The sequence below is a fragment of the Dreissena polymorpha genome, chromosome 1 (assembly GCF_020536995.1).
Source record: "Dreissena polymorpha isolate Duluth1 chromosome 1, UMN_Dpol_1.0, whole genome shotgun sequence".
NCBI classification, from domain to species: Eukaryota; Metazoa; Mollusca; class Bivalvia; order Myida; family Dreissenidae; genus Dreissena; species Dreissena polymorpha.
The window spans coordinates 37,069,505-37,141,593 of record NC_068355.1 but is presented as its reverse complement, the minus strand read 5'-3'; the positions used below and the strand labels follow the sequence as shown (position 1 = coordinate 37,141,593).

At 36.1% G+C, this 72,089-nt stretch overlaps 3 protein-coding genes across 9 annotated transcripts in view; 1 reads left to right on the top strand and 2 right to left on the bottom strand.

Annotated features, from left to right (window-relative positions):
- The window catches only part of LOC127877141 (SCO-spondin-like), a 331,534-nt gene extending 319,653 nt beyond the window's left edge, over positions 1-11,881 (bottom strand). For 4 of the 7 annotated variants that reach the window (XM_052422799.1, XM_052422815.1, XM_052422789.1 and 1 more), the window contains exons 1-7: positions 11,772-11,881; positions 11,548-11,603; positions 10,512-10,712; positions 9,938-10,007; positions 8,932-9,060; positions 7,145-7,315; positions 1,734-1,883 (exon numbers count right to left, since the gene is read on the bottom strand). In XM_052422799.1, the coding sequence (XP_052278759.1) occupies positions 1,734-1,883; positions 7,145-7,315; positions 8,932-9,060; positions 9,938-10,007; positions 10,512-10,712 (721 nt within the window). In that variant the 5' untranslated portion in view covers positions 11,548-11,603; positions 11,772-11,881. Of the gene's footprint in view, positions 1-1,733; positions 1,884-7,144; positions 7,316-8,931; positions 9,061-9,937; positions 10,008-10,511; positions 10,713-11,547 lie in introns of all 7 variants that reach the window. The other 3 variants (XM_052422828.1, XM_052422835.1, XM_052422807.1) reach the window with 2 other exon arrangements.
- Positions 11,882-22,194: 10,313 nt separating this feature from the next.
- LOC127877130 (inhibitor of growth protein 3-like) lies at positions 22,195-49,573 on the bottom strand. The gene is made up of 12 exons (XM_052422778.1): positions 49,410-49,573; positions 38,564-38,635; positions 38,243-38,349; positions 37,406-37,471; positions 36,200-36,296; positions 33,232-33,279; positions 32,189-32,389; positions 30,489-30,568; positions 29,525-29,722; positions 27,896-27,955; positions 25,973-26,170; positions 22,195-22,501 (listed from the first exon to the last, which is right to left on the bottom strand). The coding sequence occupies exons 1-12, from the start codon at positions 49,435-49,437 to the stop codon at positions 22,391-22,393; spliced, it is 1,266 nt and encodes a 421-aa protein (XP_052278738.1). The 5' UTR covers positions 49,438-49,573; the 3' UTR covers positions 22,195-22,390.
- An 18,015-nt stretch (positions 49,574-67,588) lies between these two features.
- The window catches only part of LOC127867991 (uncharacterized), a 151,994-nt gene continuing 147,493 nt past the window's right edge, over positions 67,589-72,089 (top strand). Inside the window, exons 1-3 of the mRNA XM_052409574.1 lie at positions 67,589-68,165; positions 70,555-70,632; positions 70,674-71,439. Coding sequence (XP_052265534.1) covers positions 67,589-68,165; positions 70,555-70,632; positions 70,674-71,439 — 1,421 coding nt within the window. The remainder of the gene's footprint in view (positions 68,166-70,554; positions 70,633-70,673; positions 71,440-72,089) is intronic.

Sequence of the window (72,089 nt, the reverse complement as noted above, 5' to 3'; positions counted from 1 at the left end):
TGCCTTTATCGAGCAGCTCGGTTGTTACGAGTGGCACGTCGACTTGCTACAATGAGCATTTTGCCATTATATTTTTAAAACCATCACGCACAATTAAGTTATTAACCGGACACGAACTTTTATCATCTACAGTTAAATAAGGTGCACACACTTTAAGTGTTCACTTCGACATTTACTTTTTGCATGACAAATACACACACACGCAGGCACGCACGCACACACGCACGCACGCACGCACGCACGCACGCACACACACTCTAAATTGACAATGTGCCCTTCTGAAAACACCAAAAAGTCATGTAGCCTACGACTCTCATATGAGTACAAATATTAAGCCTTGTGACCTTGTTTTACTTCATGTAACCTTGGTTTATACTTGGCTAAGATAAACTAAATTCCACCGTAATGGTGCATTGCTATTTGGCCATAAATAAGTGTGTTTATGGTTTTGCTAAGATTTCTACGATTTTACATGGTGACCTTGTTTTGACTTCACTGAAATCAAATTTCGCTCAGATAATGTTAAGTTAAACACAGCCTAAACAAGTGTCATCAAAAACTGAGTTTTAATGTGGCGTCTAAGAGGTAACAAGTTTTATATGAGATTTTACTATAAATGCTCAATTTCTTTTTGTGGGTTAATTTCTACGGGTATCAGTTGGGGTATTTTTGGTTTATATTGCAAATTTTAGTGTAACTGTACAGATATCTCTATACAAGGCCCCCTATTCAACTGTAAAATACCATGTACATAAACATAAACAATAATAACTATTTAATTGCATTAACCAGATTTATAATTATAGCTAACGTTAATTTATATGGCTTTTTGCTGTTCTGTGAAGTTGTACGATATAATTGATTCACTAACACACACGCCTGTTTCAATAACATTTCACACACTCATAAAATAATCGGTTATATAAGCCCATGAAGTAAGCAATATCTTTTCGTTTGTAAATGGACTCGGCATTTGTTTACAATTTTAAAAACATAATACTAGAAGACTGAAATGCAGTATGTTCTGTTTGGCTACCTTTTCTCTGTAAATTGGGCCATTGTCACTAAATAGAGCGTGCCGGTTATGTTTTGTTCATCAAAAATGTATTTCTTTCCATGAATGAATAAATAATAATGATTATGACACGCTATTAGTAAATTCGTTAAAAAATATGTTCAAGCAATTTATATATTTCGATACTATGAACTGCCAAATGGCGATTTATCTTTTTGCGCATCGAAACATCTTATACAATTTAAAAGCCTATAAATACTAGCTAGTACTCAAAATCAACAAATATTTCGTAAAATATTTCGAAAAATAAAGTTAACACATAAAAACCCAATGTTCCCTAAATCAAAAGCCAAAGTTTCAACGTTAGATGTGGTCTGGTAACACAGAATTAAATTGATACAAAATGCGTTTTTTTTGTCGGACAATATATTCAACACATGTTCATGTACCATATAAGTGTTCGTATGTCGTATGAATAGATATCGTTGCGGGAAATTAAAATGGAATATATTGTACAAACGAAAGAAAACGAGCAATAAATTTGTATCTCGCGAAAGGACTTACGGGCAGTCAAAGTATAAAACGGACACAGGGAAAGACTATAGCCAAATCTGTATATTGAAATTTCAGCATTTCAAATTGTTTTAGAAGACATTATTAATTTATTAACATTCCGGTCATTGATAATCATACCAAAACGTTCAGAAAACATTATTACCTGGGCATAATTCACGAGTACAATTTTTTTCCTCTGTAGTGGTGACATTTGCAGTGCCATTCCAACAGCCTCCCGACCTCGTTGTTATACCATCACAAGTTTTGGTACAGTCATGCCATACCGTCCACGAAAAGCCATCCGAGCACGTCACTTTCAGAAAAAAATACAATATTTCATTAGATATTAAACATAGCAAATCGCATCTATTACCAGTTCATACATACATATATATATATATATATTAGGGATGCAAGAGGTTAACCGGTTAACCGGTTAACCTACCGAACGACCAGTTAACCGGTTACATTTTCGGAAAAAGGTTAACCTTGAAAAATATATTTAATTAATTTTTTTTTCATCGAATAAATTGTACGTTTTTAATTTTTTCGCGTGACATACTGCCAAATTGCGCTGGCGACTAGTTAAAACAACATGCCGCACAGTCGACGGTAATAAATAACGTGTCAACAAACACAGCAATTAAGCAATAAATCAATACCTTTATGATAACAAATAGGGGTACGTTTTGATAATTGGCACCATTGTTTTGTTTGACTCGCGAAAATTTAACTAGCGAACTGCGGGGAGTGGGGGCTATTAGCGAAGACGTAATTGACACGTTTATCGAAATCGCGATAAAAAACAGTTTAGACAATGCACGGCTTTTTTTGATGTTTTGTTAACCAATATCCAACACTGATTGCTCGCGAAAATACCGTGTTTTATAAGAAACAATTTTCTGAATAAATGCATTCGTAGTTAAAATCTTGTCGAGTAAACGTCGTATTTGCTTCTGAGAAATTACTATCATTATTGTAATTTACGTCACCAACGATGCCACCATTACCGTCCGAGGTATGGAAACACTTCAGAAAGTCGGCAGACAAGAGCACTGCATCTTGTCTGTTATGCAGTGCAACAATTCAACTGCATGGCGGCACCTCAAATCTGCGAAATCATATAAAATTTAAGCATCCGTCCGCTGACAACAACAAGGCCAGTCCGGATGTGGCAAAGCAACAGACGTTACACCAGGTTTTTGCCCCCCGTCCTTCGTCGAGCGAGACGATCAACCAGGCCCTTGCAAATTTCGTGGTCCAGGCATAAGTGCCCATGAAAATCGTGGAACACGAGAGTTTTCGTCATCTGATGAAACTTCTGAATCCGCAGTACGAGGTGCCTTCTCGAACAACCGTCAGGGCGCGCATTGACCAGCAGTATGATGACGCAAAAAAGTCTCTGCTGTCCAGTCTTCAAGGAAGCACGTCTGTCGCTCTCACAACTGACTCCTGGACATCCAATGCCACAGAGGCATACCTCACAGTAACCGCACACTACATCAAAGAAGACTGGTCAATGGAGTCGCGCATACTTATGACCCGCGCTATGCCAGAGCGACACACCGGCGAAAACCTTGCTATTCGCCTTAAGGACTGTGTGGATGAGTTTGGTCTGAAGGGACGTGTTGTAGCATGTGTTCACGACAATGCCAGAAATATGGACTTAGCCGGCCGTCTGTGTCCGGACTGGCAGGACCTGCCTTGTTTCGCACACACCCTTCAGTTGTGCGTGAAGCCGGTCATGGACATTCCGTCAGTAGCAGACGTGATGTCGAGAGCACGAAAGATCGTCGGCCACTTCCGGCACTCCACAACCATGACAGCAGAGCTGCGATCGCGACGAGTTGTCATGCAACTTCCTGACCATGACCTAATTCAGGATGTTCCGACGCGCTGGAATTCGTCGCAGATGATGTTGCAACGCCTTGTGGAGCAGCGTCGTGTTGTTACCGACATCCTACTCAACCCACGCCTAACAGGGAAGCGTGACAGGGGTCTCCTGCTGACCGACGCTGAGTGGGAGATTGCCGGAGACGTTGCGTCTGCGTTGCAAGATCTAACAGAGGCAACAAAAAACATGTGTTCCGACACGCATGTCTCGTCATCCGAGATATATCCCGTTGTTTGTGGATTGCTCATTAACAGCCTGGGCTGCTCGAGTGACGATAGTGCGTTGATATGTCGCGTGAAGGAGACACTCCGGGACGAGTTGAAACGCCGTTTCCGGCCTTACGAGTATGAGACGGCCGCAAGCATACCAGTGGTAACATCCCTACTTGATATCCGGTACAAGCGCCTTAACTTCCTGACACCGGAACTGAAGAATAAGACGCGTACAGCACTCGAAGGAATGATGGAGGAGGTACCACTACGTGTTCATACCAGAGATGATAGTCAGCAGCCTCCGACTAAAAGGCCAAGGTTCAGCTTCCTGATCACATCCCCGACAGAGGCTACAAACCATGAAGATGAGTTGGATGCGTACATGCGGGTGAATTGTGAATCCGATGGCGACCCGTTGGTGTGGTGGTGTGAACACAGACAACGTTTCCCAACAATAGCGCATGTCGCCCAGAAGCTGTTGTCCGTGCCATCGACATCCGTGCCATCGGAGCGAGTGTTCTCCAAAACAGGGCGTCTTGTTACAAAGGCTCGCAACCGCATCAGCCACAAGCTTGTTGACAAGGTCATTTTCTTGACCAAATGAACAATGTTGTGCTTTGTATGTTGTGCAAATACTTGTATATGTCATGTTTTGTTTGAACTGTCCGATTGATTTTCACTGTTTGCAGTGTATCACTGATTTATTCTGCAGACAGAACTAGAAACTGTTAATAAAAAATTAACTCAGAATCTGAATTTGTGCTCTTTATTTTACCCACATTTAAATGTAAAATGAACATTAAACGATAATAATTCGGCTAAAGACGCTAAAATGCAAATAACAAAATAATTGAAAATATGCAATTATCCAATTAATATCCAATAAATAGAGATGCGGATTCGTTGAAACACATGACCCTCTTTACGTCAACCAGAAAGGAAAAAAAACATGTTAATATAAGGTCAATTTGAGCTTTAAAAATGGAAACATAATTAACAAAGAAACACACCTTTTTGTGAGCGATATGACGCGAACGTAATATAAGCGGCCCAATAAAAAATAATGACGCAAGCGATCTCAAATTAGAAATTACTTTCGTTTTTATAGAGCGATTCGAGCGGTATGACATTTGTATGTACTCTAACATTGAAACTACCAATAGCGTTTCGGTTAACCGGTTAATAACCGGTTACGGCAAAAGGTTAACCGGTTACTGATTTTTGTAACCTCTTGCATCCCTAATATATATATATATATACATATATATTTTATATATATATATATATGGAGAAAGATATGCGTGAACAACCATATATATATACCCGGTATATGCTTTTTCAATTTGTATCCTAGCTGTTTATATATATATATACAATGTGAGGGAAAAGCAAAAAAGGATTGTTGCAAATGGGCAATTTAAATAGCCTGGTCATGTTTATAAATTTTTAGCTGTATGAAATATCATCTCTTTAATGTTGAAGCATAATACAACTTTGCACTATCATCTAAGTTCAAACTGATCCAAACGCCCCGTTCTTATCATTTAAATGCAATATATTCTAACTTAAATAAAGATATATTAATACGTTTCTTATTTAACTATTGTGAAAATCTAAAAAAAGCAATTATGTTAACCTTTTCCCAAGCATTTGCCATAGCAACCACAATTTTGTACGACAAAAAATTGGGGAACGTATAAAAAGGATGTACGAAGAAAAATTTGGGTGCGAAATTTTTTTTGGGTACGAACAAACTTTTGGGTACGAAAAAAATGTTGGTACGAAAGAAATAGGGTATAAACAAATTTGGGTACGAAAAATATAATTGGTACGAAACAAAATTTGGGTACGAAAGAAAATTGTGGGTACGAAAAAAACTTTCGGGTACGGGGAATAGCACCCGTGGACCTCTCGATAATTTGAAAGAGGACGGGAACCAAGCTGCCTTTAACGTTATCAATGGCCCTGGGGTGGGTAATGTGGACATGGATGGTCGAGATAGATCGTATTGTCTAGTATTAATTGGAAGTCAATTGTTGAATAAATGAAGAAGTTATGTTAAAACAAAATTTTGGGTGGGCGTGGTTCTCCACAATCTCCAACACTATTAGCACTAGAACATTGAAACTTAAACACATGGTAGCTATGAGCATATGTGCGACGGTGCACTATTTGTAATTCTGATCTGACCCCTGGGTCAAAAGTTATTATCATGTGCGTCGCATGTTGTTAGTAAAATGAAGGTTATTTTACCCATGTTACCCATTTATTTACTCATAACTTTTGACCCAGGGGTCAGATCAGTACATAGATAATTACAAAACAAATATATATGTGTTATATCTGGCTATAATCCAACGCGTTATTAAGTGGAATACATCTAAGTCGGTCAAGTATACATTTGACAAATATTTAGCTCAAATTATGCAAGGGCGCTATTTCAGTTTGTTGAATTATTTAATGCTAATCTTTGTTGAGTTTGATCAACATTTTCTCCGCGGGTTAAAATCAAGCAGTGTTCTAGTGAGGAAGAAATATCAGGGCGCAGCGCTGAGCACGTTCCAAATTTGAAAGCGTCCATAAACCCGTTATATCAATACCATTGGTCTAATGCAGGTCCTTTTAAGTATATGGTATAAGAATTAAACTCTCCTGACATTGCTAATCCATTAAACTTCTATCTACAGTGCTTGTTTTGTTCAGATAAAGTCGTATTGAATTACACTTTTTAAATAGCTCCATATTTGTTACAAAAAATGCGACCAGTCAGATAGAAGTCTGTTTTGAACACAGCGTCAATCTGATGATATTTTCTGGTTGCAGATTTAAGAGGCTTGTCAGATTAATGTCGTTTCGTTTCATTTTGCTCAGTTAAACATACATCATTGTTCATTATTGTTTTTGAAAGAATTTTCATGTTTGTTTTATTTGTCATCTAACAACAAGATAATTAAAATAAAATTTTAAATACACACTTAAATTATACCAAATATTTTTGTGCAGGCACATATAATCATAGAATCATACATTATTTGATGGAATTCTTGTGTATATATTTTTCCTCCATAATTTCCCAACAAAAAAAGGAAAGAAACAGAAATCAATACAATCGTCGGATTCACCACACTCATAGCAGCTTTCATTTAAAGATGTATGTCATTCATGATTGCTGACTTATTAATACAGTTTTTTAAAATGAATTGTTTGGTCAATATAAAGCTTGACTAAGTTTCAAGATAAAGTAAAAAAAGAGTCTAGGGTGGACAAACGTCTCCTCCATATAACATTTGCATATAATATATGTGACGTTTTAGCAAAGTTGATCGTGTGGTTAAGCAGCTTTGTCATTTAAAGATATTATCGACACATGGAGGATGTTTGAAGACGTATTACATACAAGGCTCATCCCAAGCAATGTGTACTCAGTTGAGTTGAAAAGCTCTCTTGTGTAAATAAAATAAAATTTACCCAAACAGGATTTTGTGCACTTCTGTAATTGTATCGAGTCACCGCCATTGCAATTCGCTTGGACATTCGGGTTCAATACAAAGCACTCTCGTGTACGATTCCGCGTTCCCTCGACATTGCATGAGGAGTTACATTCAGACCATTCGATCCAATTTGTCCATGTTGCATCACCTATTAACAGCGTATATAATGCTGTTAAAATGAATCCACGATCCTTACTCTTTCCGTATAAGTTCACATACTTACTAGTTCACATACGTACTTGTATAACACTGCTGTAAAATGTGTATCGTGAAACCCACACTGGCACTGTCCGATCGGAAGATTTTTCATGATCTCGTTCACGTCTAAATAGTGTTTACCTCAAAAGTTTCCTCTTAAATTAAGTGAATAAAAAACTATGCTAATAGAGGAATAATTATGTGAATTTGATACAATGTTCAATAAAATAATGTTGTTCAATGAGTGTGTACACATATAATAGCTGCTGTAACTTGTTTGTGTACCATTTTTGTACCATTGGATGTGCTTGCAATTTTTAATGTAAATTGAAACATAGCCTGATAACAACGAAACTATTTCATGATTTTGTTAATTAAAACAATCATTTCATCATTCCTTCGTCGCCGACTTTTTGAAGAACACTTGTTTAGTCGGCGTTAGCCTGGGGATTGGTCGATGACTTTTCTAAGACGTTTAGCCGAATTGTTAAAGTCCAGAAGAAAATGTTTTATGACGCATAAATATTATCTCAATATTACTAAGGCAAAACTATTTTGCCTTATACTCCCTTTTATTCTTCGATAACAGATGTCGAAAAACATATTTTGTTTTCTACCTTTTCCTCATAAATGAATATTATATAGGCATAGGTTTTTGTAAATAATGGCACACTCAAAAGTATGACAGAACTACATGTATATACCTTTTAGTGCTTTCCACAGGTTTTCTATTAGATGACTGAAGACCATAAGAATGGTTTAGTGAAGAGTTCACAATGCCTAAATTGATTCTTTTAAATTTATGTATCGTGTAAGATGACTGTTTTGATGATTGATAACAATACAAACAATTTTTAATCTTTATAGAGACGTATAATACCGACTCGATCCATTTCCCTAAACATCGGTTCAAACAAGACTTTATCTATTACAGCATACTTACAACTGTTCCTATCTTTATCGTTTTTCCCATTCTAATTCTTTCTTTTAAAAGTAAAGTATGAAATAAAGTATGTCATATGTTACTATTCAAAGATTTGATAAAAAAAGACGTCAAATCGGGACAGGGGTGTTCCCACTCTACATGCGTAAATCAACTGACAAGATGTGTGGCATCGTGTACTGCTCAAATTCTATCACAACGACCAATCGACAGGCGCATCTGGGTATATAAAATGCAAGCGCCTCGGGTACTGAATTTATCTGATGGCACACTGACGATCCCGAAACTACTTTACATAGAAACAAGATGAATTATACAACATAAAACTTTGAGGTTCAGAATGGCTAGTTTTTGTTACTGAAAAATGCACTGATCGCAAATCTTCAAACGACCGGGTACTTTTTTAAAATGCTAGGGGACCGGCAGGGGCCCCTTAAATTGCCGTTGGAGAGCACTGCCTTTTATCCAGCATCAGTTCTTTGCCTTACAGGAAAAAACGATTTACCTTTTACCGATTCTAAAATCTTACAATCAGTGCAGATATAAATTGTAATATTTTTTAGGAACAATTACTGTAAAAGTCTTATGCAACTTAAGAGCAATCTTACATAAGGAACACATACCCAGCAGAAATCGTTTTTCTTGTCTATAATTGGGAATCGATCGTACGCCAGCGCAGGTGTTTATTCCTTCGACATCCACGCATCTTGAACGAACACTTTGTTTATACCAAGGATCGTATTCTCGATACCCTACCAGGAAACATGAATCCGAAACATCACTATGTAACATAAAACATGTTTAAAGTTGGACAGCTCTTTTTCAATGTATTTAAATATGTGTTTTCATAACATAAGGAATTTATTTGCAAGTTTATCCCAATCATTTAATAAATTTATTTTACGTTAATTTATTTTTTCCATATTACCTGTTACAGTCTTATATTGTGGAACAAGTTACACAGTCGTAATAAATTAAATAATATTACAAATATGTAAATATGCTCAAAACCAATACTTCAGAAGTAAAACTGTTTAAACAAGTTTTTTTCTCTTATGTATCCAAAAAAGAAACTGCATCGAAATACTCAGACACACAGGTCCAGATGATACATACGATGTTTATTAACGTCTATCACTTCAGCAATAATACGTTTAGAGTGACACGCGATGCAAAGTAAAAAAGAACAGTTTAAACAAGCAAATAATTCCGCCTTTGACGAAAGGAAATACACAAAATACACAGGTTATCAACTTCTGAATTATGTTGTGTATTGTGTATAAGTCTCAACACCTTAAAAATAATAGTATCCGAGTTCAAAGATGACACTATTTACTTAAAACGGATATAAATCGGAGGAAGTCGACAATAAAAAATACTTAGGTGACCAAGTTCATAAGGTTATGAATATATTTAAAAAGTTTCATCCCTCCAGCAATTAGCTTTGGTTTCGCGTGACTCCAACTCGTAAATGAGGATTCTGAGCCATATTCGTATCTATACAAGACTTATTATTGTCGTTTATGCAAGAAAAAAATGATGTTTTGGCATAAAGCTCTTCAAAAATACCTTTGTTGACACTTATTTATCAAATTTGTACAGTGGCAGTAGAAGAGTATGAACTTTTACCATTAGCTTCGTTTTTATCAGCGGCTGGCTCAATGTCCTCTATTACTGCGTAGCGATGTATGTTATAAATCTATGAATAAAATGGTCATTATGCAAATTATGCACAAACTATTATCGATTAAACAAAGATACATGACGATCGGTAAGTTAGTGAAATAGTAATACTCGTCTAAAATGTCTTAGTAATTGAGCCGCTCCGTGACTAATCTTTGTGCCAATTATTTATTTTCATTTTTTTTAATATTTAAAATGTCGTATGTGCTATATTTCGTTCTGAAATAAGTTATCTTATACAGCCTTCGTCATGGAACGGTTCGATAATATTCTCATCATTTCTGCAGTTATTACTTTATATGCTGTCATAATTTACGCTGTATTCTGAACGGCCAAGGAACAAACTGTTGCTGCTGCATTATCCAATTACAACTTTAAATAAACCAAGCGCAGTATATACATATAAAACATAATTTGAAATTGTCAATAAATATAGTGTTAAAGATCTGTGTTCTAATTTCAAAATGTATACAAAAGTGAACAAATAAATTTGTAAAAGTTATCATCTATTCTTATATACTGGATTATCTTGCAGGACTAGCCATTCCCCCTCCATGTCACCATTGAAGCACGTGTTCCTCTCGACCAGTGTGACGACTCTGATGCCAAGATCAGGGGCGCTGAATACAGGTGTGTCATCGGCTATGGTGCAGTAGATGGCCCCAAGCGCCCCATGAATTAGGCATCCCGCAAATACGAGAACAGCCAGAAACTGTCTCATCTGCAGTTAATGTGGTTTTTAATTGATACCATCCCCCCCCCCCGAAAAAAAAAAGAAAATACACACACAACCAAAACAAAACCCAAAACAAACCATTTTACAACCATGATATCGCAATATACACATTGGAGCTTATAACAACCCTTCATAATGTAAGGTAATTAGTAATACGTTTGCATTAAAATGGAATTTAATAATACATTTTGTATTTTCATTAATATCATCCTTTCATTTTTAGTACGAACGCAGAAATTATATCAAATAAAAATACAATCTTTAAACCTCAAAATGAATAAAACAGCAATAAAAATGTAAGCAAAGTAAAACTCCAGTTGCATGAGCAGAAGATCATTCGTAAAACAACTACAAGGTATTTTACAATGCGACACAGGACAAACATTGTGACAAACAAAAATACCAATGAATTGAGTTGGGGCACCGCCTTACACATTCAATCCAAATAAGGGCAATTGACCCAGATTTTTCCACAATCAAGTGGATATTATAGGCTAATAAAAGTATCCCCTTAACATCACAATTTAAATCAAACTGCAAAGAAGAGATCCCTGGTGCGTGTCAATTAAATTATAAGTAAACAGTTGTAAAAGTATTGGACGAGATTTGCATTACTTACATATAACGCTTTGACAATACACGTGACATGATTTCGTGATCATAATATTATCTTATGTCCAAAATAGTTATTTTAGATTCTGCGACCCTAACGACCGACGGACATTTCATTATTATTTGCAAATAAAGCAGTATCTCTTGAAAATAATTTGAATTATCTTCATTATTAAACTCAGATGAATATAAATGAATATAATCTTACTTTCTTGTTTGATCCCAATCTGGGCCGTCGTGCAGGTATTGCCGTCCAAGAGTTAACTGCAAAAAGTGTGTGCGATGGCGGTTATCTTAACTGAGATTGTCCTAGTTCCAAATACTCAACACTTGTCAATCTTGGTGAAAATCCTTTCCAATTCGGTCTGTAATTTCTACATTTCGAAAAACATTTTACGAGAAGTATATGTTTTAAGTTAAATAAAATCTTACTTTATATCTTGATAATTATCCCGCATAACAAAGTTATGTATATTTTGTTATAATAATGAAATGTATCGGCCGTTGCAATGCATTACAACCTAGTGCACAAATTTTAAAACTTGTCCCCAAACAGATAAGAAAATCGTGACAGACATGTTTGAAAATTGAATCAATTTAACAACGTCCTTTTTGATTGCAACAAAACGTGTTGAGTTTAAACGTTAATTGTAACGGGGCGGGAAAAGAAACTCATACGAGTTTCCAAATAATTATGACGACCAAAATATTGTTTATACAAGGTAATAAAGCGTATTACAATACGCGTGTACATCAATATTTATGTTTGTAATATTTTTCTCAAATACCAGACATCGTGTGTGATACAACAAAATGAAACTTTATTTGAATATAGTAAATTTAGGTAACGTATTCAATGAAAATATATATATGGCTATCAGGACAACTATTCCCTAAGTGGTTACTTAGTAAATACAGCGCATTGGTCGCGTGAAAAGCACATACTTCAATGTCGTTTTTAGTTGTTCGCGTAGCGAACGCTAATGTTGTTACTAAAAAGGTTAAGTCATTTCGGCTTATCTACGGAAAGCCTACTACCCGCCACACATGCCGTATCCGCGCGAGAAAGAGTTGTATAATTTATGCAAGAGGTTTGAGTTCACCAACTATGTTTATTCACAAATGGAAACATTATGTGAATATCGTGTTGAATGGAATATTTTTTAACGGACCTTATAAAAACAGAATCAATAAACAATGTTTGTATTATACGTGTCGCGGAAGAAATTATTTATGAATTATTAAAATAGTCCACTATCTGCTGCGTCTTAATAATCTGAGGCTATTACTAGATTCGGGAAAACAGCGCAATAGTATAAGGTTACGCTTGTTTATATTCTCAATTTATAAAACGTTGAACATGAGTTCAACAGTAACTTCAGGGATACGATAGACAACAACAAAAATGCTTCATAATCGCTTAAACCGAATATAAAAAAAACAATTAAATATAACACTAATTATCTGTTTTGTAATCTCGTTCATGCTTCTACTGCGGGGTTAAATTTGATATTTCTGGGAAACGTTCTTTTGTTCTCAATAGATAGCGGCGATCTTTTGTATTTACTGGTGCTAACAACGCATCAGTACAAGGTTAAGCTTGTTTATATTCACAATTCTCAATTTATAAAACGTTGAACATGAGTTCACTTATTACTACACGTATATAATAGACAACCTCAAAAATGCTTTATAATCGCTAAAACCGAATATTAAAAAAAAACTAAATATAACAAGAAATATCTTTTAAAAGGGTAGTGGGCGTTAATGATGACTTTGAAATAAAGTTTGCAATTTACGTTTCTAAATAAATAAACTGAAAACAAAATTTTAACTATTGTGTTTTATTTCACTTGTAAGTCGCATATCTACCGCATGAAATGTGTGTTATCATCGTCAAACCACAAATTGGTGTAAGTAGTTAAAATTATACTACGGGAGTGCACATCATATGTGTCCTCACATGCATAATTATGAGTATATTTCTGCGTAATCGAAATATATCGTATGTTAATATTTGATTTAAACGCAGTTTTGTTTCGACACATTTAAATCACACTTTCGTAGCCGCGTCATGCGAAAATGTGTCTTATGCGTTTCGACCAGCGTATCTTAAACCCAACATGTGCATTTGCGCAGTCTGGTCAGAGGCGATGCTGTTCGCTATAAAATCACTCAATGTGTTATGTTCTCATTATGTATCTCCTGACCAGACTGAGAGATACGCAGGCTGAATGGGCTATATATATAATGGGCTCAAATGGAATAAGACCCATTTTCGCATTACGAGGGTCATTAAAAAAACTTATTGCGAATTGTAAATGGCACATTTTAGAACAATGCTTTTCGATACAAAATTGAATTCTAAATAGCAAACTTGTAAATAAGGGCAGCCTATTAAGGCGTTCAGGAGCGATTTCCAGACGTGCTGACCAAGTACGGCAAACATTGTGCTTGGATATTTAAACGATTTTCCTCTTATCGTGACACTATACTATTTTGTTAATGTTTGTTTTCTCATCTTGAAAGCAAAACTGTGTTTATCGATAGTCAATTATATATTCCTCGTACGATTTAGTGGACGAGTACTGACCCTAAAATTCTGCGAGATGGGTTTTAACGCGTAATTGTAACTGGGCCACAATTTGTGTCTTTTGAACATACAGAGAGTAGTGCGGAATTCCTTACACTGAACAGTGCTACATCCTTTGCGCTGAGCACAGACACGGTGATGTAGACAAAGTTCAAAAGCTTTATCTCGAATCAGCCTATGAAATATTCGAAAATATTCACGCGTGTCTGCTGGCGTTATGTAAAAGTCATTAAAGGTGAAAAGCTTGGTAAAACAGCTATGCTATGTTTAGGTCAGAGTTGTTGACACCGTGTGAACTGCTAGGGTAACAAGTATTGCATAAACAACAAAGTACGGGTCAACAGGGCTGTCTTTATGACTTCCTAATTCGTGAGTAAAAAGTATTTCTCGCAGATTTATTTTTTATTCATTTTCATCAATTATCTTTTTGTATATTTTGAATTTGAATGTTGTCAAAAATCAAAAATTTTGTACAGGGAATTTTTAACATGAAATTATATTCTTAGTGAGATAGGTATTCGATACTCATACAATATTCATTTAAACTGATGGTGATTGAAAATTGTCTTTATATTCAGTTCTCATTACCATTTTCATCATACTTTCTATGCTTTAAGAACGTCCAAAAAGGGCAATGCTGTTGTTATTTTGTCTAAGATATCTCTATAAAATAAATAGGATGATAAAAAGTGCACACAAATCTCAAACCGTGCGTTATGACACACTCTTTATAAATTTGAATGACGTGTGTTCATTTCAAACTTGTGATTAATTTTGAAAAATGAGTTGCGTCTTAAATTATGCAATAGCAAACAAATTCGGTGCCTTCAGCGCTTTGATTCCACTAAATCACAAGACGTATGCAATCGGAATGTATACCAGTCACGAACTACATTAAAGATCGTTGTGTTCAGAGATGACAACCGAGTTTTACTCAACGCCTTGACCTTGTGAGAATGTGCGTGAGTCCCAGAATCACTGGTATACATTTATGACCGAATGTAAACCTGTCTAACACATAATTATGCAAAAAGGTCGCCCTAGCGTAGTGGATATGGTGTACGCCTGACGACCGGGCGATCACGGGGATATCCCCAATGCTGGAGCGTTCATTATATCCCCTCCAACAGACACCAAGTACTGGTGCCATCCAGGAAACAGACTCGGGAGTGTTTCAGTAAGCCTTAGCCTATCTATGCATTCGAGCTTAAATAAATAGGTTTAAACTAATGCATATACATCATATTAGCTTACTCCTATTGAATAAGAAGATTTAGATGTTTCCTGTAAGCTGAACACATTTGGAAAGCAGTTCGAAAAACAAACTTTGCACCAAAAAGGAGCACATTGGCAGTTATTGTCCCCTACCGGTTTCACCGGAGGGGACTTATGGTTTGCGCTGTCTGTCTGTCTGTATGTCCGTCAAACTTTTCTGGATCTTGCGATAACTTATAAAGTTCTTCATATTTTTTCATGAAACTTGAAACATAGATAGGTGGCAATATGGACATTATGCACGTCATTTCATTTTGTTCCTACGTCAAGAATTATGGTTGCTATGGCAACAAATAGACTAAAAAATACTGCTGAAAATGGTGGTTTTCTGGATCCTGCGATAACTTTAAGTTGTTTATATTTTTTCATGAAACTTGAAACATGGATAGATGGCATTATGGACATTATGCACGTCATTTCATTTTGTTCCTACGTCAAAAATTCTGGTTGCTTTGGCAACAAATATATATAATAAAAAATCTGACAATGGTGGAATTTCTGACAATGGTGGAGCCGGTAGGGAACATATATTGCTTGGCAATAGTCCTGTTAATTTTAATTCGGTACATGGATGTACGCGTTGTATATTTTCGTTTCAAACACGCTGATGAGTTATGTTCATTGCCCGTGTATAGTTTCGTAAAAACGTGCCACACAACAAAAATTAACCATCTTAAAATCAGATCGCAATTCTATCTCTATCATTCGGTTAATGTGCTGGGCCCATCTGGGACATTGTCGCACAATTGTGAACTATGTACACGTGTGAAGGGAAGAACAATGGTTAAAAGCCGGATAAAAACATTTTATGGACGGGGAAATGACCACCTGTTCTGGGAGACCATTCCAGAGGCGTATTCCAGTTGGGAAGAAGGAATACTGGTAGGCACGGACTGTCGTGAATGGCACTATGAAGCGGTTTGCATGGCCTCTGGTGTGCACTCCTGCTGGTATGAGTACGCTTCTGGAATCGATGTCCACCAGGTTGTTTACGATCCTGTACATCATGACCACTTTTGCCGCTTGTCGTCTGTATTCAAGCGTTGGCCAACCGAGCTTGTCCATCATTGCAGTGACACTGCTGGTGTATCGGTAGTCGCCTGTGCAGAAGCAGGCATTTCTTCGTTGGACAGACTCCAATTTGTTGATGTTGGATCGGGTTTTGGGATCCCAAACAGATGCCGCATACTCAAGCTGGGGTCTTACAAGTGATGTGTATGCCTTTGCCTTGATGTCTGTAGGGCAGGTTGCCAGATTCCTACGAAGGAAGGCTGATGTTGAGTTTGCCTTTTTAGCGGTGATGTCTATATGGCTGTTCCACGTGAGTTTACTGTCTATGGTCACACCAAGGTATTTGGCTTTATCTGTCTGTTTAAGTGTTTGGCCATGGATGTTGTATGAGCCAGGTGTGATGTTCCGCTTGTTGGCAATACGTATTATTTCGCACTTGTCTGGATTAAAGTCCATTAACCACTCCCGCTCCCATACTTGTAACTGGTCGAGGTCATCTTGAAGTGCCTTGGTGTCATCTGCCGATCTTATGGTCCTGTATAATAGACAGTCATCGGCAAAGAGGCGTACAGTTGATGAGACTCTACCTGGGAGGTCATTTATGTAGACCAAGAACAGGAGAGGCCCGAGGACAGTACCCTGAGGGACTCCTATTATCTAGCTTTCAGCGCAAAATAATTACTATCCTTTTTGCATATTTACTCCTACATGTATGCGTGACAGGTGACGCATATGCAGGTGACTGAGAAATGATGGTGCTTATGCTTTTTAAAGTGACGGTACCTGGACAATTCGTTTAAAAAGAAACGATTTAATGACAAATTTATTTTCATTGTGGTTTGGTTATGAAGTGGCTTAGACTTAAGAATACACATATACGTGTAACAATGATGTGCTTGATTTGATTCAGAAGTTATAGAAGTTGCTAAAATGATGTCAATTTAGTTTTTTATACGAAGTGGTGGACGTGCGAATGATAATTACAGGTATACGAATGACTTAACACGAAAGGGATATGTGCTCTTTTTAATAAATGTATCTACTGCAAATGCACATCAATGCAAATTAAAGAATATATTTTTTTTGTTTTAATACAAATAAAAGAAAACATAAATATTGCGAGTGTAATTAATTTTTACCTTGGAGTATTTCATAAGTTTTCTATGTATATTTAGTGATTAAAGGTCATAAATAATATACAAATTCATTCACAGATAAAGTCCTGCAAATGCTCATGCAGCCCAAGTTGTCATTGTATTGTAACTGCAAGTTCAATTACAATTCTGCATCTGACACGTATTTAATTGTGGTGAACAGAATGGAAATCATAAACGCTATTAATTATTTCATAACAGTCGTAAACACGAGGGCCTTAAACGCCCAAAGTCGCTCACCTGATATACAAAGAAACTGACCTGTTCTGTGCAGCCCAAGATATCATTAGAACAAATGTTCTTACTAAGTTTCATGAAAAGTGAACTATAATTGTAACTTTTTTAGAGTGCTAACAAGGTTTTACTATAGCCATATAAGGATAACTTCCCCACCCCCTGGTGGCCATGTTTTTCGACAGACCGGAACTATTTTCGAACTTATCCAAGATATAATTAACAAGAGGGCCAAGATGGCCCTAGTTTGCTCACCTAAGAGAAGTTGGTTCATTTAATCTTTACCAAACGTCAAACTTGACCTAGATATTGTCCAGACAAATATCCTGGTAAAGTTTCATCATTATTGAACCAAAACTCTGGCGTCTGGAGTGTTTTTGTTTTTATAAGATTTGACCTGGTGACCTATATTTTGAGTTGACCCCCCCTTACCAAACATCAAACTTTGCTTACAAAAATAAACATTATGACCAAGATTCTTAAAATTTGAAACAAAATTGTAACCTCTAGTATAATATAAGGAAAATTTGGACAATCTAAGGGCAATAATTATGTAATTAATTATGTTATTTGCTCATTATCAAACTTGACTGAAATCTTTCAGCAACTTTGATAAAGAAAGCTTGAGAAATGTGAATGCTAGAGTGTTAACAAACCAAATGTGGACAGGCGGACGGACTATGACCAATCCTAAAACCTCACCTGAGCAATTAGGTGAGCTTAAAAGTGTGTTTCATCTATCTGAGCCATTTTCCAAATTGTCAGAGAAATTAATAAAACCAATGTATTGACTAAGTTTCACGATGATTAAGCAAAAAATGTGACTTCTATTGTGTTTGATCACAAGGTTTCTCTCTAATCACATACGGAAAACTGCCCCACCCCCCCTGGTAGCCATGTTTTTTAACCGATCGGGACCATTTGCGACCTCATCGGAGATATATATAAAACCAATCTTTTCACCAAGTTTCATGATGATTGGGCAAAAAATGTGACTTCTAGAGTGTTCACAAGCTTTTTTTACTATATAAATATAAGAAAACTGCCCCCCCCCCCGGCAGCCATGTTATTCAACACTGACCGGAACCATTTTCGAACTCAACTCTCATATCATGGAAACAAATGTTCTGGCCAATTTTCATGAACATTGGGCCAAAAATCTGACTTCTAGAGTGTTCACATGTTTTCACTATATACATATTGAGAAAAATGTCCCGCCCACTGGCGGCCATGTTTTTTCACCGATCTGGACCATTTTCGAACTCGTCCGAGATATCAATAAAACCAATGTTTTGACCAACTTTCATGATGATTGGGCAAAAATTGTGACTTCTAGAGTGTTTACAAGGTTTCTCTATAGCCAAATTAGGAAAACTGCCCCGCCCACTGGCGGCCATGTTTTTCAATGGACCGGAACCACTTTTGAATCCAACCAACATATCATTAAGACAAACATTTTGACAAAGTTACATTTAGATTGGGCATGAAATGTGACTTCTACTGTGTTTACAAGTTTTTTCTTTTTTGTGACCTAGTGACCTAGTTTTTTACCCGGCACGACCCAGTTTCGAACTTGACCAAGATTTCATTGGGACAAAGCTTCTGACCAAGTTTCATTAAGATCAGACAATAAATGTGGCCTCTACAGTGTTTACGAACAAATGTGGATGGACAGACAACGGACAAAGAACTGTCACAAAAGCTCACCTGAGCAATCAGATGAGCTAAAAATGTTCTGAGCAAGTTTCATAATGATTGGGCAATAAATGTGACTTTAAGAGTGTTAACAAGTTTAAACAAGAGGCCATATAAGGAAAAATGCCCCGCTCCCTGACGGACATATTTTCAACCAATCGGAACTATGTTAGAACTCGTCCAAGATATCATAAGACAAATCTTCTTACCAAGATTCATGAAGATCTGACAATAAATGTGGACTCTATAGTGTTAACAAGGTTTTACTATAGCCATATTAAGTCATATAAGGAACAAGAGGGCCTGAAAGGCCAAAAGTTGCTAACCTGAAATACAAACGAAATAACATGTTCTGTGCAGCCCAAGATATTATTAGAAAAAAAAGTTCTGATCAAGTTTCTAAAGAGTGAACTATAAATGTAACTTTAGGAGTTTTAAAAATGTTTTACTATAGCCATATAATGATAACTTCCACACAACCTGGCGGCAACGTTTTTCAAGAGACTTGAACCATTTTCAAACAAACAATATATCATTAAAGTCTCTATAACGCTCAAAATCAATGAAAATTTTGTTAAGTATTTCGTAAAATAAAGTTAACACCTTAACAATCAGTGTTCCTTATAGCAATAGCCAAAATTTCAACGCTAGATGTGGTATGATTACATAGATTTTTGTAGATACAAAACGCTCGTTTTTATTTATTTGTGGCCACAATTTATTCCCGCGAATATATCTTTTCATACGACACACGAACACCATGTTAGTGTTCATGTGTCGTATGAATAGATATGAAAAACAATAATAAAAACGAGCATTTTGTATCTACAAACATCTATTTTACCAGACCACATCTGACGTTGAAATTTCTGAAATAGCCATTAGGTACACTGATTTTAAATTGGTTAAGTTTATTTTACGAACAATTGTAAGAAATTTTCGTTGATTTTGAATAGTAATGTTACTTTAAATCAAATGCTCTGACCAAGTTTCATGAAGATTGGACAATAAATGTGACTTTTATAGTGTTAACAAGTTTTGACTTTAGCCATATTAGGAAATGCCCTGCCCCTGGTGTCCATATTTTTCAACCAACATCAACCATTTTCGTCCAAGATATCATTGGGACAAATTATCTGACTAAGTTTCATGAAGATCGGACATAAATGTGGCCTCTAGAGAGTTAACAATGTTTTACAAAAGCCATATATAGCCTTCAAAAGCCATATATAACCATACAAGGACAAATGCCCCGCCCCCTGGCGGCTATGTTTTTTAAGCAACTGAAACCATTTTAAAACTCTTCCATGATATCATTGGCACAAATCATCTGACCGTATTTCATGAAGAACGACAAAAACTATGGCCTCTAGAGTGTTAAGAAGGCAAGTGTTAACGCTGCACGACGCAAAAGAGACAAAAGGTGTTCACAAAAGCTCACCATGAGCACATTTGCTCAGGTGAGCTAAAAAGTGTGAATTGGTTAGCTTGCTTATGCGATCCAACATAAATACTATTGAAAACGTCGACATTCCAAATAAACAAATTAACAAACAAATCTAAGTATATACCAGTATGATTGGGGAACAAAATATTGTTTTTTCAGATTTTCATTAACAAAGGCAAAAAAGCCACCCATCAGTCAAATATCAAACTTTTACCAGTATGATTAGAGAACAAAATATTGTTGTTTTTTCAGATTTTTATTAACAAACGCAAAAAAGCCACCCATCAGTCAAATATCCAACTTTAACAGTTAATCTTTTTCTTACATTGAGTCTTAACCCCGTTAAGCTTATACTTTATAATGAGCAAAATATGTAAAACGCAGATAAACTACAAATATATAACAACAGGGGAATAGTTCGAGCATAAGACAAAACCTCTGTCGCTCAATGCTTCTGTTAATTACTGTTAACGATTTTGTCAATACAACATCATCATTTACATAAAGATGAGGATGTTAACGTGTCACAATAAGTTTTAGATGAATCTGTGTCAGAATAACGAAAATAATCACTTATGATAATGCAAATGAGAATATTACACACACAAATATTTGGTTAGTTAGGTGCAACATCATTCCACTCAAAAATATTACATTGCAAATATACATTGTAACAGACAACGGCTATACTTTCATTTTACAGGCTTAAACATCAAATTTATAACGCTATCTAACCTTTTCAATTTTAAATAGTCAAACAAAAGGTAATACCAATAAATTATGATCATGAAGTACCTAAACCTGTACACGTGTCAAACAAATGAATGGCTTCTGATATATTTATAAAGCCTTGTAGAAAAGAACTGTTGTAGGTTTAACAATTATGAATTTAAAATCAACAACCTAGATGTATTTGGGACGCTGTTTAAACACACTATTATGGAGTGCCTGGCGAGGATTAAGTAAGCAGCCAATAGTGAACAAAGAATTACAAAGTAAGCATTATCAAAACAATTCAAAGAGAACTATTTCCTATATAGTTTCTAGATTGTTACTCTAAATCCTAAAGAAATTGCTATGAAATAGCAATGTTTCATGTAAGTTTCTGACATTAAAAAAAACAACAGCCAATGGTATCCCATGCTTAATGTTTTTAATAGGATTAAGTAAAACTTGTTTTAAATGAATTGCAAATCAAGAATCACACAGAAAACAATCACAGGTTATTTGCGTTTCTACTTTGTAATCACACCTACAATGTCTTTAACAGTGTATGGCTATTTCTGACAATTTCAAAAGCCAATAGAAGCAGATAACACTTTTTTACTTGTCTTAATGTTGAATGTCTTGAATGGAATATAAACCTTTATGTATGGCAGTGTCTGATATCTCACAATGAAACACTGCCATTACTTAAATCATTACACAATAAAAAAGATGAGAAAAAAAAGTATATATATTTTATTATCAAAATTGCTCATGTCTCGATCAGTATATAACATGTTGTTTTGTTACCATTTTCCCATGAGAAGTTACATAGCTAACAAAAAATACAAGGCAATTTATTATTATTATTAATATTTCCAATTCAGAATGTCAAATGTCAATACGAGTGGTGTGTAGCGGAGTGAGGTACTGCCTGCTATCTGCGCCCACGTCTCTTCATGGCAGCGGTGCACTGGGGACAGTACCACTTGCCCTTGGGCGCCTGGCTCAGACCCACACACCCGTAGTGGAACCACTCTATCGGGCACTGGGCAAAAAAAACTATATTGAAATCAAGCAAGGGAAAAATACAGAGCAGTGGTATACAAAAATAAATCAACAGTTCAGCAAATTGAAATGTACTTGATCAGATAAGGCACTGACTGTAAAACACCCATAATACATAACCTGCTCAATGGTCACTAATAAACATATAATAACAAGCACAACCTTGGAAATTCAAATAAAAAGAACATTACTAAAAGAACCATAAACAACATATAAATTAACTTAAAGCCACAAAGGCATAATGTATGGTGTGTCCCCCTAGCAATAGGGAGGTAAAGGTTCAATCCCTCTCTGGAAGTGTTCTCACTATCATCTTTGAGGACAACAAGTTTTGGTTTTGCCAATCAAACAAATTCAATAAGTTCTAAATAAGCCTAAGGCTATCCATTTAAAAGCTCTATAAAGGTCACAAATCCAATTATTATTCATATCAACTGGTCTAATTTTTACCGGATTTCAGTTATTCTTGCATAAAAACTTCTAATAACACAGCTTAGGTACAACGTTGTCAAGAATTATGGAAGATAAACCTGTTTCATAATTGGAAGAAATGTTTACATTTTTGCAACTAACGTGATGTGTAGCCTCAGAGCGTTGACATATGCTAAAAATAGCCGAAAGAAAATTCAATTTTAATTCTATTTTAACAACTTTTTACCAGCAGAAAGTAACTTATTAGATCACTACAAACGTTTTAACCATTTAGAAGAGACCTACTTTTTGAGTGATACCAGAAAACGTTAAGTCATCATTATATTTTGGGTGACCTGAGTCACTTTCACTTTCTCTTTCGCGTGTAAACAGCGATGTAAATAAACTGATTGTTTGTAAACTCAATTGACTTGGAGGACACTTTATTTTGAGCTCAAAACAAGTTGTATTGCTCATTTTTTTGTTATTATGTCCAATAGCATAAAATATATATATTGTTTTTTAATAACCTTTAAAAATAAAATATGAAAAAAATATTCTTGGGTGCAATGGTTGGACGGTAGTTCAAAAATAAAATAATAAAAATAGATATTTGTGTTTTTGAACCGTTTCCAAAAAAAAATAATTTGGGGGGGGGGGGGATGGTGTGGGTGGGGGTATAGTGTGAGGGTGTGGTGGTCATTTGTGAGATGATCTTAAAAAAAAAAAATGAGGGGGGGGGGGGGATTCCGGTCATTCAAAGGTCAAAGTAAAATTCAACTTGCCAGGTACAGTAACCTCATGATAGCATGAAAGTATTTGAAGTTTGAAAGCAATAGCCTTGATACTTTAGAAGTAAAGTGGATCGAAACAAAAAATTTAACCATAGATTCAAAGTTACTAAGTAAAAAAAGGGCCATAATTCAGTAAAAATGACAACCAGAGTTATGCAACTTGTCCTTTTACTGTGCCCTTATGATAGTTTGCGAGTGTTCCAAGTATGAAAGCAATATCTATGATACTTTAGGGGTACAGTGGACCAAAACACAAAACTTAATCAAATTTTCAATTTTCTAAGTATATAGGGGCCCATAATTCTGTCCAAATACCAGTCAGAGTTACATCACTTTGCCTGCACAGTTCCCTTATGATAGTTAATAAGTGTTGCAAGTATGAAAGGGATTGAAAGCAATAGCTTTGATACTGTAGGAGTAAAGTGGACCTAAACACAAAACTTAGCCAAACTTTCAATTTTCTAAGTTTAAAAAGGGCACATAATTCTGTCAAAATGCCAGTCAGAGTTACATAACTTTGCCTGCACAGTCCCCTTATGATAGTTAGTAAGTGTTGCAAGTATGAAAGCAATAGCTTTGATACTTAAGGAATAAAATGGACCTAAACACAAAACATAACCAAAATTTTCAGTTTTCTAAATATAAAAAGGGCACATAATTCTGTCAAAATGCACGCCAGAGTTATCTAACTTTGCCTGCCCAGTCCCCTAATGATAGTAAGTAAGTGTACCAAGTTTGAATGCGATAGCATTGATACTTTCTGAGAAAAGTTGACCTAAACACAAAACTTAACCGGACGCCGACGCCGACGCCAAGGTGATGACAATAGCTCATAATTTTTTTTTTAATAGATGAGCTAAAAATCTGTAAATAATTACGTATCTTCACCTTTATAGAGCCTTAAACTGAGCTAAGCTTGATATGCAACAGCATAAAATAATAGCAAAACATGTAGTGTTGACAAGTAGATATGTTATGTAGGGCCCAAAATATGTTGTCTTTTTTATCGCTTCTCTAACTAGAAAAACACAAGATATATTGTGTGTATTGTTTTACAGAAAATTGTCTTGACCTATTGAAAGTTGAAATAATTGAATTTAAAAACAATGTTTATATTTTTAGTTTTTTATTTGTTTTTGTTTTTACAATCTATACGTCTCCCTTCTTACAGAAAAGCTTCTTTTACCATTCATGTTACCACATGCTTTCTTCTCTTTAAAATTGTACATGTATTTTATTTACTTACTATACAAAACTTAATTCAGAAGAGCGAAAACAAATATGAATGAGAACACTTTACTATGATTTGCAATAACCTGTATAATTGAAGCCAAGCAAGAAAACACTAATTCAAGAAATGACCATGTTTTATACAAAAAAAGGCCATCATGGCAATGAGTGCTCACATGAGTTCAAGATGAACCACTTGTTCAAGAGTTTTACTCATGACAAAGTTTTGTTCCCCACTTGACCCATATTTAGATAATCATTTTGACCCTGTTTTATGAAGATTGTGTCATTAATGTGGTTTGCCAAGTGGTTTTTGGGGTTTTCAAAGCTTTGACCTGTTGACCTTGTTTTTGGACATGCATGTCCTAGATTCAAATTGGCCTAAATAATGTAATGACAAACATTCCTTCCAGTATGGCATCTCGAATAGTTACATTTTATTTTTAGATTTGACCTGATAACCTAGTTTTTGGATGCTTATGACACTGATGTAAACTCTGCCATGATATTGTCAAGATCAACATACTGACCAAGTTTCTCCACAATTGAGTCATTAATGTGGCCCCTAGAGTGGTAACATGAAATTTAAAAGATCTGATCCGTTTAAAAAAAAATTATTTCTCTTGCTTGTTAAGTTTTTTTTGCTTTAAACTTTTTGCAAAGCTCTGGGCACTTTCAGGAGAGAATTTCTTATTACAATCCTCTAGCCAATTATTTAAGGTATAAGAACAATTGCTTGTATAGTACAGGACATTACAAACAATACAACAAATGAGTCCCTATTCACAGGAAATTACCATGCAATCAAACCGCAAAAGGGCAAACATACATCATCATTATAACATCTAACATGAAAATGATATCAGCTCAATAAATAATTAACTATTCCTTTGAAATTATCCTTTAATCAAACCGCCTCAACCACATACCTACATCATAATTATCATTAGCACCATTAAAAATTCCCTAATGACAAGAATTTTGCCTACAATCAAATCACATATATGCATACGTACATCATCATTATCACATCCGACCATTTCGCCATAAGACACCTGATTGCACAGGCAGTATCGGGGTTCATTGGGGTCGTCTTGCCAGTTTACTGTCTCCCCGTTCTCATCAACAATCTGCAGCTCGTTGGTCGGCTCTACTGCCGGCGTCGGTGTTGTGTCAACAGCTGTCAGCTGCTGGGACAGTGCCGACATCACAGTCTGTAATATCAGAGTGGATTGTAATATCAGAAAGTATGAGGTGGCAGACATGTTTGAATATTTTGCCACACAAATGTTATCAGGGCTCAGAATCAAAGATGACTAATACTTAAGGAACATTATAACTAAACAGCAATAGCCAAGCGCAATTACATAGGACTGTTTGGATCAATCGGAATTTAACAAAAGCTTTGAATATTTATATTTAATGGTGACATATTTAACGTTTCAATTATTCACTTAAGAAAAAGGCCAGTTGGTAACTCCACAAAAATAGGTGGCCAGAGCATCAATCTGGCAGGGAGACTCAAATATGCCCTCATTAATACAGGGGTATATAATCACAGGTAAATGCATACAGAATGTAAGAAATCTTAAATAATGTTTTTTTACTGTGCTTTAAATAAGCGGGTTTATTCGGGGTTGAATCTTTACAAGAATATCCCAACCTTGGTACATGTAACAAATATGCAGTATGCTGGTTAACAGTCTTGATATCTTGGATAGGAGAGCAAATTGGATCAATTATGCATGCACTGTCAGAGTAATTAGAGGGATATGAGAGCTTTAATTTGCAGGTCATGAACATGATAGTGAACGGTTCTTAAATTGTGGTATTTATACACGATACAGAGTATAATACTGTTATTAGCAAATTAAGTGCTATCTATTTTGTACTTGACAATGATGAAATGATGGCAATCAAGTGTTCCGAAAATGTTGTTTATGTTCAAATGGCAGCCAAGAAAGTCGTTGTTATGTTAGAGTTGTAAAAATGAGGAATTAAATATGAATTATTTTTTTTTTAAATCACTCAAACTGGCATAAAAGCATGCAATATGTGAGACCAGCATTTTCATAACACATGCAAATGGACCAATACAAATGTTACTGGCCACATAGAACATGCAAATGTGAACTGGAACTTTGATTAACTGGTTCAACAGTTACTTACAATCAGGGAACAAATAAAATGCTTTCTTCATCTTTATTAGCTACTTATAAATGCAAAAAATCAGACAATTCTGTTAATCAAATCACAGCTTTGCAGTACCAACATGTGTTATTCCTGGACAACAATAGACAAATGGGGACAACAAACAGACACACGAAATGAAGACCTGCATCTCATATGCAAAACAAAAGCTTGTCACAGTTGTGACAAATAAGTTCCAAACAGCTTGATGTAATATACATAAAGTTGAAACATTTGTAGCTTTTGGCGTAGCATTATAAAAGTCCTGTACACACAACTTCATATGTAGGGAAAACTTCTTCAGAATATTTTATGGACACACAGACTATCAGACATCCATAATTATTCCTATACACCTTCCTATACTTTGAATAAGTAGGTTGGTGGAGTTATACATTAATATCTAAAAAAAAATACAAATGAGTGTCATGTAAATTGAGAATCTGGCAGCAATTTCAGCATTTTGGGAACACAGAGGAAGCAATTTCAATTGGGAACCATCGCTTTTTTTTTAAATCAAATAATGACATTCCAGTTGTTTTTCTTTTTTTATTATACAGCTGAATAATAAACTTAGATTAATATTGCAATTTATTACTATTTTATTTTTTATCATTCAATTGAACATTTTTACGCAGTCATTTTGGTAAAATAAATACTTTTACAGATTAGAAATGGGGCCAAAATATTTGCTATGGGGGTTGCACTTAGGCCCAAAATTTGACCAAAAAGACCCACTGACAACTCACCACATTTTGTTTTGAATGCTGAGTCTGTTGTGCCTGTAGGAGTGCAGCTGCCTTGGAGGTCTGTCTGCAATATAACAAACAGTAGGTTGAATTGATATCCCCCGCCATATAAAGTTTGTTCATTGAAGTGTAAAAAACCTCGATGTATGGTATAATCCTAACAAAATAAGGCATATTTAATCAAACTTTTTAACATGTTGACCTCAGTGTGGGACCTTGTTCCTAGAGACATGAGTCTTACCTTGACATACTAGCAAATAAAGAAGACCAAATGTCAAAAATTAATTACAGAATCCATTAATACATACTGAAGTAGTGGTAAATTTGTGATCTTTAACTCAGTGTGTGACTTTGACCTTGCCCTAGTTTTGTGGATCTTTCATTTGTCACAGACCAAGATGATTGAGATCCTTCATATATTGTAGACTCTTTAAGACACCTTTAATGAAAACAAGAGATTGCCAAGCAATGTGGTCCCCTACCACTCAAACTCCACAATTGTCAGTATTTTTTGTATTTGTTTTTGTTGCCATAGCAACCAGAATTCTTGACGTAGGAACAAAATGAAATGACGTGCATAATCTCCATATTGCCATCTATACATCCTTCAAATTTTATGAAAAAATATGAAGAACTTTATAAGTTATCGCAGGATCCAGAAAAGTGTGACAGACAGACTGACAGACTGACTGACAGACAGAGTGCAAACCATAAGTCCCCTTCGGTTTCACCGATAGGGGACAATAAATAACATTTGGCCTCAGTAAGTTACCTTGACCAATTGGATCTGAGTCTTACCAGTGACACACAGCCAAATAAAAGGATAATACTTGAGGAAAATAATTACAGAATTCCTTCATGCAAATTAAAGATATTGCTAAATTATGAATATTTCATCAAATTTGCAATCATTGACCTCAATGTGTGACCTTGACCTTGCATCTAGTGTCATGGGTCCTTTATGTGACTCAACACAATGTATAACATAAACCACAATGCATCACTGTGTTTTTTCTTCAGCTTTAAAAGAATGGCAATTGGGCATTTTATTTGAGCACTTTGACTCATTCCATCTGCTTTCAGTGTAATTTTTTTGGGACTATTTGGCCTTTTGCAGGGGGAAGTTATTTTTTAGGTTTCCTACACATGATTTGAAGTTACGTTCTGATGGACACAGAGACGCAATTCTTAACGCCTTACACTTCAGCAGTGTGGTTTTGAAGACAACATACCCTTTTATCACCAAAACATTCGAGTACGCAAAATTTCGCGATTTCAGCATTGATTGTAGGGGATGTGATATTGAAAACACCATATGCCCCTTTCTAATTTATACACTCTTTACACATAAATAGATCAGAAAATCACAACTCTGCACTGAAATGGAAGATATCAGCTTTAAACCTCAAACCCCTGCAGAGACCAAGAGTACTTGAAAGGAGAAAAAATCCTAGACCTGAAATAAAAAGGGGAAATAAGCTGAATGGAGGGAAAATATTAAATCTGTTGAAAGGTAGAAAATTGTAAATCAATATGTGATTTTTTTTTATCAGATACAAAGACAAACAAAATCCTTCTTTTTTTTACTTTGTGAAAGGCAATAAAGAGTGTCAGAGAGTAGTAGTTAACATGCCCGTACTTCTTCTGCCTCTGAGAGCGTCCCTGGGCGCTGTCCTGGGCGGACACAGAGGGGGTGGAGGGCTGGGACGTGTACATGAAGTCCTGCTTGATGTAGTCCTTGCTACTGAGGTCCGTGCTGCTGGCGCCCTTCGTCATGGCGACGTAGCTCGCCTTCATGCTTGGTGTACGTCTGCCCTGAGACTGCATCTGAAAGTGGAGTTGGTTTTTACCTATTTATTTAAGCTTGATTGCATGGATAGCTTAAGGCTTATTGAAACACACTCTAGGCTTTTTACTGAATAAAACCATTGCTTGGTGTCTTTGGGGAAGATCTAAAGAACACTCCCAATCTGGGTATCAAACCCATGACCTACCGTTCACTAGGCGGACACAATATCTTTTACACCACCCTTACCATTTCTCCATAATTAATATCAAACCATCTATGTGATTCAAGGTTTCAAAAATGTGAATTCATAAAAAAAATTTAGATGTTCTTCAAACCATTTGGTGGACAGACCGTCAGACAGACCGACATGTGCAAAACAATATACCCCCTCTTCTTTGAAGGGGGGCATAATAACAACTAACCACTCCACAACTGTAAAATATTAATAACTTGTTGGTATAAAGGTTTTATAAAAGATTCATATCTTATCTTTACATAAAAATGTGGACTTCATAATTAAACTAACCCGTTAAAACTACTTTTCATAAACATTTCAAATAATAAACCTACTAAATGTATAGGAGTACACATGTATTTTATTTAATATGGTGTTGATTTCCCTATTTTATGCATAAAAGTGTTGGAAGCAGATATTTCTTTTTGTTTTCTTAAATGAATATTTTAAACTTGTAGCTACTGTGTATTTTAAGCCATGGCTCGCAGTTATGCTTGTATTTTTCAGAGTATCCTGTGACACTTACACATCAAATGATTTTGGCTACACACAACTAATAGTTAACCTACCACTTGCTGCGTCGCTGCTATAGCTTGAGAGGCAGCAGCCTGGATGGCTGCATTGCTACCTGTGCCTAGATGGGCTGAAACTGGTAACAAACAGGTTTCAAATCATAGGGATATCAACTAACAGTTATTCGTACATTGAAAATTTAGAAGAACAAGAGATGTGTTTGTCGGAAACACAATCAATGCCCCCTATTGCGCTCTTTAAAGCCATCTATTCAACCTTTGACCTTGAAGGATGACATTGACCTTTCACAACTCAAAAATGTGCAGCTCCATGAGATACGCATGCATTTTAAATATCTAGTTGCAATCTTCAATATTGCAAAATTTGACCTTTGACTTTGAAGGATGACCTTGACCTTTCACCACTCAAAATGTGCAGCTCCATGAGATACACATGCATGCCAAATATCAAGTTGCTCTCTTCAATATTTAAAAAGTTATAGCATATGTTTAAGTTTTCGGACGGACGAAATATTTGACATTTGACCTTGGAGAATGACCTTGATTTTCACCTTTCACCACTCAAAACGTTCAGCTCAAGGAGATACACATGCATGACAAATATCAAGTTGCTATCTTCAATATTTAAAAAGTTATGGCCAATGTTAAAGTTTTCGGACGGACGGAATATTTGACATTTGACCTTGAAGGATGACCTTGACCTTCACCTTTCACCACTCAAAATGTTTAGCTCCAGAAGATACACCATTAAAGTGTTCGGACGGTCATACAGACTGACATACTGACTGACGAGAGTTCAACTGCTATATGCCACCCTATCGGAGGCATAAAAATACACCTGTAATGTTAGGTTTATCGGAGACTGACAATTTTGTATAGTGAATTATGCATATTACATGACTTGTCACTTTATCTTTTGAATCAGCTAACTTACAGAGAAAAATACAAATTTAAGGATGGAAGTATGAAAAAGGGACAAAATTGTCACAAAACCAGGTTTTCAATTTGAAAAAAAAAGTCTGATAAAGGGAGACAATTCAAAATGTGCATTGTTACCCACTTGTGTGAAATTCAATCTATTTTTACACGTGGCAACCTTGATTTCAATTTGGAAAAAAAAATCTGATAAAGGGAGGCATTTCAAAATGTGCATTGTTACTGATTGTCCATAGTTACCCCCTTGATTCAAATTCAATCGATTTTTAGTTGTGGCGACCTTGACGTAATTTTGTTCGCGCGACACACCGTCCAATGCTGGTGAACAAATGTGCCAAATGATTTTGAAATCTCACAATGAATGATATAGTTATGGCCTGGACGAGCTCATTAATGGCCATTTTTCGACCTTTGAACTCAAAGTGTGACCTTGACCTTGGAGATATCGACGTAATTCTTTTGCGTGACACACCGTCTAATGATGGTGAACAAATGTGCCAAATGATTTTAAAATCTCACACTGAACAACAAAATTATGGCCCGGACAAGCTTGTTCCGCCCGCCCACACGCCGACGTTTGCTAATCTACTAACCAGTTTTTTCCTCCAGAAAACCTGCTTAAAAATCAGCATATCTAAATACTGACATTTTAAAAATATTTTATCTTGTAAGAAAATTTTCAAAACAAATGGAATCCAAATGAATTTTGTAACAAAGAACCTTTAGACCCAGCTATAAATAAAGAACTAGCATTAATTTTCGAATAATAATTAGAAATCTAATGAATCAGAAAATCTTACCACCAACTTTGTACGCCAGATTTGAGGTAGGGGTTACGGAATTAAACATGGCCAAATTTGGCGAACTGGAGGCTGACTGAGATTTTCGGACCGGTCCAAACGAGTCTCGAGCGATTTCATTGGCGAGTGAGGACAGGACTTTTTCTGTGGTGAGTCTCTTCTCTTGTTGTACAGGGGGAACGGACATAGGAAGTTTCCTTTCTGTAGGTGTGATATAGGTATCATTATTTTAGGAAAAAGATACCAAGAAGACAAATTGTCCCAACATTTCTGAAGAAGCGAAATAATAATAGTTATCATTAAGCAAGAGAAAAAGGAGACCAATTGTGGCACTTAAAAATGTAGAAAGCCATTTGATATTAACAATGTACCTGTCTAGAAAAAATAGATACTTGCAGCTTCATTTTGCTTTATCAGAATTTATATTTTGATTATGACAGTATACAATTATGTGGCATTGCAGAAAAGCTGAATTCATTTGTCAATTAATGCACACATTTATCACAACAATCAATTAAATATTATCATTTTGTCTGTTTGAAAACACTGCAGATTTAAATTGAGTTAAAACTTCTGCTCACTTAATTAAAAATGAGAAACAATTGGATGTAGTAGAGATCAGTTATGTCTTGGATGCAGTAATAAGTTCATCCATTCAACATTTCTGCATACATGTAAAATACAGTTTGTAAAATAACGTGTAAACTCTGAGCACCAATTGAAAGCACTCTCTTAATAATTTTCTGCTCTACTAAGGTACACTGTTTACTTTTAACTTTGAAAAATGATCACAAATTCGGATCGAAAAGGATACCCTTTTCTGGTACCAACTTTATGTAGAGTGAAATTGCTGGGTGTCAAACACAGACTGTCACATGGACAGTGGTTAGACTTAATGCCCCTTCATCATTCTTTAAATTTGCCTATGCATAAAAGCATAGCATGTCAGCTACATGTATATGCCAATAACTGTCACAATGTCAACCTTAATTTTGCAGGGGCATAAAAACACAGCATGTCCACCACGTTTATAAGCCACTTACTTTCTACCCTGTGATTCTGGGCAGGTGGCTTGTCCATTTCTAGTGATCCTGGAGTAAAGGATGAAATATTTAGTTACCATGGAAGCATTTAAACATAATCTCATCTGTCAAGAACTCAATAAATTCCACAAAGCAAGATCATTTCTTTCAAACATCAACACTTCACGACTGTCTCCATCATTATGAGAATCAGAGCAATCAAAACACTTCCTGTCCTTTAGTCTAGTTGATTTTAAACCTAAGAATGGAAGGGAGGCCCTTTTTTATTTACATATGTATATGTCCTACAAAATATATGGCAACACTTCCATTTTTATGCCCCACTTTTTTGTGTCCATCATTAATTTCTCAAATTCCTCGTAAATACAGTAACAGTAGGGCTGTAACAATACATTTGAATATTCGAATACTCGAAAACGGCTGTGGACGAATCGTATTTGTTATTCGCCACCTCCCGAACCGAATATTTGATGAATATAAACAACGTGATCTCAAGTTTGAAAGTTTAATCATCTTATCTTACCTTACAAATGAAGGTTCATACAATAAACCCCTATATTTTAATGTTCATCTCCGTATTCCGGTGTTTTTCATCATGTTTACCCAACCCACTATGTTACACAGTGAGATTATCAACAACAAGAGCTGTCCGAGGACAGCGCGCTTGACTATTCGAGTGCTTTACAGTATAACGTAAGCCATCATGGATAGGGGGGGGTATAATGTGGGTGTGTGATCATTTCATAGATGATCTTTCAAAAATAAAAATTGGGGGGGGGGGCGTGGGGGATGCTTTGGGTGGAGTGCATTGTGGTATGTCAGGTAAGTTTTGTTTTGTCAAACTTAAACATAGATTTATCAATAATATGCATATTCTAAGTAAAAATGGGGCCATAATTCTGTTAAAATGCTTGATACTCTGCTCTGTCTGCTCTTGTTTATAGGTTGGGGTCATGTTTGTAAACAAGTATGCAAAATATGAAAGCAATATGTCAAGGGACACAGGAAATATTTGGGGAAGAACGCAAACTTTAACATAGATTTATCAATAATATTCATATTCTAAGTATAAAAGGGGCAATAATTCTGTCAAAATGCTTGATACAGATGTCTGCTCTTGTTTATAGGTTAGGGTCATGATGGTAAACAAGTATACAAAATATGAAAGCAATTTGTCAAGGGACACAGGAAATATTTTGGGTAGTACGCAAACTTTAACATAGATTTATCAATAATACACATGTATGCATATTCTAAGTATAAAAGGGGCCATAATTCTGTCAAAATGCTTGATACAGTTGTCTGCTCTTGTTTATAGGTTGGGGTCATAATGGCAAACAAGTATGCATAATATGAAAGCAATATGTCAAGGGGCAATGAAAATAATTAGGGTTGTACGCAAACTAAGATTTGCACGCTCATGGAAACGCTAACTGCAACGCCAACGCCGGGGTGAGTAGGATAGCTCCACTATATATATTTCATATATAATTGTCGAGCTAAAAATGGCGGGCACCGGTTGAATATTTACAACATAGAATCTTTTGATGGTTGTTTAATGTTTATATAGGTAAATACAATTGATTTGATGTTCAAACATACACATAAAGGATTAGCAGATGGAATTTATTTTGTGTTTATCTGTACAATTTATTTTGTGTTTATCTGTACAACAATGATTGTGCAACTTATGAACAAACATGGAGCCTAGAAAAGGGAATGCTATCGATTTCGTTGACCCGCCTGCCAAATACACATCGTTTGTCAGGCGCTGTGTTCAAAGTTTAAGCAGTTCTAGTCAGTGTTTTGTTATATTTCATAATTTCAGTATGCAATGATACTCAATTAAGCAAATTGACAAATACTCATAGTTTCATACTATAAAATGCCATGTCAAGTTGTCAGTATTACTTTTGTTCATTCAAATTCATATTCGCGAATAAATATTCGTATTCGCCACCTAGTGTATACATTACAGCCCTAAATAACAGACAAAGCCAATATGTTTTAATTAGCTATTGGTGATTACATAGAGTAACATACAGTATTTTTTTGTATTAAAATCAATTCAGTATTACTAGGTATTAAAATCAATGTATTTTGAATAAGGAACACATCACATTGTATATAATTATGTTGCATTGATGCTTGAATAAAAGTGAATAGGACATGTATCTGTATTAATTACTACGATATGAAATTGTTACATGCACACTTTTACTGGAACTAAAACTTCCACGCAATCCTTCAACTGAGTTCTCTAAGTACAAAAGATGACAAAATCTTGCTTAAAGGCAGGTCAAAGTTACAGTTCAGTGAATGTCTGAGTGATTATAAAGATTCAGAACACATTTGCTACTTTTATTTCAATATCTGTAGAATATATAGACATGGAGTAGTCACATTTAAAACTTTAATCAGAACTTTCTGAGTACAAAAAAGAGGCTTAATTCTACCAAAAGGTAGGTCAAAGTTACAGACTTTGGTCACCCACTGACCAAGAAAACATGTGTGAAGTGTAAAATAAATACCTGTACTATATACAGTGACATTGAGAAGTTTCATGTTAACCTAAACAAAATTTCTGAGTACACACGGAGACATAATTCTGCTAAATTGCAGGTCTGTGTTATGAAACTTGGTCAGTGACCTCACACAATAAACCTTAAACACATCGGTGAAGTTTCAATTGAATGCCTGTAGTAGAAACTTTGATATGGAGATGTTTCGTGTTTTCTTTGACCAAATTCACATAATTCGGAAAAATTGCATTTCAGAATTCAGCATTATGGAACTCACACAATGAAAACACATGCGTGAAGTTTCAATTGAAAACCGGTAGTAGAAACAGTGATTTGGAGATGTTGCACATTTACTTTAACTAGAGCATGACGCAACTGCAACATTTGGGCAAGTACATGGAGCAGAGCTTTGCCTACATGATGAAAACTTAAAGTAAACAACCCACTTTTCTCCAGAACCTCTGTAATGCCAGCATTATCTGCCTCCAACTCCATTTTGAACTTAGACAACTCCTGGTCAAGTTTCCGCAGGTGTCTGTCTACCTGTAAATGTCAATAAGATATATAAGATTTAATAGGTGCATTCAAATTCAGCGCTTTTTTCCTTAAATAGAATAATGTATTATACTAAAAAAAAACTTTAAAATCATGCATTTGTCCCCTTAAACTGATTTTTCCATCTAAGAAAGTTTTCCCCCTCAAAAGACGCTATATTCCCCCATCCTATAATATAGAGGCTAAAGGCCCAGACATTAGAGTAGTTTGCTAACTGAATAATTACTGTTAAATGAACATTTAAATGGATTTGCTTTAAGAAATTATTTAAGCTTACATTTATTATAGTTTTCTTGTTTGTACAAGGTTTTCCGAACCATGTTGTTTATCATGTGCAAAAATGTTATTATCAATATAAATAAAGCTTATCATATTGAACTTCTGAATTTATTTCTTGTAATTTATGTAATTACTCATAATAAGGTCGAAATAACCAACATTTAAATAATAACAGTTTTTATTTCCTAAATGTTAGACTACATGTTTAGATGATCAGAAAAAATAAGTTAAATGTTGCATTCTATTTTACTTTGTATAATCTGTGTATATCTACAATGATGCATTAATCAATTCAGAAATATGCGTTGATCCTTTTTTTGTTTCTTTTATTTGCGGTCCCTATCACTCTTCACAACGCTCATTTTGTATCCAGAACTTCTTAAACATATTCCGCAGTTTGAAAGGACCAAAATGCTCTGGATGTAACACATAACAAAGCACTGGATTTTAATTTTAACTTCAATGTCTTCAAATATTTATCACCAAATGCTTCATTTTAATGTACTGGTATATAAACACTCAAAAAATTGTGATCTTATTTTGAAATAACATTTTTAAAAATGTTATAACTGACAATTGAACAAAAAATGGGATCAACTACGTTTGTTTTGGGATTTGGTCTGTTTTATGGGGTTTTTTTAAGAGCAGGAAAACCCCTGTAGACTTAGAAAATGTATTGTTAATATCATTGATGGGATCATAGCATCAACATTAAGTCAACTCCTTGAATTTCAAAACAAATCCAAATGCTTTATTTATGACATTAAGTACATGTATTAATATGGTTTTTCTACCATTCCTATCTCCTTGTAACTTACTAAATCATAAACGTGGTTTGCTAACTGTACTTTTTCATCTGCATCCTCTAATGTTTTGTAATAATCCTGAAAATGTACAACAGTGAGAATATTACATGTATACAAGCCAAACATCACAAGACTAGAAGTTCATATAGTAAAAAGGAAATTTTTTATATTGGAAAAATTATGTAATTCATCAGGAATTGAGCCATTTTCCATTTGGCATGCATCATCCTCTTATCCATAATTATACTCATACCAAGTTTCAATGCACTTCCAAGATATGGCTTCGGACACAAAAGTGCCGGACGGACGGAAAGACGGACAGACAGAAGGGAGGACAACGCGAAACAATATCCCTCCGCCTATGGCGGGGATAACTAAAAACAGCTTCAGTGGAAAGACATGGGGGGTCATACTTTTCCATTTGTTTGTCCCTTTTTCATTTCCATATGTTGTCGTAAACATTGACAATGTTATAGGTAAATAAGAAGCATTGCTTCATATAAACTTTAATTTTAAATTAAGAACCTATCTCATGGTATACATGTGAACATGACAAAACCCTTGATAAAACATATAAGTTATTAAATGGAAACAATTTTCAAAGATTAAAATACAATGATGAATGATTTCACGGATGAGGTTACCCTTCCTACTTACAGGCCCCATGCCATTTTTTGTTATCTGGCTAAATCTCTTTACAGAGAAATAACAAATTACACCATCTTCTGTTTTATTATATAAATGTATTGGTAGCTTTAATTATGTATCATGGGATTTTTTCACTAACCAGGGAAGTAAACATATTATAAGATGTTTATGAAATACAACCCCTGAGGCTGTACTGCTCACTTTTTTAATTTTTCCAAATTGTTCTTCTCGCCAGTCTGATTTAACATTGGGCTGGTTGCACTTCTTGAAAAATGAGGACACTCTCTCATCCAGGCCATCTAGTGCATCTGAAACCATGGCCATAGAGTGTATGAGCAGTAAATTTATCGCAAATTGCTAATTTAAAAAAAAAAAAAAATATTGTGTGTTTTTGCACAATTTTAAATTGCACGCCAATATTAGTATCAGTATATGGAGCACTATTGTACAATTTTAGAAATTATTTAGTTAATCGCTATGATGAGCCTTTATAAAATAACTTTAACATCAGTGTTATTTTACTTTGCACTTGGAGATCCATCTCTCTCATTTCTGTCAGCCGCTCCCTCATCTCCATTGGGAGATTTTCGATCACTTAAAATAAATAAGCAAATAAATAAAACATTATTATTAAAAAACACATGCATACTATTTTGGAAATAATTATATTTAAATAAGCTACCAAAGCACACCGACATATATACTGTAATTACTCTATGTTTTCGGACACTAACTTTTCGGACACCCCTTATTTTAGCAAAAATAATTATTTTTCATGACTCTCAATTCTCGGACACACGTGTTTTCATTCATAATTAATGTCTCTAAGTTTTTGGACAGTATATTTTACAGCGCTATTTTACCAAATTTCGGTCCTGTTTTCGATATCTAATGCCACTTCGATCATGGGGTTTTACAACCAGACATCATAAAACATGGCAGGTGCATGCCTGAGGGCAACGGACCATTCCATTTGCGTTATTGGGTAAATAATCGTGCAAACCGGTATTAAACAATGGTTTCGCCCGATAGCATAAGCGTTATAACAATTACCAGAGGTAGTGCCAATTAACAGTTCAATTACATGTATCTACCGCAATGGTACTACCCCTTCTCAGTAAAACAGGGTTCGCCAAAACTTGAAAAATCTGTCACTCATTCGCACTCAGACAGATTTTAAATTTTTGTCAGTCCGAATCAGTTTCTGTCAGTCCCACTGTCCGACTAAACTATAACAGCAAAACACAACAAAAGAGAGTACCTTTTTGATGTTTATTGGTTTTGATCACATTAAAATACAATAAAACATGTCCAAAGTCGATATAATTAAAAATACAATAAAACATGTCCAAAGTCGATATAATTAAACAATTATTATATTAATAATAAACCACATATAAACCAAAGGTATTCTTTTGAGACTTCTTTTTGTCAAACTGTTTTTTAGCCTGCACAGCTCTACAAATCCGTGTTCTTGAAAAGTTAGGGTGACATCAAATCAAGTTTGACTTAATTGCACACACCCATTCACACTACTTTGGATGACTTCAATTTCTGTTTATTAGCCGATTTCACAAGTTCTAAAACAACACCTACATGTAGTGTTAAAATATTTTTTCTTAGCTGAGGTGGTTGATTTCCAGGTTCAATTAAATGAATGTCTTTCACACCTATTTCTTGATAGAAAGGCCCATGATAATTACCACCATCCATTCTTGTTGTCTGAAATAACACAAAACATATTGCTACAAACTATCAACAACAAATCAAAACATAAATATCCATATGTCCGAATTTTAAAATATCCGAAATGTATAGTACACAGTTATTGAAATTCAGATTTAAATCTACAAGCAAGTCGGGCTAGTACTATGGGAATTTGAACAAGCCCGAGTCAGATTTAATAGCCCAAACATTTTGTTAAAAATGCAGATAAACATAACATAAAACATCCAAAGAAGCATTCATTTATTCAATCTTTAGAATACAATACAAATCTCTTATTAATTTCATCCTCATCCAAGTTAGCTTCCTCGTCATCTGAGCCAGCCTCTTTCGTATCCTGAAATAAGAAGAAATTAATTTTCACACACGGATTTCAATCAAATCACAATTATAAATATAAACATAAAGTTTAGGTAAACAAGAGCACCGCCTTGCGGGTGCAGACCGCTCATCTATTTTCTTTTTAAAGGTGAAGGGACTCTCATTTTCAATCACAAAGGAGGGAGGAGTGGAGTGAAGAGGGGTGTATAGTGTGGGGTTGTGGACATTTATTACATTATCTTCCAAAAAAGCGAAAAAAAAAAAAAAAAAAAAAAAAAAAATCGGGGGGGGGGGGGGGTATAGTGTGAGGGTGTGGTGATAATTTGTGAGATGATCTTAAAAAAAAAAAAAAAAAAAAAAAAAAAATCAAAAAAAAATTTGGGGGGGGGGGGGTGGGGGGGTGGGGTGGGGGGTATAGTGTGAGGGTGTGGTGGTCATTTGTGAGATGATCTTATAAAAAAAAAAAAAAAAAAAAAAAAATTAGGGGGGGGGGGGAGGGGGGGGAGGGGGGGGAGGGCACGGGGGATGGTTTGGGTGAAGTCTATTGTGGTATGTCAGGTAAGAGTAGTTTCATCAAAGTATCAATCAAATCTAATCATAAATAAAGAAGTTATGGCAATTTTAGCAAAATTTAATAATTTGACCTTGAGAGTCAAGGTCATTCAAAGGTCAAAGTAAAATTCAAGTTGCCAGGTACAGTAACCTCATGATAGCATGTAAGTATTTGAAGTTTGAAAGCAATAGCCTTGATACTTCGAGTGGATCGAAACACAAAATTTAACCATATATTAAAAGTTACTAAGTCAAAAAAGGGCCATAATTCCGTAACAATGACAACCAGAGTTATGCAACTTGTCCTTTTACTGTACCCTTATGATAGTTTGTGAGTGTTCCAAGTATGAAAGCAATATCTATGATACTTTAGGGGTAAAGTGACCAAAACATAAATCTTAACCAAATTTTCAATTTTCTAAGTATAAAGGGCCCATAATTCCGTCCAAATGCCAGTCAGAGTTACATAACTTTGCCTGCACCGTCCCCTTATGATAGTTCATAAATCTTGCAAGTATGAAAGCAATAGCTTTGATACTGTAGGAATAAAGTGGACCTAAACACAAAACTTAATCAAATTTTCAATTTTCTAAGTATAAAAAGGGCACATAATTCTGTCAAAATGCCAGTCAGAGTTACATTACTTTGCCTGCACAGTCCCCTTATGATAGTTAGTAAGTGTTGCAAGTATGAAAGCAATAGCTTTGATGCTTAAGGAATAAAATGGACCTAAACACAAAACTTAACCAAAATTGTCAATTTTCTAAGTATAAAAAGGGCACATAATTCTGTCAAAATGCATGCCAGAGTTATCTAACTTTGCCTGCCCAGTCCCCTCATGATAGTAAGTAAGTGTACCAAGTTTGAATGCAATAGCATTGATACTTACTGAGAAAAGTGGAACTAAACGCAAAACTTAACCAAAATTTGCAATTTTTTAAGTACAAAAAGGGCACATAATTCTGTCAAAATGCACGCCAGAGTTATCTAACTTTGCCTGCCTAGTCCCCTCATGATAGTAAGTAAGTGTACCAAGTTTGAATGCAATAGCATTGATACTTTCTGAGAAAAGTGGACCTAAACGCAAAACTTAACCGGACGCCGACGCCAACGCCAACGCCAACGCCAACGCCAACGCCAACGCCGACGCCAAGGTGATGACAATAGCTCATAATTTTTTTTCAAAAAATAGATGAGCTAAAAATTAGCAGAAATGTATCCCATATATCCATGTGAAAGAGAGAGCAAACCTGAACAACCAGAAAATATATATAAGCTATTAAGTACCAGGTTATTCTACAAAAAGCCAGTTGACAAATGCGTCAATCACAGTTACCTCAGATTCGCATTCATCAACGACGTACTTGAATGACAACTGTTCGGCCATTACTCTCTGTGTCCCGAACGCAACGCAAAACATTTATTTTACATAATAGTAATCCGAGAACTACAAAACCATGCGCTTTATGCGCAGTAATCCAATTATCGGCTGGTTGCCCAGCACGTGTGCGCAGTGTGTTAAAACATAAGCGGCTGTTGATTTAAGCGGCTCAAAACTTTGTTTACAAATATTGAAAATGAAAGTTGAACTCGTTTTCTGTTTAATGAATTGTACAAGCACCTCGGGCTTGTATTATTGGATTTTCTACAAGCCCTAAAGAAAAAATACTAGTTTTTTGCTGTCGGACTAGAGCGAATTTCGACGACTGAGTACATCGGGTGAAAAATCTATTTTTGATTTCAGAAATTGTTGGTGTGTAAATTAAAATATATCCTTCCCAGAACAATATAATAATGAAACTATTTAACAGAAATGCTCACAAATGCCTGTTGAAACAAGTTTTCATGCGGTTTTTGTTGTGAAGAAATTAAATGGAACAGTTGTACAATGGAACACACTTCCATCTTATGTAGTAAGCGCTGATACGATCCCTGGATTTATATCAGTGCTGTCTACATCAGTGTTCCTTCCTTAGATCACATGATTCTGCTTTTATCCTGTATTTAACTCAACTAATATTCTCACCACATGCACAGTTGTATATGTATATTTAACTTTTTTACGTCTTGAGGGCTTAAGGTGTTAGGTTTTGCACCTTTTTTTATCACTGTTGATAGGATCTTCCTTAGTGGATTGAGTAACTGGGGAAACCTATCAATCTATTCTTTTTAACCCCCCACGCATGGCCATAATGTATCAGTATTGAACATAGCCATTATTATAAAAGAAGAAGAATAAAATGGCGGACGCACTCGGTTGCTTTTTTTAACAAAGACCGTTGATTTTGAACTCGCATGTGATAGTCAATTCTAATCCAACTTTAAACATCAAAATGAAGGTAAGAAAAAAAGGATTTTGACAGAAGTTGAACAAAAAGCATTTACCTTCTATTAATCCAATAGCATATTATACACTTTGAGTGATCTTTTTGAAACCATTTTTCATCCAATTGTGTCGGTCAGTCGGACCAATTATCTTAAATCACTTGTCGGTCCTTAGAAAAATGTGCCAGTCAGGACCGGCGGACCGACGGTTTTGGCGAACCCTGGTAAAATAACTGTGACAAATACTAAATGCTTCAAAGTGTGATGCACCCTATTGCAAGTTTTACAAACAATGGAAGGTGTTAGACAACAACTTTCGGAAATGAACAAACAAAGAATTCATAGTTGTATTTTTTGCGTTAATAACAGGTTCATTTTAGCGAGTTTGAGTACATTGCATGCTCATCTTTGAACTTGGTCAAAGTACAACCCTGTAGTAACTTTCTGTCAAATAAATTAAGCATTTAAAATTATTTAATGTGCAGTGCAAACATATGAAAAACTGTAAATATACTCCATATGACATGGTATTTTACAAGCGCATACTATTACCGGTATTCGTTGATACAATTGACACTATTTCGGACACTTCAATTTTCAACTCTAAGTTTTCTGACACCTGTATTTTGTAAATATTTTTGGTATCTAAGTTTTCGGACACGAATTTTTTTTATTATTTTTAAGTGTCCGAAAACAAAGAGTAATTTCGGTAATTGAAATATACAAAAACACGTAATATACACTTCATATTGAATAAAAATTTGAAATACAAATTTATAGTTCAAGGTACGAAACTAGTTGCAATAATCCAACTCCCAGCTATTGACCCTCCAGGTCCTTGGAGTTGCAACTGGTTTCGCGATTTACCATAGCAAAATCACCGCCTGAAATCCGGGCGGTCATTTATTGGTAAAATTAGCAACATAAACTATTTTCTGGCATGAATTAACACAAATAGATCGTCAATATATCTATAATGAGCAAATTAAGATAACTTACATTATATGGTGTGCTCGCAGAAGAAATATTTTAAACAAAGTTTCAAACACGTCAATCGTAATTGTAAATGTCAACTTGTTAGCAAAAGGAACGCACGCGGTGTGTTTACAACAACATGTACCAATAAACGGTTTACCTATGCTTTTCTCCGAACATACAATTTATGTTTTTAAGAAAGGTTATTTTCAAATATTAAATATTTGTTTTAAATGGACAGAAATTTTATATATAATTTGTTTAAATTTTACTTAATACTTATGTTAATTGTATATGAATAGCGGTCAGATCTGCCGTAAGGGAATTATAATACAACATCTACAGCAGCAACATGAATTAGCTCTAAAGCATACAATTGCTTTTAGCCATATACAATATAGAAAATAACAGAAGTGTAATGCATGGATTATAAGAATTATGATTTTCCCAGGCGATTTTAGCCCAGCGGGCTAAAATGCGTGCACTTGAAATTCTCACAAGCGCTTGCTGTCTGCATTCGGCCAATGTTCAATCAAAACATGCACGCTCTTATCAGCGGTGTGTGCATAAGGGGCTTAGATAACATGTATGAACGATTTACGGGTCGTTCATGGGGATCAATTATGGTGTTTGTCCCCTAATAATGGCCGATAATGATCTATTTTTACCGGTACATGTGGAGTAAGAGCAATTAAAGATATGCTCAAATTGTTTGTTTGTTCTATTTTAATAGTTTAAACCTATTTATTGTAGCTCGATTGCATCGAAAGCCGTAGGCTTATATAAACGCTCTCGAGTCCGTTTCCTGGGACTAGAACCAGTACTTGGTGTCTTTTGGGGGAGATCGAAGGAACGCTCACAGTGGGGTTTTAACCCGTGACTTCCCGATATCCAGGCGGATACCATATCCACTACGCCACAGCGATCTTTTAAATATTATATTTTTTTACGATTATTGCAGAAAATAAAAAGTATAAAGAACTTGCTTCAAAAACAAACCGTAACTGATGTGTGTTGCGGTTGTGCGTAATTTAAGTTATAAATACAATTAATTGGAATCAAACGTCTTATTTGATTGCTCTCGACCATTTACAGTAACATTACTACCCAAAATCATAGAACATTTCATACAATTGTTTGTAAAATAAACTTAACCAATTAAAAAACAGTGTTCTTTATGGCAATTGCCGAAATTTCAACGCCAGATGTGGACTGGTAAAATAGATGTTTGCAGATACAAAATGCTCGTTTTCATTATTGTTTTGCATATCTATTCATACGACACATGGACACTAAATGGTGTTCGTGTGTCGTATGAATAGATATATTCGCGGGAATTAATTGTGGCCACAAATAAATAAACACGAGCATTTTTTATCTACAAAAATCTATGTAATCATGTCACATCAAGCGTTGACATTTTGGATATTGCTATAAGGAACACTGTTTGTTAAGGTGTTAACTTTATTTTACGAAAAACTTAACGAAATTTTCGTTGATTTTGAGCGTTATAGAGACTTTAAAATGTGTTCAAATTATTTTCTTAACGGCGACTATAGCTTAACAGTACCAATGTTTAATATATTCAGATCCAATAGATATATAGTTTCTTTCATATTAACGAAATTCGCTATATACCTGCAACACATTTTTCTTTAGTCTTTGAGCATGACAGAATACAATCTTATAAACGACCAGTAGTTGGAAGCAAGATTTTCCATGGGTCACAGAAAGTTTTTCAATATTTTTTTTTGCTTTCTGTTAATTTTGGTTGTTATTAAATATTATAATATATGACTTGAATGAAATGAACTGAGGACAAATACATACATATTAAAAGAAATGTTGTGATTTGGTAGCTCCAAAGTAGTGTGGATTTCAATTTATAACATTTAGAAAGTATATAAAGAATTCGACACCAACCGACTGCCGCAGTGCCCGACCAAATTCCTGGGGAAATGCCAGTATATATATATTATTCGCTTGTTATTCTTGTTTGTTTATCATAACATTTCAATCAGTGACAATAATCAAATGAAAAATCTCTCCAAAACACCAACACATCCGCATTTTGCACAGCAACTCGAACAACGCTGACAAAGATCACACTCACATACAGAACAGTTCTTTAAAACGCAACCTTCCCTAATGCATAACACACTTTCACCCATCTCTTTAATCAACAAAGTCTTTAATACAGACAGCCTTATGCACTCAACACTCTAAAACGTCTCTCTCAGTCAACTGTCTCCCACTAACGAACGACCATACGGATAGACAATGGCAAGGGACGGGTTCTAGATGCTTTTATTTTAATATGTATTTCAATATTTACACACATTATCAAAGCTTTACAATATGTACACTAGGAGACATACATCTATACACTGTTATTTTAATATTTATTTCATAATCACACACAGTATCCAGGGGGTTTTCAGCCTTGTCTGCGACTCCGGAAAATGGAGGCACTCCCAAAGCAAACGGACCCGATCCCAAACCGAAATTATAAAAAAAAATCCCAATTCCAAAAAAAAAAAAAAAAAAAAATTTTTTTTTTTTTTTTTTTTTTTTTTTAAGAATGAAGTGTCTTATAACTTGTGTGACTAACCAGTGTTTGTTTTGGTCAAAAATATCTGCTATTAGGTTTTGACTGTTCAGTTCTTATCTCAGAGTGTAACTGTAACTGAAAAACAAAACTGCAGTACTTGAATAAACGTTGAAGATGCCCAATATTGCATCTGTTTATATAAAGAAGACAAAATAACAAATAAAAACAAATTTATTTGTTAAACCACTGAATTATTTAAGCATTATAAATTCACAATTTTTTCCCAAATGAGCCGTTTCATCGCAGCAAAAATTCCCAAAATGGCCAATTTTGTCGATAAAAAAATTCCCAATTTGGTCAAACTCCTTTTCCCAAAATAGGCAGAAAAAACCCTGGTATCAAGCTTTACAATATGTACCGTATTTTACCATGCATAGCGCGCAGTTTTTTACCTTCAAACTTCAAAATAAAAATTCAGTGCGCGTAATACATTGACACAACGCTTTCCTGGTTGCTAAATTGCAAAAAATCCATTTCGTAATCTTTAATCTTCACAATTGCCGCCATTTTTGTTATTGCCAAAAAACTACACCCTATAATGCTATAGACTGAAGGGGCCGTTGTCGAAACAACAAATAGCGGGAAAGGTAAGGAATAAACGGGGTAGTAATAGTTTTGACAAAAATTAAAAGATGAAAAAAATGTCTTTGTTGGTGTTTTCACACTTCTTCATTGATTGTTCATTAAAAAAAATCGAGGTATATCGATCCCTGTGCGGCGCGGTATTGTTTGTTAAAGTTTTTGTTGTCATGAAGACTCGTTGATTTACAACGCAAAACGTCTTATTTGAACTGAGGCTAATTATTTCAATAATATTTCTCAACTTCGCTTTTGCTTTATTTTGATAATTTTATCCAAAGTTTAATGTTAGCATTTCCGAAAATTTGCACTCTATGTGAATTGACAGTTTGACGTCATCAAAGGAAAGCCACTTCCTGTCTGAAGCAATAAAGCGACAAGTTTCTCGCCGACAAAATTGGCTTCCTTTGTCTAGCAATCAACATGCCAAACCAAACTTGTGTTTGTTCCTCAATGGCAATCTTCCAATTAAATAATAGCACGTGCAAAGCTCCGCCTTCGAACCTTTTGCAGAGAACAGAGGTGGAGTTCAACGGTTAATTGAACAAGTGTTTTACGTAAGTTGAGTTCCGATTTGCCGAAATTACTAGGCCCTAAGCATTGAAACGACGAAAACATTTATCAATGATTTTCCGATCTCTGCATAAATATGCTACTGTGCGAGTATACTACGTAGGTTACAAACCAACAATAGAGATATAGACTTGTTTTATTTTCTTTCAATAGGGACAAACAAATAATATTTGTCAAATGGCTTTACGCCGATAACGCCAACTGTATGGAATTGAGCGTTCGGGTGTATTGTTTGTCTTACTATGAATACTTATCAACTAGACGCAGTGAAGGAGCGAAATACCGGGTCAAACTGGATTTATTGGGGAGCATCTCTTAATGGGGAAATATTTAAGTCGATGAAAAATAAAATGGGATCCACGGACGATTTGCGTAAAATTGGACATTGAGATGTTGCGGGTCTGCAGAAGAAGATGTCATACGATGTTGTGAGCGGCAGGTAATGAAAATGTTACACTGTTCAAATGTGAGGAATAGGTAATAGTGGTTCTAATTTAACGCGCAGGGGTCTTGAAAAAACATGCGCAGCGGCAATAAGGACATAACGGTGTTTTCGAGAGAATAATCTTAAAAATTGTCGAAAATATAGTGCTTTGCAACCCATGCTTCTGATCGTATAAACGCTCCCTACTTTAAAACAAAAAATTAAGCGCCCGAAAAACTCAGATTAAATGATAGCGCAATATAAGAATGGCGGCCATTTTCGGCCAAATTTTCAGGTTTTTGGTCTTGAATTCTTTTTTTTTCCCTATTTTGGCTTCAAAAAATCGCATGCGCGTTATACATGGTAGCGCGCTATACATGGTAAAATACGGTACATACGTAGACATACATCTATATACTTTTATGCTAATATTTATTTCATTCCGTTAATTAATTAAGTACTAAATTGTATAGCATGAAAAAATTAAATATTTATTAAGAATTCCATACTACAGCCTTATCTCTAGGCAACCCCTTTCAGTAATAGCTTTATCTACCCCTCGATAATCAGTACCCTCATCAGCTCTGAAATGGCCTATTGCCTTATCAAAGACATTCGCACATGTTAATCCCTTTGTCAATGCACTGCAGAGTACATAACAGGGCGGTAGACTTGCTAAGCATGTAAGAACACCCGACACTACATCCAGATTTTTTCCGGATTTACAGTTCAATTAGCATACAGCGCAATAACTGTTTATACAATGCCGTATCTAAAAGCACGGACTCTGCCACTTATCCGATCGCAGCGAGAATACAGTAATAAGAATGTGTCATAATTCAAACTACACTGTTATGCGGCGCAATACAATTTCAACTGCTACCACACGATATCGTCAGATACTACAGTTAAAACAATTTGTGCACAGTGTAACTTTTTTTTTTGCTTTGCTCAAATCGACAATTCACAACTTCCGCCATGAACGATTTGTTATCAAGTTTATGTTTTGAGTATTACTCAACAAAATACACGCAAATTGATGTCGATTGCAACAGGTATTGTGTTTGTAACAATGTATTAGGTTGATTTAACTCGATTTTATGTACATATGTGAGACATTATTTTTTTACATTGAATTTAATTTTAACAAGAAGAACTATGAGCTGTGCGTATGTACTCATAAAAGCTCAGAGCATTCAAGAAGAACTAGGTACGAAACATATTGGGTGCAAACGGTATTTCAAAACATGACTCATAAATATTCATTAACAAGGAATACGTACTTTCAAGGTAGTCCTCTAAGTATAACATCTTGTTTGTATGATATTTAATAGAATCTCGGCACAGTATTTATGATTTATAGTTGTTTTTCTGACAAGGTTTTCTTCCGAGGTTTAGACGTCGCGAATTTAAATTGCAAATTATACTAGCGGAAAGAATTGAAACAAACAAAAAGTAATTCCAAACGACAACGCGGTCAGAATTTCCATTCGGCGAAACTGACGAGAATTACAACTGGAAATGTATATTACGGTTTATTTAAGCACGTTAAATTATGTACTACGAGTATCAGGATTTTATTTTTTAATTTAATTCAACGCAATAAAGATCTGATAATGATATAATTTTCCCTGTACCCACGGAGCGTATATTGATCTAAATTCATCTTGAGTCCGTGCTGTACCTTATGTGGTAATCATCCACAAATGTAACGTATAGAGCTTAACTTGACTTTTTATCAAAATATCATTATCCACACCAGTGAGATATTGAATATAAAATTTCACATCTTTTAGCAAAATAACTACACGATAATATACGTATAAAATGTTTTACTTACAATGGGCAATTCCAGAAAGGCACTATAGAACCCCATATGTTTCCAATCTTTCCCATCAATATATGTTCAGTCGTCATTTTGATAGGCAAAAAATATAATCTTGTGATACTTGTTATAATATTTATTAAACATGTCAACTAATCAACAACAAAAAATACTGTTTTGAAGTGAATATTTTCCAAACATCATGAAATTCGAGCATTATTTATCGCATGTTTTCACATTAATTGTATAAATCACGTTTCTTTTCTAGCAACACGCTACATGTATTTGATATAATTGTCTTAATACGTAATACAAATGCTTATATTTAAAAGTACGGTGTTAGAGGCGTCGGAGTTGGGGCGGCTGGGGCGGCGGCCGCCGCCCCAATATTTTCGGCAAAAAATGAAATTGCGGCAAAGTACTTTTTCATTGTTTTTTTCATTTCAATACCCGTAGAATTGAAAATATCTTTACCACGAAGCAAGGTAATCACGTTTTCGCGGTTATGACACGTGTATTGTTGATCGCCCGCGGTAATGTACGTCTCAATTATGTTTTTATTTGATCGGTCTCTTTTATAACGATAATCCCTTTAATTATTCTTGAGTAATAAGCTTGGGAATCTTTAATTGTCGGTATGATCTAAGCCTTTGCTTCTTTAAATTAATATAAAAAAGAGCATGGCATGAAACAAATGTGCCGATATCCAATAGTCATGTTGCTGATCCGTTATTCTCTAAAACATGTGTTTACAAAACAAATCCTAGTTTCCGTGCAAATAGCGGTGTAAAGAATGCTGATTGGTTTGATCACGAGTGCATTAATAAACAGCATTTGTACAATGACGCTTTACGTATTTTTAACTCAAGTAAATCAGATATAAACAGAGAACGTTTATGCACAGGTAAGAGGTATTATAAAGACTTAATCCGCAAGAAAAAATCCTGTTGCTATCGGCAAAAAATGTTGGAGATCGAAAATTTAAGACAACACAAACCAAGAGATTTTTGGATTTTTTTCAAATCAAAAAATAATTCCATAAAAAATAAAATATCCTTAGAAGAATTTACACAATTTTTCGAAAAGCTTAGTATTCAACGAAACTGGGAGGCGTGTTACATTCTCGATCAAATATAACAAGAAATATCTTTAAAAAGATATTCGACGTGTATTTTCTGCACCACTTATCTTTAAAAAAAAAACGTTCTGTTACAGTAAAACGTTTGTGGGTTATAACATTACGTTTCTGCATATAAATTCAAAACTTGACATGCTCTTTAATTTCACATGTATATCATACCAATCTATATATTTCGTTGTTTCTTTTCCTAAGTTAATGATGCTATGTGTACGAACGTGATTTCACATGCCCATGTACATGAATCTATAATTTTTCTCTTTTGATTTTTTTTTCTCTAATTCAGTAAGCTTAGGCATGTTTGCTGTTAAGTACGGCAATAATTTCATGATGATTCCCGAAAGCAGGTATGAGCACATAGTCGTAAGAGCGCTTAATTACGTGCATTCGCCCATGAACACATGGTAAGGTTAACTAAATCTCCGCGATATGACCTAATATGACTGTGTTTAAAACAGCAAACAATATCCAACAAACGAATGAATTATCAAACAGTATGTGCACTGATGTGGCTCTGTAATTTCTGTTTGAAAAGTTTATGAAATATGCAAAATGAGAAAGCACGCATAAGAGCGAGTTTCACAGATGTCAAACTGCTATTATGCTGTTTATAGTCGCTACAACGTTTACAAATGGCAGGTTCGAAATAATTCGTTTTCTTTACACTCATGATCGCGTTGAAAGTTAATTATACACGTTTTAATTCGCAATTTATTAACTGAATCACGACAAATGTCAAATACAATACAGAAAATGCATACATGTTTCATTGATCTATAAACATATAATGGATTGAATACAACTGATTTAAAATTAACGTTTTCAAACTATTATGAAATCTTTTCCCAGAATATGCTGTCCTATATATAGCTGAGCTTCCTATACCTTTATCGATGATAATCAGCGAGGAATTCCGATTAGAAAAATCGAGCTATCTCATTCCGATTGGCTCGGCCTTTTACATAGGTCGCCATTGTGAAGAATTTTTTCATGGTATGATAACTTAGACGAGCTGCTTCGCAGCATCGTCAAAAAGGTGCTGTTAATGATTTAAATAACTATAGAGGCATTACTTTAGTTAGTTGCTTTTTCAAAATTATTTACTACGAACCTAAACAAACGCATTGAAACGTTTTGCAACGAAAACACTTTTATTTCGGATGCGCAGTCCGGATTTAGGAAAGGATATTCAACTGTTGATGCTATTTATATCTTGATGTCGATTGTTCAAAATTATTTAAATGAAAATAAACGGTTGTATTTTATATACGTCGAAATGTTAAAATGTTTTGATAGTATATACCGCAATGCATTATGGCTGAAAATGTTTTTAAAAGTCTTGTATACAAGGTAAATTGCTTAGAATATAGAAGGATAGGTATGCAAATGTTAAGTCGCGTGTTAAATTATGTTCATCTTATTCAGATTATTTTAGTTATGCGGTTGGACTGAGACAAGGTGCAGTTATGTCGCCGATTTTGTTTTCTTTATTTGTTGAAGATCTTGGACTGTACCTACAAGACAACATTAACTCTGATTTGAGTATAGATGATATTACGATGATTTTACTATTATTTGCTGATGACATGGCCATTTTAGGCAAGTCACCTGCTGAAGTCCAGTCACATTTAGATAGATTGTATTTATACTTAAATTCTTGGAGTTTAAATGTTAGCACTGCTAAAACGAAAATTATGGTGTTTCGGAAGAGAGGTTTAAAACAAAATGAAAAATGGGCATACAATGGTAATGATATTGAAGTTGTTGATAACTTTAATTATTTAGGCATAGTACTAAATTATACTGGAAGTTTTAAAGTAAACCAAGAACATTTGGTTGGTAAAGCCCTTAAATCCATGAATACATTGTTGATAAAATGTAATGACTTCGATATTAAACCAAAAAATATTATGTCAGTTGTTTGACTCCTTTGTGGGTTCCATATTAAATTATTCCGCAGAAGTATGGGGTTTTAACAAGTCAGATGACATTGAACGCATACATTAAAAAATTTGCAAACGATTACTTCATGTTAAAATAAATACATGTAATGTTGCTGTTTATGGAGAATTAGGTAGATATCCATTGTATGTAAACAGGTTTGTAAAAATTATAAAATATTGGTTTAAAATTTTAACCAGTGAAATATTATTATGCAAATTGTTTACAAACAAGCTTTAAACGATTGTAATAAAGCTTTACAAATTGGGTCACACATGTCAAAAACACGTTAAATAATTATGGATTTGGTTATGTTTTTGAAAATGCAAATGTTGTGCAAATAAATAGTTCTATTAGAGAATTCAAATGTAGACTTTTTGACAATTTTAGACAAAATTGGTATGGTAAACTGAATTGCAGTCCTGTATTAGATATGCATAAAGTTTTAAAACCACTTTTGAATATGAAGAATATTTGGGCTTACTTTCTAGACGTCTGCGTTTATTTTTTGTAAGAAAAAGAGTCTCTGCACACCCGTTGAGAATTCAAACTGGCAGATATGCTCAACACAATATTCCACGTAATGAACGATATTGTTTATGTTGTAATGACACTGATTTAGAAGACGAATATCATTTTATATGTATATGCCGATGTTATATTGATTTAAGAAAAAAATATATAAGTAATACAATTTATATTAACCCATCTGTGTATAAATTTCACAAATTATTAGTTTCTTGTGATAGATAAGTAATTTCAAATGTATGCAAATATATAAAAGAAGCTCTAGTTGTAAGAAATAAATCCTAAATAATACTGTTGAATAGATTTCACCACCCTCGTTAGAACTTATCTGTTCTTACCAGATATTATGTTTATTTATATTGATTTTATGTTATATAATGTTATGTTATTATTCGCATTCACGTGACAGAATATGATATGTATTTTTAGTATAAAGACGATGCACTATTGGATAAGTCTGAATAAACTATGTCTGTCTGTCGGTCTGTCTGTCATTAATTATCACAAATTAAAGATACCTCAAGATACCTGATTTAATAGTAATAACTCAAAGTCAATCGATAATTCTAAAAAACGTTTTTAATGTTTTTTACCACTTTTTTGCGTCATTTCAATATGTCTACTCCAAACCAACCAACGAATTTCAAATTTCCAAAACGGAATTTCGGGAAAAAAAATCCCGCAGAACGTTCTTTCAACCCACATGATCCATATGCTACAAAGTACAAACTGCGACAAATAGAAATCAGTTAATTCTCCATCGCCTGTCTGTCACAACTTTTCTTCTTCAGAATATGCCTGTAATAGACGTGTATAAGGTCAGGTATTAGGCATATAAACGCACCAGAATGCGCCATATGAAGCAAAAATTAAAAAACTGCCTGCGCCCCCACCAACGGGAGGGGGATACCCCCTCCAATGCCCACCACCTCCCCCGCCCAAAAGTCTTTTTGCTTCCGACGCCCTGGGTGTGTCTGAATTTTATCGGAAGGATACTATGCTGCTTTTTTAAGATCCTTTGGTCACAAGAATATTTTTCTCAATCAAAAACTTAAAAATTCCCTTAACGCATCTATTTTTACGAGACGGAATTTTCTAATTACAAAATAAAACAAGACCTGTGTGTAATACACAATCCCCCCCCCCCCTCCCCCTATTTCTCTTTGAAGCCGCACAACAGCTATTTTAGAGAAAAATGTTCGATCCAAGGCCCATAAATTATCCAAAATAAATGGACCGGAATGAAGCTCAAACTTTATCTGTAGGTCATGTGTATAGACACACATTCCAAAAATGAAAATTTCTAAGTCCAAGGCATATAAATTCGCCAAAAAAACAATTTAACCGGAACGATTTTCACTGTTCATCTGTAGGTCATGCAGGTAGACTCGCATACTACAAATCAGCTACATATATGAAAGCGTTGCGTGAAATACCTCAGGAAAACAGTTATTATAGAGAACATTTCTGAGGCCCCTAACTTCGCCAAAAATCTATGGACCGAATCGCTTCATCTGTAGGTCATGAAAGTAGACTCACATTCCAAAAATCAGCTCAATATATGAACGCGTTGCGGAAAACGGTATGCCGGAGGGACAGACGGTCATGCAGACTGACGGATGTACATTGCGACTGCTATATTCCATCCTACCTGGTGCATAACAATTGCATCTCCATATTTATGAACTAATTGATGGATGAAATCTATCCAGGGTAGGCCTATATGCTTTTCAGACGCGGAACCCAGCTTATTTACTGCGTATTAACTGTCATGCAATGTCTCTAAAAATGAATTCTCGTGTTAAAGAGACTGTGCTCTGTTGCATTTAGTTTGATTTAATACAAATGCCATTAAAATAAACGCGTTCGTTTCGAGATGTTTTGAAGTAATATGCTTTGAAAGATCATTATATATACTTAAATGCAGTCTTAGTTGTCAGATACAGCTGTGGTGCTGCTACTATCTCCTTCACCAGGTATATTCATCGGACGTTTCGGCACTGTCCCACTACGTCCTCCTATGGGGCCGACCGGATGTGATCAATTTCCGGCCAGGAGATAGTAAGCCTCCGCTACACTTCCTCATCTGCCAGGTCTCGGTGGCTAGTCGCTAGTCAACTGCCTTATTTCCCCCTATCCACTTCTCCTCTCTCTTCCGCCATAGCCACAAGGAAGCAGACTCCGTTTCACGTGCAACAACCGATATGGCCCGTTTCCGGATCTGTCCTGTGACCCCCAGTCTGCTGAAAGTGCGCCACAGTGATTGCGCTGGGAAACCTCTGCAGCCAAACTCCACCGGAAAACACCATGACTTCCAGCCTTTCTCTGTGCATGTATCTGTGAGAGCCTGGTGCTTTTCGCGCTTCCGTTCGAAGCTCTTCTTGATCCGCTCTTCCCATGGTACTGTGAGCTCGACCATCACAACCTATTTTGATGCAGCTGACCACAGTAATATGGCGGGTATCTGGTTTGTCACGATGATCTCCTGTGGAAACTTGAGCTGTTTCTTCAAGTCCGCTCCCATTCTCCAATCTGATGCTATTCCAAGAATCCCACATGCGCGTTTGGTCTTTGCTCTTTCTTCTCCGGCTCTGACAAAGGAAATGAGTGAGGGGCCTATGTTGGTCGTCTTTTGCGCTTTTCGTGCACGATCTAGATGCTCGGCGATTGCAGCAAGAACCCTGTCATGACGCCATCTGTACTTGCCATCAGACAGGGCTGCCATGCATGAGCTCATGACATGTTCCTGATTCGCTTGTCTTCCACAGAGCTTGCAATCTAGCGTTTCGGCAAGACCCTAAGTCACTAGGTTTGTTGGACGCAGTACGTCGTAGGCAGACTTAAGCAGGAACCAAAAATGTCGCTTTCCATGGTCCAGATCGCATTCCATGTGAGCTTCCTCTGGGGTACTCCCTCCCAGTTCAGCCATTTTCCGTGCTTCCGTAGGGTAACAGCTCAGGTGAGCCTGGATTCTTCCTCCATTCGGCGAACCTCTTCCTGCACCTGGATACGTCGGTCTTTTGCACTGGATTAGCTCCACTGTGAACAGGTGACGCATCCAAAACTCAGTCGACCATGTGCGACATTACCGACTATTTCGCTGTGCCGAAGACGAGCCTCAGCTTCTTCCACTGCCTTGTCAGCCCTCCACTTTCTCCCGATGTTGACCTGCACTCCTGCTTCTCTGACCTTCTCATCGCTACTGTCTCGTAGCATGATGACTTTCCGAGCCTTTGTGACCTTTTATTCCTTCTTCAGTGATCTGAGAGGTATCTTCAGCTTGCTGCGTGTGCAGTACAAACCGAGGCTGCTGAAACTCTTTGGCACCCCATCCACCTCCTGAGGAATTAATTTATTGTCCTCTCCATTGCTTCCAGTGTTGATGAAGGTTCACTGTACACCACCAGGGGCCAAAATAGGCGTGGTAGGATGCCATGTTGGTAAATCCAGGCCTTGAATTCTTCTGGCAGACCACACTTGTCCACATCTTTCAACCAGTTCTCCATTTGCGCTACCGTGTCTTTGATACTTGAGCGAGTCTCGAAACCACTTCTCGAGGCACTTCACTGGTTGCTCCTTAATAGTCGGGATGAGCTGATCTTTGATTCGATATCTTGCACTCTATTGAATCTGTCCTTTCCTCAGAATCATGCTCCTTGATTTCTGGTGTTTGAACTTCATTCTGTCCCACTCGATAAGTTCGCCAATGTCTTGCAGCACCCACCTTCCCTCGACGTACGATTTTGCTCTCGTTGGTGGTTGGATACACCCCGAAGTCATTTTGGGTCCACTGGATGGCTTCTCCGCTGACTTCACTATCAGATTCATGACCGCGGCAAACAGCACTACTAAAATTGTGCGCCCAGTAACAATGCCTACTTCCAGTCTTTGCCAGTCAGTGGTAATTGCCCTTGTTGAAAATCTCCCGATGAAGCCGTCGAAATAGTGCCGCAACATCTACCGAAATCGAATGGGTACATGATACAACTGTAGAGTCTTGTGTATCATCTGATGCGGAACAGAATCATATGCATTCGCTAGGTCAAGCCAGATCACCGCGATGTCTCCTTTGTTCTCGCTTGCTTCCTGGATGATTTTGGCGATGAAACTGGTATGCTCGACGCACCCAGATACGCCGGGTACTCCTCCTTTCTGCATAGCTGTATCGATGTACTTGTTCTGAAGCAAATAAGAGGTAATTCTTCTTGTAAGGACAGCGAGGAGTATCTTTCCTTCTACGTTGAGCAAAGAGAGTCCTGAATTGACCAAGGTATGATGAATCATCTTCATTAGGAATAAAACAGCCCTCTGCCTTCAACCATTCTCTGCAAAGCTCTCCTTTCCTCCAAACAACATTTATAAGCTTCCACAACCGTAGGTAGATCTTGGGGCAGTACTTGTACACTCTGTACGGTTCTCCATTGGATCCTGGTGCTGAAGACGCTCTGGCCTTCCTTACAATGTCCTTGACTTCTTGCAACCTAGTCGTGTTCAGGCTCATCTGGCGTGAGCAACTTGTCGCACTCGCCCAGTTCCTTGTGACGGTCACATATACATATATTTGATGTACTTGTTTGTCTCCTCTTATGTGCATTGAAGTTCGCCTGTCTTCTTTTCTCCAAGCAAACGCTTCACAAACTGAAAGGGATTGCTAGTGAACTGAGCTCTCTTTCGCTTTTTCTCGTGTCTCTTCTTGCGCAGATTCTCTGCTCTCCTTAAACACTTGATCTCCTTCGTACACCGTCTCTCAGTTCAGCCAGACCTTGTTTCTCTTCCTCCTTTGCTTGCCTGTATCTGCTTTTCAAGCGTCTGAGTTCTCCTCTTAGGTTGGAAGTCTTCTGCAGGCTTCTATTCCCGCCAACCTTGGATTGTCCGACTTTCTCTTCAGCTGTTCCGAATCGCTCTTTTCCAAATGTGTAGATCAGCTAAGACATGACATGCAGTTTGCCCTCTACTTTGCATTTTAAAACGTTCTCCATCACCAGTTCCAGCTCCTCTTCAAACGCCTTCCACTTCGCTGTGTCTGTACTTGCGGGCCACATCACTTTCTTCCGCCGCTCTGTACATAGATTCTATCGCAGCTCGATCTTCAATCCTCTCTGCGTTATCTATGGTTACCTCACCCTCTTCTGATGCGTCGAGGCTCTGGGAACTGTGGTGTTCATCCTGATCCAGCTCCTCCTCCGTCTCACCAAGTTACCTTGCGCGTTGCAATAGATTTTTGATTGGGGCGCATCCCATCTTTGTGCGATGAATCTTCAGTCCCACCTTATTCTTAAACACCTTCCCACAACTACATGTTTTTGACAAGTCCGTGTTCTGATTCGTTGTCGGTTGATCGGGCGTGTTCGTTACCTGTTGGCTTGTTTGTCGATCATCCTCACCACTCTCGTATGACCTCAGGGGTATTTCTTGTGTTGTCTTTCTGTAGCTTGCTCGGGTTTCTTCTTACGAAGAACGTAAACTGACTTGCTGGGACAGTTTACCCCTATGCCAGTCTTTCCTAGCTGCCACCTGTCTCTACATGGTGCCACTGTACTATTCACAGTTGCCAGCTGGTCTTTCCCAACAGTCACTGGAAATCCAGAAGATATAGTTGTCAGATACAGCCGTGGAGCTGCTACTATCTCCTTCATCATACATGATTTCTGTATTTAGTTTGACTTTCGACAAATGCCTTTCTAGTAAACGATATTCGTTTCGGAATGTTGATAAGTACTGCGGGCGGACGGCGCTAATTATTCGTTGCGGAAGAATACTAAATCTAAATCTTCGTTACTCGCTTGTTTATCGGATAACAAATAAAATAAAATGTATCATTTTTTCTTTCGTGCATCGGTATTTGTTAAAATTATGTTAATCATAAAGTGAAGAAGAGAAGAAGTGATGACCATATGTTCACAAGAAATATGTTGATCATATACTTCAGAACAGATGACCTCTTGACTGTTCTGTTGAAAAGGGAGAACAATTGTCCATTAAGTTCAGAAGAGTGAAAATGTTGACCAAAAAGTTTAGAATTTTTTAAGAAGACCTGTTGTTGTTTTTTAAAGAAAATCCTTTGGCCATGCACAGAGTTTAGTTTAGGAGATCCTGTTGACCATTAAGTTCAGATGGAAAGATTTCTTGGCCATAGTGTACAGAAACGAAAGTCGGTTTATCATAGAGTTCCGGAGAGAGAAATAGCAATCCCAAAACAAGTTTCTTATTTGACAGTGTTTTTTATTTGTATGCGAAACTAAATGCGTTCTCTTCACCAATGAGTTACATTAGAAAAAATAGTCTTAGTGTTAAACAAACATAATAATGTAAACGGAAAAAAACACAGATATAAAGATTTGCCCCAAAACGTTTGATGAATATTTTTCCTGTATGGTATACACATGGGGAAACTTTTGTATTGTTTAATCGCAAACTTAAATGTAAGGCATTCCAAATGTTCAAGGTATCTCTGAACAGTTAAAGCGGGCCTTTCTTGAACATGACATCAGCGTATCCTTTAAGCCACATAAAACTCTAAGACTACTGCTAGTTCACCATAAGTACAAACCAGACAAGAAAGACATCTGCGAACTTATCTACCATGTCAAATGTGATGGCCATCTAAAGGAACAGTGTTCAATGGACAATATTGGTAAAACTGAAAGAAATCTGAGAGCACGATTCATGGAACACAGGAGACCGAGTTCAACATCATCTGCGGTCTCAATGTATATAAATGACTGTAAACCGGACCACGCAATCACAATGGAGAACGTTAGGATTCTGGACCGTGAGCCATCTTGGTTCGAGAGAGGAGTCAAGGAGGCTATTTACATCCGTGCACCATGACCGGCGCTAAACAAGGACTGGGGCCGCTACCAACTCTCGCACACCTGGGACAGTGCGTTAACATCGCTCACCCCGACAATTAGCGGCGTTAATGTTTCCCAACAGTAGAAATCATTCTGCTGATGAAGTTCGTAGTACACGAACGAAAGCTCCAGGTATAGCTTTCAATACTTAGTGTGTGTAAATTTACAGTCTAAAACTTATTGGATGATCATGGAAACCACACAGTCAAACTTTCATCAAAGATTAAATGTAAGATTTTCTCCTCCATTGAAAAATTTACGCAACAGCACGTTTCGATGCATACAAAAACTTAGTTGATAATATTAACATACCATATTCAAATGTTGAAATGACGCGAAAATAATAATAAAAATAGAAGTACAAAAACTAGTTTGGGTAGATTAGGAAGTAAAGGAGTTTACAGCAATATGGTGATATATAATACTCGCTCTTCACAAATAAGTATACAAACTGTCACGAGAGTGTGATAATAAGTTTGCAGTGCTTGTGTGGGCATATTTTGGCAATAAATAAACTTAAAAGAAAATGTTTTATTTAGCCGGTTTGTTGCACATATGCGTGAAACATGATCTTATTCAAGAAAGGTCTCATAACAGTGTATTCTATGTTACTTGATTTTCAATCTTTTGTTTCGTATGCAAGGTTAAACCCGATATTGAAATATTTTGCTTCCAAATAAAGCGATATTCCTTCAGAATTTTACTTATTCTTTTTGTACAAGTGCAAATTCAAGGTACACGTCATGTTTATTTAATAGTATTTATGAATATCGAATCATTTCTATACCATTGAAGTTGTTTTAAGTGGGCTCAACACGCATACGTTTGCATACATTTAAAACGATTTATTGTTTAAAAACCACTAATCATAACGTTTATGGAAATAGAGTATTATGATAATCCTTGGAAACCAACTCGTTCATGCTTATTTCAACACAAATTGCCAATAAATTGCATTTTCCCAAGTGTTGGTGTTCTGATACAGTTTTTGTAGCCATAATGACTCAAAAAAAGGGGCTTTTAAATATCGAGTATTTGGACAATAATAGTATATATATATATTTCATCAGCCACGACGAACAGCAGTAAATTTTAACAAGAACATGATGCATCACCCTCCTTTTAGCTAGATATCACACTTGAGCCGAGTTCGTCTCTTATTTTCGTGAAGAGACAAGGCACGGTTTTCAGATATGTTTGACATAAAAGAATGTTTAAAGATAACACACGTTATGTTTATATAACTCCTCACTTTAAATAGCAGATCTGTATTAGACAAACAGTCAAAGACGCGTGTTCTGTAGTACGGCGGCGTTTTTTTTGTTATTTATGAGGATGGTTGCATTTGATGTTGATTTATGTCCTAGCAAACACCTGTGTGAAGATCGTTAAGAGATTCGGTTTATTTAAAGGCTATCGTCGCCGATGAAAACCAAAACTTTGATGTTTATTGTTTTATTGTTCATTTGGTCTAAAGATAAGAGCAATAATTTAAAGAGCCTCTGTGAAAAAACTTGCATTTACAATGTACAACCTTGAGTATGGATATTCATATAATTTAGTGAATGTATTGAAGTTTCGGTTTCACTTAGTATATTTATCACAGCCAACTTTTACCAAAATAACCTTATGGAGCCCATTATGCGATAGTAAGACATTTAGTTTGCAAAGCTAACACACCACAGTTATTGCACAGAAAACCTTGAAATTCTGTATATATAAGGACCAAAATCCAGATCAGTTTGAAATATCAACAGTATTTTTAAAGCACCTCTAATTTTATAACAAACATTACTCAGAGCGGGCATATCTCCACCAAACAAGCTAATTTCCTCGTTATATGGTGCAACCAACCCGTTGTACACCGTAATGTTTGGCATTCGCAAAATAGCCATAAAGTACTGAATATAATAAATACCCGGTGGTCATTGGTTCGAGTCCAGTTGAGGGTTTCTTTCTTTAATTTTATTCTTGGTTTTTTACTGGAGCTTTTTAGATCCAATGTTTATATTTATCAATATAAAGCATTTAATGACAAACTTCAATAAATGCCAAAATTTGTGTAAAGGCCCCTTGAAATCAACAGACAGGCAAAACAGACCAGAAACTGTTCTGTTTAAATCAACTGCCGTTTTAACTCTTGACCCGGGAAATATATTGATGTGTACAATAGTATATCGAAATTCAGTTCCCTTTATCCATTTCCCAAAGTCCTTAAAAAGCAGGAAACTCAAGTTTGAGGTCTCCTGTAAATTGAAATGCAAACTTTTAATTAAAAGCGAATTGTATTGTTTCTATAATGTAAGCAAACCCAGCTATTGTTCCAGTAAGCTTAAGCAACATAGGTGACTGAGGATAAATAATACCCCGTTCACGAAGTCGTTATTTCCCATTTTCGATGCCATGTCATTTTATGTCAAACAATGTTTTTAGATATCAAGTTTTGACCGTTGTAAGTTGAGAGGTACTTTTGTAAATAGTAAAACGGTCAGTCGGAATTTTCCAAAAATCACATGAATATATATATATATAAGTTCCGGCTTAATACGAAGGTTGATTTGTCCATTGAATCTGGAATAATAATTTAGGTTCCATTTACATACTAACTAATCCGGGGACCGTTTCATTAAACATCGTAGCGCACATTTACGATACGATACATTTTTCGAAGATACATAATTGCTAAAGTCCATATCATATGATTATAAATTGTCAGTACTAATTTAATTACATAGGCATCTCAAGCGCCGTATATATTTGAGTATTGCGAGCTAGTTTGTCTACTTATTAAGATAAAATTCTCTCGCAAGTTAAAATTGTCGTACGATCGTTTATGAAACGGCCCCCAGGTCTTTTGAAGTGTCTTAACTTTGAGAAGTCTTGCGTTACAGTATTCTATTGACGTGTTGTTGTTTTATCTTAAGATTGTAATACGACCATATTCAATATTATATGTACAATAGTGTGTTCTATTTTCATGACATTTGAAACTAGACTTTGCCATGTGACATTGAAATGTCAATTATACATGTTATCACATATGTAGTATTTTTAAAAAAATTGGCTTGACACGTTGTCTGACCACATGGTTGACATTCTACGCGTAATTATAACATTCATTAGATTTAAAAAAAATAATTGGGCAGATTTTGTATCTTTGACCAAATACTTTCTTTTGTAGCATTTGAATGTTTGGTTAATTCCCATAACTAAGTAACTGTAATTTGCTTACAAAACACCAATTTTGTAATTATATACCCACAATTAACGCCGGCGTAATAATTGTTCTAAGTTGTTTAAGTTTTCGTGTGCATACATACGAATAACTATCACGCAAGAGAGACTTAAGGACTATTGATTTATCTAGGTCATCGTCAAAATATTATGTGCTTTTATTTGCGTTGTTATACTTGGTACAAACGACCTGTTCAAATGCTGGCAAAATGACATTTTTTTCAATCACATATATTGCGTACGAATGTGAACATTATATAATATTCCCAAGCCCTTTTAGCAACATGCAAAAAATACCTCAAGGCTGAACAATATATTACTGTTATTGTTTATGGATACTTATTAATCGAAATTCATAATATTTTAGTATTTTCTGTTTTAAAATATTTATTTATTGGAAAAAAATAAGTGTATCACTAATACCTAAACACACATGTATGACAGATTGTTGGCGTATTTTATTTTTCTCTGAACCGGGGTTCGATTCTATGCATTTTATTAATTCTTTATTAGCTGATATTATAATCATTTTTAGATCATCCTAATTGGGTTATTATGGCCCCAGATAGAGGTATGAGGCAACTACCTATCGTGTTTTTTGTTCAATGTCGCGCTGTCGTGGACTTTGTTTGCCGCTGCTTGGAGATGTCATACTTATATAATTTATGTCTATATATAAGAACATCGTTATGAAACACATAGCTTGAAAGTAGCTGACGTGTGCTATTGGAACGAACAATTATTGTAAAATTTAACAATAATCAATTCAAAATAACTAGATATTGACAACTAAATTATTTAAATACCGCTCTTTACAATTTCTTTCATTATGAGATAACCATTGCCCTTTGTCGGCATGTTTAAAAAGGGACCCTTAATAAACAACTTTGATTAGCAACTTTTTTAAAAAGGAGTATTAGAGAGCTATTGACGCAAAATCGCTTAAAATAGCTTGATAGGTTAAAACGGGACACCTTTTACAGATACTCTCACAAATAAATATATATGAATCAAGCCGCTCATGTAAAAATTGGATATGCAATGTTACTTCTTATTTTATAGAAAATAACATGAATATGTACTGCAATTTAGAAATTCCTATACCAAGATCATTTGCTGTTAATATAGAAGAAATTACACATGAATGTTACATTAATAGCTGGCTTCGACGAATTAATAATGATATAGGTCCATCTGGCCGAGGACGCAATAAACTTAGACTATATAAATTGTTAAAGTCTAGTTATAATGTAGAAGAGTATTGTACTCTAACTTTACCATTATCTCATCGTTCTGCATTTAGTAAATTTAGAATTGGTGTTGCACCCATTCGTATTGAACCTGGGCGTAATGAAGGACTAATAGAAGAAAATAGAACATGCCCTTTTTGTTTAAGTAAAAATGTAGAAAATGAACTTCATGTTATACTTGAATGTCAAATATATAATGACTTAAGAGATAGTTTACTTTCGAAGGCAATTGTATGCGATTCGGAGTTTCCAAACTTATCAAAAATAGATCAATTTACTATGCTGTTCTCAAATAAAGACTTAAGTAGACATTGTGCCAAAGCCTGTCATGCAATTTTTTTAAAGACGACAATTTTTTACTTTGTAAATAATGTCATATATGTTTTAGTGTAATCTAAAATGTAATGTTATGTAAATGTAGAAAGTCAGTGCTAACTAGTGTATTCCTGATCTGATCAGGAATGATATTCGTTTCTTGAAACTGTATTTTACTAGCGCGCTAGTGCTCCATTTTACAGCAATCATTGTCTTAACTTTGATTATTTTATTTTTAAAGAAAGAGTAGCACTTACTTTCTACCTCTTAGTATTGTGAATAGTGATAAGAGAATGATATTTTATGTAATGATATGCAAACATGTGCGATATCTCTTATAGCTCAACATCATGAGCGGTTATATACATAATGTTTTAATGGGAATATGTGTCACTGTTATAAATATGTAATGTATGTATATAAATGAAATAAAGAATAAAACTACGAAAAAAAAGAATGAAACAACTATTTGATTTGTGCATGACTTTACTTTACTGATGCTTTATTATGGCAATGGCGGTTTAGAGTTACGTTAATATATATTGCCCGGTTTGAATACCCATTAATATATCAATTTCAATATTTGGTGATCCCATTTAAATGATTGGATATACGTATCAAAACTTGATAATAATTTAAACAAAGTTATCAATTTAAACGTTGCGGCATTTCATCCTCATTTTTAGACGTAAATCATCATCATTTTTATTCAACCACCTATAATTTTGGAGTCACATTGGCAACTAACTTAGTATATACAAGACAAAAATACGTTTGTTCTTTTCTGTATTTACTGGTATTGAGAGATTAAGAAAATGTCAAACGATTCTACAATATTACTAATGCCTTATTGTCCCCTACCGGTTTAACTGGAGGGGACTTATGGTTTGCGCTCTGTGTGTCAGTCAGTCTGTCTGTCTCTCCTTCACACTTTTCTGGATCCTGCGATAACTTTAAAAGTTCTTAATATTTCTTCATGAAACTTGCAACATGGATAGATGGCAATATGGACATTATGCACGTCATTTCATTTTGTTCCTTCGTCAAAAATTGTGGTTGCTATGGCAACAAAAAAACTGAAAATGGTGGAATTTCTGACAATGGTGGAGCCGGTAGGGGACCATATTGCTTGACAATAGCCTTGTTCACGCTGTGTCGAGAGAACAACAAATGCCACGCGCGATTGATGAGTTCTTCAGCTTTTTTGCATTTATGTTTTGTTCATTTGGTTTTCATACAAGGAACATTGTTCGGTCGATTAATGATATAGCACTTCGTAATTTGAAGGAAAAAAAATCCCGGAAAAACGGTGGAATATATATATATTATATAAACGATACAATTCCATCGATAGACAGCAATAATTGGATGATCAGTACACATTTTTACAAATTAAAAGATATTTGGAAATGAATCAGAACCTGCTTATTATTCAAAATAAAAGATCAATATGTCAATTCAGGGCCGTACCCAGGAAATTTTGACTGGGGGGCGCAAACGGGGAGGGTGCGGGAGGCGTTGCCCCTCCCGAATAGATTTTTTTTTATTAGGCACTATTCAAGGTGCTTTTTAATACGTATAGAAACATTATTTTGTGCTATAAATTTATGGATATATAACATGTAAATCAGCACCTTTCTGAAGTCTAAAGCTTTAACCATTAGGGGCCGTTCATAAAGTATGTCACGCTCTAGGCGGGGGGAGGGTTAATGGCATTAACACGCTGGGTATGCGGATACTTTGATAACAGATGGCACTTCGATACCAGGTAACAACAAAAGCAACGCGCGAGAGGTAAGTTCATTAGGTTTTTTTAAGTTATATCATAAAGAATATTTTTTTAGACAAGGCGCATGGTCGAGTTTATAAGTGGTGTATCCTTTTCTATTGCAAAGAAAAACATCACGGAAAATGGTAGATTTTTACCCCAAAAATAGAAAATTCGGTCGGAAAACAACATAAACTGGATGAACAGTAAACATTTAAACAAAATAAAAACTACTTAGAATTATTGCAAGAAATTGTTTGATATTCCAGCAGGTAGAGTAAGCAATGTGCTTCAAATATTGAAATTTTGTTAGTGTTCAATGAAATATAAACGAAGTGTTGGGATTTCGTAACGTTGGCATTTAACGCGCAATGTGATACATGACGTTCACGCACGCTTTCCCGTCGTGACGTCACGTCCGTTATATTTTTGTTGATATTATGCATTGCAAGTAAAGGTTGAACCTGGATTTCGCTCCTTATATTATTTCTTACCACAACGCGTATTCCGTCTACATATTGTGGTGCCGTGACGAAAAACAACGATCTAGAAAAGCAACTGAGCCAGCGTCTCGGTTTAAAGAAAATCATTGAGCGATTTATTGAAAAAATGGCAGAAGCGAAAGAAGAAGATGACATGTTACAATACGAGACTACCGTCGAAGCACTACAGAACAAAGTATGCAGTCTTCAGAGTCTAAACGAGAAGATTCTTTCGCTTACCGACGCCAAATCTACACCGGACGAAATGCTGGAATCCGAAGAATACACATTTGACCTAGAAGTTAAACTGCGCAAATTCCAGCAATATTTACTCCAAAAATCTACCAGCAAAGACGCTCAAGTTGTACCAACACAGAGATGTGAAGCACAACCACAAGAAAATCAGTCCAGAAACGAAAATTCATCGAACAGCTTAAAACTGCCTATTATTCTCCCGCGACCCGTTAACAACGTTGTCCCCTCCGCGGGAGCTTATCAAAACAGGAAGCAGCCCGACTACGCCGTGCACAGCATTCCGGTCGTGAACAATGCCCCCTACCTTGCACAACAACTGCTGACTCAGGCGACACCGGCTGCTTCGTTGACCTACAAGCTACCGCGCTACAAATACCACGCCATAGAGAAGCATGCGATGGGTAATTCAGCGATAATCCTGCCCAGACCGGATGTGCTTCTGGGAGTGGGTAAAGCTACGATCGAGATGTGCACACATAGCAGAACCCGAAACGGGAGGCGGAAAACTACAACGGGCGAGGCATGGTCAGGGGTGATATCCCCAAAAAAGGGTTAGAGTAAGGGTTAGGATTAGGGGTCGGGTTAGGGTTAGGGTTGGGTTTAGGCTAACACTAACCCAAACCCTAACCCTAACCCTCTAACCCCCCCTTGCGCAATACCATACCATGCCTCGCCCGTTGTAGTTTTCCGCCCCCCACCCGAAACACACACTCGGGAAAGAAGACACAAACGGATAGATAGATAGATAGATTCTTTATTTCCTCCATTCATGGAGAGCTTAACACATTTACAACAAGTATTTACATCATTAATGTATACAATAGATAATAATATGTGTATTTTAATATATGTACATGCATATCAACAACAATAGAGAGACGATTTTATAATTAGACACTCACAAACTAACAAACTAGTCTCAGCAATAGGATTGCTAATTGATTATTCAGGCGATTGTCATCTGTAGTTGATAGCGTCATTTGAAACAACGTTACGATTTGTTCTAATGGTGTCTTTCGTATTAATTTAATAAAACACTGAGACCCCTTTTGGTAAATGACAGCATCCCAAAGTGATTCACGTAACAGTTCCCTTCTCGAACAAAAACACACTGAATGAAGTAGTTTGTTTTCCGTGTGTATCCCACACAATGAGCACACTGTTGGGTACGATCTAGAGAGGAATCCTCCCAGTTGTGCCATCAGGGTGGCTATTAAGGGCGATAGCTTAGGCGAAATCCGGGATATTTTCCAGAGGGACGAGGGCTTATCTACGTGTAGGACATCATCAAGGTTCAATGTGGGACACACGTCCCGGATACTTTCAAACTGTCTGTGATGTTCCGGAGCGGATACCGATCGTTGGAGCATCTGTTTCCACGCTTGCTTAGACGGGAACAAACCTGATTGTAAATACCCGTCTTAACACGATTGCAGTTGTTATTTATACAGCAGTCTGTAGATTTCCGGAACGAAGCCTTTAGTTTGTTTGTCGTTATTCAGGTATCGTACAAGTCTGTTAATGAACACTTGTTTGGCAAGGTATTGGTTTGGTAAACGACATAATTGACCAAAAAACACTAGCTTTTTCCTGTCAATGATATTCTCAATCGAGTTTACATTAATTGATGCTAATGCAAAGTCCGTATTCGTTAAGGAATGAAATTGCTGCATAGATTTAATACAAAACCGATGAGAGCGCTCAAGGCGTAACATATCGCTGGCACCGATAACAGTCCACAGTTCACAGCCGTATAATGCTTTCGGAACAACCACGGATTGATAACTTGTTCTTAAGGTGATTGGGCTGAGTGATGATGGATTAAAGCCGCTGCTGCATATGCTCAGGTATGTACCTCGAAGCTTGTTGCAGGCGTCTGCTATAAGCATTTGCGACGAAAGCCACGCGTCGGTAGTTATCCCCAAATGTGAATAACTTTCGGATTCTTTAACTGTTTCACTTCCAAGTCTAAACACGCGGGAGTTTCCTGTGTTTGTACGCTCATTAAAAACGATGACGGCACATTTACTTGCGTTATATTCATAGCGCCATACTCTCGAGTATTTGTAGCATATATCCATCATTTTATCAAGTCCCGTTTTTGAGTACGATATTAAAACCATATCGTCTGCTACGGTCGGCGAACAGATGTTCATGTTGTAGATACACATACCCGCTATCCTCCAGTTGTTTGATAAGCCCATTGATGAACACTAGGTACAGGAGCGGTGAGCTTTTACTCCCCTGGCGGGTACCTTGCAAAACCGGGAACTCATGGGAACGTCTTCCATGGGTAAGAACATAGCTTTTGGCGTTCATATAGAGTTCTTTAATCGCAATGAGGCTTGTGGGGTCAATGTTGCATTTCAACAATTTGTACAGAAGCCCTGCATGCCACACATTGTCGAATGCCTGCTTCCCGTCCAGGAAGCAGACATACATCTTGGATGAATGCTCGCGTGAAAACTGAATGCATTCTCGTAACACGAATGACGTCATTATAGAGCCGAGTTGTTCTTGGAAGCCACCTTGTTGCATGCTTAAAGTCTCGGAAATAGTATCTTTACAACGCAACAAAATAACTGATTCATACAATTTTAAAACCGCCGAGAGAAGAGTAATTGCACGGTAATTATTTGGGTCATCCTTTCTTTTTCTACCCCCTTTATGGATAGTTATTATCACACCACGTTTCATACAGTTCGGGATATAACCTAGTCTTAGCATGTACGTGAAGAGGTTAGCTAGTGCAGGGGCTACAACTGTCCGTGAAAAAATGAACGGTTAATTGTTTAAATTGCAAAAGGGATGCATTGACTCCCCGGCGTGCATTTCTAGTACAAAAGGGATCTCACGCCGGAAACCAAGACGACATTCTGATGGAGGCGGTACAAGAGAATGGTTCAGACGACTCGGGTAGAAAAGAAGTGACGTTCACTTTAGGTGGTAACAGTCAGGAAGAGAGCACGATGATCTCCACGTTGATTATACCGGACCGCACGATTCCCTGCAGCCAGCATTCAAAGGCGACAACGAGCCGGTTTTCAACAGTGCGCCGGAAGTGGATGAGAGCTGCGACACTTTCCTCAAGCGCCTGCAGCGCTCAAAACTCCAGAGTCCAAATGATTCGTGTATGCCGTCGGGTCATGAGTTTTGCTTCGAGGCAGTAATGAATAAACGTTACAACCGCTGGAAAAGACGCCGACGGAAAAAGAACTCTGAGCACCGACAGCCGGTCGTCGTTCCTGGCAGCGGCAGCTCTGACGAAAATGACGAAAGAAACTCTGTTATAGAACGAATAATTGACACCATGTATAAACAAATCCATGTGCACGTTCCCCATACCCCGAACGGATCCAGCGACACGCCGCGCACGCGCAATCGCCGAAGCCGAGAAAAGGAATCTTCCACTAATCTCGTTTCCGGCGACGATGGTGACGTGGACCCATCGAGCGGCAATTATGACGCTAGTTCGTCTTCTTCATCGACAGAAGCTCTACGCGTCAAATACGATAAAATTCGACGTATAGCAGACGGCTCTTCGTACACTAATGAAACTAAAGTGTATCCCCCACAGGGCTACCGCGTGCGACCGGAAGCGAGCGCCAGTGGCGCCATCTCGGAATATATGTGCGCCTGGTCGCACATTGAACAATACAAACAAGAGATACTGCGGCGCCTTAAATACAACCCGAGGAGGTTGTCAAGCGAAATGATAGACTGGTGCGATCAGCAAAAATTGTGTTGGAAATAAATTGACAAGCAGACCAATAACGAAACTTTATCCCATGGAAGTGAAGTGAAAAAAAGTGAAACATTTATAAGACTTTTGATTGATTTCATAGAGTGAACGTTTTCATTGTGTTAAGTGTGTTGCAAATTAAGTGGTGTTTATATTTTGTTATTAGTATGTATTTAATTATTTGTATTAATTCTATTATGGTGTATTGCATTTCGCGGCCCCCAGAATGTTGGGATTTCGTAACGTTGGCATTTAACGCGCAATTTGTTACGTGACGTTCACGCACGCTTTCCCGTCGTGACGTCACGCCCGTTATATTTTTGTTGATATTATGTATTGCAAGTAAAGGTTGAACCTGGATTTCGCTCCTTATATTATTTATTATCACAACGCGTATTCCGCCTACATACGAAGAAAGAGCATGTTTTAATAGGTGGTATTCGTGAAGTTACGGATACTTTGATTCCCGATATAGGGCCCTTCGGATAACAGAGACTTTTAACAAATTGGGCACTCTGATAACCGAGTTTTTTCTTCTACCTGAAATTTATATTATGGCTATTCTTACCAAACATTTTGAGGCACAAATCAATTTGCATTGTCAAGCCCGACACATTGGGAATCTATGCAT

Coding starts and splice junctions, on each gene's coding strand:
- LOC127877130 (XM_052422778.1), bottom strand. CDS start 49,437: ATGTTATACTTAGAGGACTACCTTGAAA. Junction 32,390..33,231: donor CCAGAATCACAGGGTAGAAA/GTAAGTGGCTTA, acceptor TCACACCTACAG/AAAGGAAACTTCCTATGTCC. Junction 30,569..32,188: donor TCTGGCGTACAAAGTTGGTG/GTAAGATTTTCT, acceptor GTTTGTTACCAG/TTTCAGCCCATCTAGGCACA.